This window comes from Syngnathus scovelli, chromosome 15 (genome assembly GCF_024217435.2).
Source record: "Syngnathus scovelli strain Florida chromosome 15, RoL_Ssco_1.2, whole genome shotgun sequence".
Lineage (NCBI taxonomy): Eukaryota > Metazoa > Chordata > Actinopteri > Syngnathiformes > Syngnathidae > Syngnathus > Syngnathus scovelli.
This window is the reverse complement of record NC_090861.1, coordinates 8036856-8105991: the sequence shown is the minus strand read 5'-3', so window position 1 is coordinate 8105991 and position 69136 is coordinate 8036856. Positions and strand designations below refer to the sequence as shown.

Sequence of the window (69136 nt, the reverse complement as noted above, 5' to 3'; positions counted from 1 at the left end):
AATAGAGGAGGAGGAGAGGTGCCTCGTAGGCATCAGCACACAGAGTGGCGATGACAGCCTTTAGGACATAAATGGCAGCAATTGAGGGTAGAATGAGGGTCGGTGGAAGGAAAAGAAATTCCGGTGCAACATCCATTGACTGGCACATGAACCCTGGGTGGGCTTTTGTGCAAAAGGTTCTCTCATCAGTTGAAGAGTTAATAACTTATTGGGCGAATGACTCGGGTCTGTTGAAAGAGGTAAACTTGAAAATGTATAAATCTTTAGCATGGATGTGCCAAAGCTTTTGCTTTCCCAAAGAAATGAAAAGCCGCTTGTTTCTATATCTATTTTTTTTATTGATGTATCAATTTATTTATTCATAATATTAGTTAACTTGCACAGTCACTTCTGACACCTGGTACCAGCGCAAAGCCCACTACGCTGCATTTTATCCAAACTGCCAGTAGGGGGAGACATTTTCACACAACATTACGTATGTAAAATGATTGCAGTCTATTACTGTCATGACAAGTGTGCAATACTGAGGACATGAAAATAAACTTCCCCATCAGAATCATCATCCTCTATCTCCTCCTCCTCATCTATTATTATTATTATTATTATTATTATTATTATTATTATTATTATTATTATTATTCCTTAGTGTTTCAATCTGTAAATACAAACATATTTGTTCAGAGCCGGTCTAATCTTCACCTTGGGGGATGTGTTGCGTTGTGTATATTCTTGACGACCAGAGCTGCTGGATTAATTTTATTGCTCTGTAACAGTAGTTATTTAGTACCTTCTATTCTAATTTGCAACATTTATTTTACACGTGGACACAATAATAAGCAGGGTACTTGGGATTGTTGATTTTCTGACGGAAAAGGGCGCCATTTTAAGTGGGCTGAGATAATGATAGGTTTCTGTGGAGTGGAAAGGAGATACTGAAGTAATCACAGGCCACAAACAACCGATCACGTTAGAAAACAAATATGTTTTAAGGAAGCCAGAGAAAACCAACACAAGCATGGGGAGACCATGTGAAAAACACATAAGAAGGCACTTTAATTTTAGAGTACATTTATACTGCTTACTGTGCTTATACTAAACTTGTACTTACACTACCGTAATTTCCGGACTATAAGCCGCACCGGACTATAAGCCGCACCAGCTAAAATTCAGGGATATTTTAGTTTTTTTCTTACATAAGCCGCACCGGACTATAAGCCGCACGTGCACATGAGTTTTTTTACAAAGAAAGACAGTACACAGAAAGCCGTAAAAATCCATAAATACGCCGCGCCGCCATTTAAGCCTCAGGGTTCAAAGTAACCTTCTGAATAAAATGCATTAAAAGTTCACATTCATTACAACTTGTTTTTGGTGAGCAAAATGTCAGAAGAATTGAATTTAAATGCTGATTGATTGGGTTTTAATACAATGCAGTTGGTCCAAACAGCGCCACTGCTTTGTGTAATCTCTGAGTCACATGGCAGAGTATGAAAAAGGGTTTAGAGCCCTTTGACGCAGGTCACCTAGCGTGCATTCCTACTAAAGCTCATAATAGTCACAAGCAACACAGACAGAATAAGCAGCAGCCATAGTAGTGTTTCAAAATAGTATTTTTGTTGTTGTTTTGTTCTTCAAGATACCGCACAACAGTGGTCCACAGCCTTTTTGCGAGTGTATAAAAGTGATCAAATCATCACAAAAATCACGAAAAAATCGTATATAAGCCGCACCTGACTATAAGCCGCAGGGTTCAAAATTTTGGAAAAAAGTCGCGGCTTATAGTCCGGAAATTACGGTAAGTATACTTATACTAAATATACTTATACTTAATTATACTTATACCTAGTATACTTATTTTATACTTGTACTTATACTAAGTACACTTATACTAAGTATACTTATATTTATACTAAGTATAAGTATACTTATGATTAATTCTACGTATACTTACTTATCCATACTTATACTTAGTATACTTATACTAAGTATACTTATATTTATACTAAGTATACTTATACTTAATTATATGTATACTTACTTAAACTTAGTATACTTATACTTAGTATACATATAGTTACTTATATTTATACTTTCACTTACTGATACTTTATACTTATATATATTTAACATCACAACACGCCAACAAATCTAGACACATTTATCATGAACCACAAAAAAAGGAAATACCTGTGTGCTCTTCATCATATCATACCAAGACATTAGACCCTGATAAGGATGTAAAGCAGTGGCTTGTCTTGACAAAGATCGCCTTAAAGCGCTTTTCTGACTAATACATTTGGCTGGTGTGTTGTATCGCGGAGACATCTGCTTGTCGGCGCGTTAATTGTTTAGCCCCTGCATATCTGCCGGTGACCTCAATTGTGCTGTAATCTCCAGTCAAAGAGCGATTCTGCTTTCCTCATGTGTAAATGTGTTTGCATTATCTGCTTTAAAGTGCTCCGCCTTAGACTACTAACTACAATATAAATTCAGGAAAAAAAGCTACATGACTTAAGAAGCAAGTAAACCATGAATAATTTGTTGAAATACTTGGTGAAAATCCAAGAATAAAGGCACATATTTTGTTAGTCTTTTCATGCAGACAATGAACACAAGGAGAGCAAAGGAGCTTTATTATAGGTAAGAACACGGGGATCGCGGCAGATGAGTGCAAGGACATGCAAGAGAGACTCGCAGTAATAATAAGGCAAGTCACGCAGAGAATGGGGAAACCTAACCAGGAAATTAAATTAAACATATTGAGGTATAAAACTCCAGTCCAAAGTCAAGTTTTACTTTTGCATCCTAGGTATGAAATCATGTATTATGTGGTTTCTATTCTATACTTAATAGACTAGGTACTTTTTAAACCTCCATGAATGACAACACAACATGCATAGGATGACAGTAAAAACAGGGTCGGCAGCGATGTGGCAGCGAACAAAGCAAGATATTCCTCATCCATCACCTTCTTGAATAGAATTGTTGTTGTCAGCAAGACTGATAGACTCATACAACCGAGCAAACTGAGACTCCACTCAAAATCATATGATACAACAGGCTTGATAAGTATCATCAGTATAAGTATTATAAATCCACTTAGAGTAAGAATGTGCTTTATTTCAAGTGGCAACATCATCAGGTTACATGCAAATTGATTCGTAATAAAACAAAGCATGATATTCCAGCCATCTATTTCCCTCCATGGTGTTTGTCTGCCAGCAGTGACAAATTACAATGTCATGTTTCACTGACATTGCCTTAGGTGTGCGTGGATTTGCAAATGACAAAAAAAAGTTTAAAAAAAAATATCTCTCTCTCTCTCTCTCTATATATATATATATATATATATATACACACACACACACACACACACACACACACACACACACACACACACACACACACACACACTTCTCGTTCTTGACCAGGAAATGAAAAGGAAATGAAGATGTAAGGTAAACTGAATACAAACCTGATATTTTGTAACTCATCCATGTATGCAGTAGCCAATATGTAGGCAGATATACAGAACTCCTAATCTGTGTTTTAAAACTGAAATTAGATTTTCTTTATATTGTGTCAGCACTAAAATCATAGCATTGCAACAAATACTCAAGAGGGAGTGCTCAGCGATGGCAATTGTTATTAAGACCATAACCAGAGCAGTCAATCATTTGAGAAGGACCGTTTTGCTTATGGCATGTTCAGAGAAGGTAGTGCAGAAAATCTGGAGTGTGATGTTAAACCATCAATTCAGAATAATTAGTTGGACTCAAAACACACGGCATGCTTTTAAGACCATTTTAGCAGTACACGCATCAAATTATATTTTATGCGAAAACCGATTAAGAGTAAGAAGCTGCAGCAGCATGGAGCCCAACCTTTTTAAATCCCAACGTTTTAAAACTGAAAATCAGTTCAAGACAAAAGGATTGCGTTTCTACTTTTGCCCTTGAGTGAGTGAAAGAGGGATATTGTCCGTGTGTGTGTGTTGGAGAGCGAGAAGGAGTGACTGACAGGGAGATAATCTCTTTTGTATTTTTGATCCCTAAATGTGGTGGTTGTGTCCCCTTATCTGAGCTACTTAGTTGTGCAGTGGGTAAGTGATGCCATGCACTTAGGCCGTGAAAAGCAGGTCAATATGACCACTGAGAGGAAACCACATGTGCATTACATGGATAGCCTTGGGATTATTTCTCACAAAATGTCTTAATTCCTCTGTTCACTAATGATCCCGGGAAAATGCCCTCTAATCTCCATTCCATTAATTAAAAAGAGCATGAGCCCGTGGAAAACCTTGCCATCTGCTGCCGTTTCACTGCTGCAGACAGATTGTGTTTTCAGCGTTCAGCCAGGGTAACAGTTTTTTTTTGGGGGGGGGAGCAAATGGGTCGAGTGTGTGTTGGGTATACGATAAACAGATAAAACTGCTCTGTTGAAGAGATAGTAGTCTCCTATGTGTTGGAATGTTCTAAAATACTCACAGTTCACAACATACCTGCACAATCTAATGAATTCCAATGGATGCTGTATTGCATATGATTATTTTAATTGTGATTTATATAGCAATATTGCATATACGAAATCCTCAAATGCTATACTATTTATAACCTCTACAAATGATTACCACATTGGTCCATTAATTCCTCTTTGAGCATTATTATCTTTTTGAAGGCATAATAGTCGAAAAGATCCGGATGGTGCAGTAGGTTTGATGAATGCCCTCACATTGTTTTCACTTAAAGCCTTCTCAGCAGTTTTTTTTTACATTGTATTCAGACTTCCCAGAATCAGAATTATAATTATACATATAGTTACAATGAATGTAATTGCTTTTATAACTTGAATGGTGGAATTTTCAAACCTTGGGACTGTGACATGAGTTGGACCGGGCTATAATAGGCAGTAGAGATCCAAGCAGATGTCATTTTGCCCCCAAAAGAAACAGTGAGGGCCAATGATACGAGGGTGCGCGCACACACGCACGCACACACTAATCTGCGCAAGCCCTCCTGTGAGTCCGCCCCCCCTTTCTTTTCTCTTTTCTCCTTGCTCTCAGGCAGACAGGAGCCGCATCAGTCCCACCAATGTCAAGTTTTTCATTGTTTGCCCTCCAAACTGCATTGTGCGCAATTTGGCCTCAGCGTCAAGTTTTGATGGGAGTTGAGAGCCAGCCTCCAAATGGACACACAAGAGGTGAATAGGAGAAAGGTGTGCGTCAAATGGTCCATACTTTGTGGTTTTGCCTTGATTGTCTTGTTGGACTCGGCATGTGGACAGATCCGCTACTCCATCCCAGAGGAGCTGGAACATGGCGCCTTTGTGGGAAACATAGCCGAGGACTTGGGTTTGGATTTGGATAAACTCTCTGCGCGAAGATTTCGCATCGTTTCCGGTACCAGGAGGCAGTACGTGGAGGTAAATTTGGAAAACGGAGTTTTATTTGTAAACGAGAGACTAGATCGCGAAGAACTGTGCGAGCAGAGTTTGGCGTGCTCTTTTCATTTGCAAGTGGTCATCGAAAGCCCTCTGGAGCTGTACAGAGTTGAGGTAGAAATTCTGGACGTGAATGACAACTCCCCGAGCTTTCCGTGGACCGAATTTAATCTAGACATTTCGGAATCTGCATTACCGGGATCCCGCTTCCCACTCGAGAGCGCGCAAGATTTGGACGTGGGTTCCAACTCGTTGCGCACTTATTTGCTGAGCGTCAATGAGCATTTCACTTTGGACATCCAGACAAGAAGTGACGGCAGTAAATTCGCCGAACTCGTTCTCCAAAACCCGTTGGACCGGGAGCATCAGAGCGCGCACCAGATGGTTCTGACAGCGGTGGACGGAGGTTCTCCAGAGAAGTCCGGAACTGCGCAAATTGACATCACTGTTTTAGACGCCAATGATAACGCGCCAGTGTTCGATCAATCTTTCTATCGAGTAAGGCTGGCGGAAAACGCAGCAAAGGGTGCAGTTGTCATCAAACTCAACGCCTCCGACTTGGATGAAGGAACCAACGCAGACATCACCTATTCTTTCAGCGGGCACGCACCCATCAAAGTGCGCCAGCTTTTCGTAGTAGACGCGCGCACGGGGGAAATCAAAGTCAAAGGGTTGATCGATTATGAAAAAGCAAGGATGCATGAAATTTACATCCAGGCAAAGGACAAAGGTCCGTCCGCTGTCGCAGTCCACTGCAAGGTGCTGGTGAACGTCTTGGATCGGAACGACAACCTCCCAGAGGTCATTCTGACGTCCGTGTCCACGCCTGTTCACGAGGACGCGCCCCCTGGCACTGTTATTGCTGTCATCAGCGTCACGGACAAGGACTCAGGGGAAAACGGCAACGTGGACTGTGAGATCCCAAATCTGATCCCCTTCCAGCTGCACTCTTCTTTTAAAAACTACTACACGTTGGTGACAAGTGATTTTCTAGACAGGGAAACAGTAGCAGAATATAACATTACTCTGACTGCAAGAGATATGGGCTCTCCGCCTTTATTTACAAGGAAAACCATTGTGGTCCAAGTGTCTGATGTGAATGATAACGCGCCTCTATTCAAACAACCCGCTTATACTGTCTACTTGACGGAGAATAATGCACCGGGGGCCTCCATCTGCTCTGTGACGGCACAGGACCCAGACTACGGCCAGAATGCATACCTGTCCTATTCGATAATAGAAGTTGACGTTCAAGGGATGCCCGCCTCCACATACGTCTCTATCAATTCAGATAATGGCAATATTTACGCCCTCCGGTCGTTTGACCACGAGCAGTTAAAAAACTTTCAAATCACAGTGCGAGCTCAAGATGCTGGGTTCCCACCTTTAATCAGCAACGTGTCAGTGACAATATTTATTTTGGATCAAAATGACAACGCACCTGTCATTGTGTCACCTCTTCCTCAAAATGGGACACCCCCGGTTGAAGCGGTGCCAAGATCTGTGGATGCTGGCTTCCTGATCACCAAAATACGGGCGGTGGACGCCGACGGGGGTCAGAACTCACGCCTTTTTTACCAAATGCTTCAAGCAACTGATCCGAGTTTGTTCAGCGTGGCTTTATACACAGGAGAAATTAGGACAATACGACAGTTAGTAGAGAAAGACCCCACAAGGCACAGATTGGTCATTCTGGTGAAGGACAATGGCCAAGTCCCCCTCTCGGCCACGGTTTCCATCATTCTGTCAGTGGTTGACAGCCTGCCAGGATCTCAGCCCGATTCGGGTGACCTGTCACCGAGCACCCGTCACAGCTCCAACTTTAGCCTCTACTTAATCGTGGCTCTCGGCACCATCTCCTTCACATTTCTAGTGGCTATCATCGTCATTGTTACAGTGAGGAAGCTGAAGGACAGCGTGTCCGACAAAGAGTCCAACTTTCCCCCCACAAACATCTGCTGCTGCTGCTGTCGCTCTGTGTCACCCGGCAACACCACCGACACCTTCAAAAAGTCCAATTTGAACATCAGAATGCCAACAGACTCATTCGGGTGCACAGAGGCGAACAGCAACGGCGCGCTCCCGCAAACCTACTGCTACAAGATGTGTCTGACGCCAGAATCCTCCAAAAGCGACTTCATGTTCCTTAAACCATGCAGTCCGGTGTTGTCTATTCGACAGAACAATGCCAAGAACACGGACTACCTGACATCTGGTTGGAGCGGACTGGACCGTAATGATCTGGCCAACAACAGAACTTCAACTCAGAAAGAGGTAAAGCACACAAAATACATTTATAATGATGTGATTAAACAAAGTGGGGCATGAAAAAAATATGTAGCTTCTATAATTCACACATTATATACAGTACACAGTAGATGTTGAACTTTGATTTGTGTAAATCATGAGTAGGATGCATCACAATGTGGAGGTGCCCCTGATGAGCTGCTAAGTTTGCAATCACGTTCATGATTTATTCCATTAGTCATTTCATGCACCCCAAGTGGTGTGATAGTTCACACCAAATCAATTTGTCTCTCATTACTTCATAATGATCTCATTAGGGTTTGCTTTCTCTGACTCCTCAAGCGTATTCGGCAAATTACAAACCTGTGAAAATTGTTTTTTTTTTTCAACTCTGTTCCAGAGCCGATTACTACCGAATCCTTATTTACATATTTGTAGGAGGGGGTGCAGCCACAAAATTAGCATCATTTGAACATTTTTGTTTTACTCAGTCAATGGTATGACGGCTATGTCAATTAGCTGGATGATAATTGCATGTCGAAGAAGTTTTTTTTTTTTTTTTTTTCAGCAAGCTACAGAGCCATTGAATGTCAAGATAAACAAAGAAGAAAAGGGCACACCAGTCAAGCAGAAAACACATTTGTTCTACTTGAGCGACTTATTGATTTGCATTTGCTGTGTTTCATCCATGCAGCTAAAGTATTCCAGCAAGGACTGGACCTGGACCAAGAATCAACGCAATTCAGCATACAAGAGGTGAATAGGTCAAAAGACGACAGACAGTGTGTGCAAGTGCCAATGTGCACTGCATGCAGACGATACCAAAGTTGTATTTTTATTTCTACAGGTATAGTTCTGGAAATATGGAAGGCACACTAGCTCGTCCACAGCAGTACAGTGCTGATGAGTATTTCTGCTCTGTGACACCACAGTACTGGACTTGGGGAAACCGTATAAGTGGTGAGTGTCCCTTCTTAGTCATGTAAGTGCAGTCATACAATTGTCATTCTCAATGCTCATTTTCACAGACTGCAAGATGTCTCTTCAAGATGAAACCGATCCTAACTTCAACTGGACTTCAAAGTACACACAGCCTCAGTCCGAGGCACTGGACTACCAGCACAACGTGTATGTTCCCTCAGAGGCGTCAGACTACCAGCACAATGTGTACATTCCCGGCACCACATCTGGCTACAGCACACTCAAGCTTGCACCTCGAGGTGACCTAGATGTCTACAACACGTTTTCTACTTTTGGGAAGAAAAAGAAATTAATCTCTAAATATGAACAGACGTATGGAAAAGATGGTGGCCTCATAAGCAGTAGCGGTTTTGAATAAGACACCGACCTTTCTGGTCACGCTGTGTAAGATATATTTGTACCTAATGAGTCTCTTCTCTAAAAAACGATTGTACAGGATTTTAAAAAGGAATTTGCTGTAGTTACAAGAAAAGAGGCTTATATTAGGGCTTACTTGAAAAAAATGTTGTTTTCCCAGTTAGTGTCCAAAACCTACAGCCCCAAATTGATTGATACTAATATCAACAGAAACTGCTGACTCCTCAAGAAGTGTTGTTTTTGGTGGAAAAGTGGTGTCTTAATTTCTCTGAGTAGTTATGACTGTTATTTTTCATATCACACACAAATAATTATACAATTAAAATGGTGATGATCCTTCTGTGGCTTTTAGGCTTGCTAGATTAAAATTGTTGGTTAAAAAATACAATACAAAATCACTTATAAATGTGTTCTAAAATCCAGATTGTCATATCGTCTGTATTTAGTCTCCATGATTCATCATTCTCATCATACGTGTTCATATACAGTAGAAATGTTCACTTTGTACAAAGTGTGTTGTATAGCATATATATTCTATTAATAAAATTCACATTCAACCTTGCGTGTGATGTTTTTACATGCAATACTTTTACAGCTAAGCCTGACACTGTAAGTAGTGTGATCGATCATTTTGCCACTGCCAATAACAAAAGCTCAGTGCAGTGCATCACTCACTCTGCAGAGGAGCTAATTGGCTGCAACCTCATCATGGCCATGTGCTCCTCCAGATGCAAAAAGGTTGTGGCCGAGCCCTCCCGATGTGGCCAGAATGTTTCTGTAATACCTAAATATGTCACTAGATGGAAGTACAATATAGGCAAATAGAGGCACATGCCCCAGAATCTCTCATCAAAATCATCCCCGTTGTTGAGCTTTAGCGCTCATGCAGGCACACGCAATGACAAAGAACTAATGGTTGCCATGGTTACCTCAAAAGAAAACTCAATATACTGTGTGCTTTATCTTGATTAGTGGTTTTAAGTGAGAGGTTATATGGTTCTTAGTGAGAGCAGCGCTCATTAGTACTTGCAGTTGGACATACTATGTGTTTCATTGTTGCTCTAAAAATAAAATAAAATTCTGCACTGAAGACAGTCAAATAACTTTATTAAATGAATATTGTGCGTGTGTTGACGTCACCCAATTACACACACACATACACAATATATTTTTTGATGGGAGTGAATATTGATGCATTTTTGGGTGGTATTTTGTGCCTCCCTCGCCCCCACCCACTTCCTTTTTGTGAGCTGGGCCACCCGAGGCCAGCCTACACAAACGCTGCACACGCCCCTGCTGCTGCATGGACCGCTTGCTGCATCCCCCACGCATGGAGGCAAGAATGACGCCGGCTCTTCCTCGCATCACGACAGCCTGAACATCGGGACAAATTTGCTCAATTGCTATTCATAAAAGGCAAAGTAATGGCTTCTCCCATGGCGCATTCATGGACACAGCTGCTGATGGCCGCTTTTGCATTCAGTGCGTTATGGAGCTCTGTGCTTTCCATCACCCGCTACTCTATTCCGGAGGAGATGGAAGCAGGCTCCTTTGTTGCCAACCTTGCCACAGATTTGGGTCTAGATGTCCGAAGCATGGTGGAACGGAAAGCAAAGCTGGACGTTATTCACAGCAGAAATTACCTTGACATCAACAAAGACACCGGAGAGCTCATCATCCGTGAAAAGATCGACCGGGAGAGCATCTGCATGACTAAAACAGCCTCATGCTTTCTGAAAATGGATGTCATACTAGAAAACCCGATTCGTATTTTTAACATTGAACTGGAGATCATGGACATTAATGACAACGCGCCCGTGTTCCGGAGGAAGACCATTTATTTGGATGTTTCCGAGGCAACCCCTCCTGGTGAGAGATTCTCGTTAACAAATGCTGTAGATGCAGATGTTGGTGCTAATTCAATCAAGACTTACTACCTAAGTGAGAGCAAATACTTTAACATTGACATTCAAACTGGCAGCGATGGCTCCAAATATGTCGATTTGGTTCTTAATGGCAATTTGGACCGAGAGACGGACACGGTGCATAATCTGATTTTAACCGCTATGGATGGCGGGGTTCCTCCTCGATCCGGCACAGCCAGCATTATTATCAATGTCCTCGATATCAATGACAACGCCCCCCTGTTCATTCAGCCGGTATTTGAAGTCAACGTTCCAGAGAATTCCGGCGCAGGAACTGTGGTTATGACCTTAAATGCAACAGATTTGGATGAAGGCACAAACGCACGGTTGTTATATTCTTATACGCTCTACACATCCGAGAAGACGCAGGAGCTCTTCTCGCTGGACCGACATACAGGCGAGATCAAGGTGAAGGGGGCTGTTGATTTTGAGGAGAATCAGAATTTTGAGATGCACATTCAAGCTCAAGATGAAGGGTCAACCCCGCTGTTAGGACACTGCAAAGTGATGGTGTCCATCACTGATTTGAATGACAACTACCCCGAGCTGACCATCAAGTCTCTAAAAAGTGCTGTGGCTGAAAATACCGCCGTGGGGACGCTGATTGCCGTGGTCAGCGTCAGCGACAGGGACTCCGGAGTCAACGGGGAAGTGGAGCTGACTTTAAGTCAGCAGGAAATCTTACCCTTCATCCTCAATCAATCCTCAGAGGGTTACTTTGAGCTCTTGGTTTCAAAGCCCCTTGACAGAGAGCTACAGAGCAAATATGAAATCACGCTGAAGGTGACGGACAAAGGCACGCCGCCGCTAACTGAAAGGGAGACCTTCACTTTAGAGATTCATGATATCAATGACAATGCGCCCAGATTTCCTCAGTCATTTTACACGATTCACGTTATGGAAAATAATCTGCCGGGAGCATTGCTGACATCTCTGAGTGCGCTTGACCCAGATCTGAACGAGAACCAGTACTTGGTCTATTTCATTATGGAGAAGGAGATAGTGAACACATCCATGTCAATGCTGTTCTCCATCAATCCAGAAAACGGTGACCTTTATGCCCTGAAGACCTTTGATTTTGAGCGAGAGAGGGAGTATCTTTTCCACATTGAGGCAAGAGACTCGGGGGTCCCCCCGCTGAGCAGCAATGTTACCGTCCATATCATCATTCTGGACCAAAACGACAACACCCCCGTCATAGTGTCACCGTGGCGGGCGCAGGGCTCCGTGGTAGAGCAGGTGATACCGAGATCTACTGATAAGGGACACTTAGTGGCCAAAGTGATCGCCATTGACGCCGACTCTGAACAAAACGGCAGGGTCACATATCAGCTCTTGCAAATCAGTGACACAAGCCTCTTCAGTCTGGATCAATACAACGGCGAAATCCGGACAACCAGAATGTTCAGCTACAGAGACCCCCGGCAACAACGTCTAGTCATTGTCGCAAAAGACAACGGCGACCCCGCTCTCTCCACCACAGTCACTATCAAAATATCCACCGTGGAACACTCCATGGCTTTTTCAGAGACAACAGAGTTGCCGCTGGAGTATGACGTCTTCACTGACCTCAACTTATATTTAGTCATCGGCTTAGGGGCTGTCTCCTTCATGCTGCTCATTACCATCTTGGTTATTATCGTACTCAAGTGTCAAAAACCAAAGCCAAAGCCCATCAAGATACCCCCGGCTAATCGGAACAGTGTGATCAGCAGGAATAGTGTAATCAGCCAGCGGAGCTCCACCATTGCCGACTCCACCTTGATCTCCAGTGACGCCTACTGGTACAGCCTGTTCCTCGCCGAGACCAGGAAAGGCAAAGTGGTTGTGAGACAGCCCATAATTCCCAAAGGAGCTGGCTACTTTGTGTCCAGCATACCCAGGAGCATAGGGCCAAGTGAGACCACAGAGTCCAGAGCATCCACACTGGAGGTACGTATAATGTGCAACATTTTGCCCTCAAATAACTTGTCAAGTTATTGACGTCAACTCAACTGAAAGAGGCAACAAGCAATCACATTGAATAATTAGGTCAAACAAATACACCGCCCCCACGCCTGCACGCACAATGTTCCACTGCTCAATGTCTAATGTAGTATGTAGGTCATTTATCCCAGATGCATATCACAGTAGTGGGTGGTGGAAGCACGGGGATACTTGAAAGAGCACAGACACGGAGCGCTTCTCGTCAAGGAAAAGATGTGCTAAATGAGCTGTTTGATGCAGGGTGTCTGGCCGTTCACAATTTATGCACACTACTTTTAAGGTCACCACACCTGACTTGAAAGAATCTGTTTCAGAGTCATATTGTCGCTACGGCAACACCTTTATCAGCCTTGTGGGGTTTTTCGAATTAATATTTTTGTATTCGTAAAAACTAGTGACATGATTCATGTTTTGCATTCTGTTTGACCCTCATACTCATTGTACAACTTGTCTCTTTCTTTTGTTCTTAAGTACTCAAAATGAAAAGAAGTCCATTCTACAACTGGAGGTATGCTGGTTGCTACGTATATATGCCGTAGAAGCACTATTTGTAAAATACACCTGCATCATTTGACTGACACATTCATTTCAATTCCTTCATCTTTCAAATCCTATGATTGACATTTTGCCAGATGAACTGCGGCTCGTGTCTGTCTACACGGGCCGGACACTGTCGATTTAAATGCTCCATTCAAATTGGCCAGGTTTTCCAGTAAGGAAAGCCATCAGCTTACTGCGAGCACAGATTAGAAAGAAATTGGCTGCCGGTCAGGGTCGTGTTGTGCACATCTGGCCGTCCTTAAATCTGGCCAAGCTTGTGTAATGGCCAAAAATCAAATTATGATGCCTGCTCATGCATGCTTTGTCCACACTTCTTGATGATTTTATACATCAATAGCTATATTCTCAATGAAAATTGTATAAGTTGCCAATGATTTTACTTTTGCCACAATGACTTTTCAATGATGGTGGCAGCTAGTAACCAGTCACAATCCACTGTTGCATGAGTGAGGACTTTTCTGTAATCTTCAGCATGTTCATGTCAGGACTAATTCTGTGTTCTGTCTCTCAGCAGGCAACCAGAAGAGAACTGCCGTGATCTAATCATCTCTTCCTGGCAGTCATTGACTCATACACAGATGTAAAACAGTTTCCTTGAGTCCCTCCAAGCCAACGCTTCTATCCTTAAATCCTCCAAACGTTGTCATGAGCTAGCTAGTCAGATAGATACGGTCTACTTTATTAATCTTGTGAGAGAAGTAATCATCCTCAATGCATTCAACCTCATTATCCCAGAACTTCTATTTTGAGCATGAATCTGCATGATTCTAAAATATGTCTCATTTGGATGAAAAATTGATGACAATATTCCAAACATGGCTGAGTTAGCCTCATGCCATTTCCTTTTCGATGCAACTTAACGGGTTCTGTTGCTGTTGTCTCTTTCGGGACGGAAACAGAAGTGCCGTGTGCAAAACACGCCTAATCAATAAGAGTCAGGGTGAACATGATTCTTCCGATTTGCATAGTGAAATGTATCGGGTAATCTTATTCAGTCATTTAAATGCTGCGTGGTTTCCGTTATTTTTTAATGACATTTTGACTGTTTTATATGAGGAGGTGTTATTAAATGACACTCCCGCCGTCACCTGGTAATTTGACTTTCTGTCATATTGTAGTAAAAAATGTAAAAATGAAAGATGGGGAAAAGATTCGGTTGGGGGTTTGTGTCTGTAGTCTAACATTTTAAAAGCTTTGAGTATCAAGTGGAGAATTTTTTTAAATAGTCTGACTGGCCATGTATTAGTACTATTTATTCGTATCTTTATTCATTTTAGAAATACTTGGGATGTGGTTTGAGGGAGCACAAGATCAGTTAAGATTGCCCTCAAATTTAAGTTAAGTTACATTTGAGGAATGACATAACGAACAAAGATGCGAATGTGGATTTTACATTTAATCATACTGACCCATACTTAAAAAAAAATGGCCGTTCATCATTTTTCTATCAATATTATAAGGTGACAAAAAACTGGCAATAAAAATATAAGCTACAAAAAAAAAACAAGCAGAAAATTTATATTAATATTTCAATTTTAATAATAAAGCTCTCAATTTATGTAAAGAAGAATATTGAAATCATGGTTGAACCGAAGTCCATGTGAGTTTTATTATTTTTCATTTTATTGATTGTTTGCGTCTTAACTTTTAATGCTGCTTCAGTGGGCTTTTTTCTAAGGGCCTTTTGTGTTGCATATGTGTATCTTAGTGGATTTGATGTTTTGCTATTCTGTAGTTTTTAAATGAGATTAGACAATGCTGTCCTTCATTTGACCTTCATTTGACCTCCATCTAGGCACGTGACTTTCATTTCTCAGAAACAAGTGATTGGTCTTAGTATTTGGGTGCTATTAGCGTTAGAGGAAGCGAATCTGGTTCAAATTTCAGATCTCAAGTAGCCTACTCAATTAAATATATGCACTTATTGCTGAACAAAAGAGCCGTGAGTTGAGTATTGCAAGATTTTAAAATATGCACAAAACATATTTGAAAAAAATTATAATGTGTCTAGAGTCATATTGTTATTTTTGCTAATATTACCTACAGGTATTTTATGTGCAATTAATTTTGAAACCACTCACTTCCTAAAGTGTGTAAATGCACATCTGATAAGCTTATCGTGTGCCTTCTGCATTGTGGAAAAAATCATGGGCGTGCGACGAATGAAAAAATTACGAGCAGTATTGTAAATCACCGGGATCTTACCAAACTTTTGACAATGCTAGTTTGAACTGGTGCCGCTGTACATCATAAGCACATTGAAAATATGCTGTGAACCTCAAACAACAAATATAAATCAAATGTTATCATTAGCCAAAGACATATTGTTATCAAATCCATTGATCTGACTAAAATGATTGCGGGAATTTGCTTAGCAAAATTAGAGTTCATACCACAATGTATTGCTCATAGAGGGTCGACATTGATAGATAGTCAGTCTTTTGTTTTCCAGCTAGATGCATTAATTGTAAATGGAAACACTTTATACCTGTGTTTTTTATAAAGTTGACTTTTTTGATATCTTCTGTAAGTTCACTGTGATCTAATGGCACAGGGGTGCTTGTTCTCTCTTGGTGTTGTCGTCAGTTCTCATTTGTGAATTTTGGCGCCGCTTTTGCTTCACCAGTCAGATTGTATAGTACACTTGAGACTTATATCAAATTGATTCAACTTCCATTCCACTTAGTGGATCAAAGAGCAACTGGGAGAGAATGGCCTTGCTTTCTTTTCACGTCCAGTTAATTGTCTGGTTTTGATGTTGCTTATTTGGCTTTAATGTTCTGCTTGATCATGACAATTGGAATAAACTTTTTTTTTAAAATCAGCCTCTTTGTTGCGCCTCTGATGGATGAGAAGGAAGAAAAATGTGAAGTTATCAAAAGTGATTTGTCGGGTGTCAAAGACATTTGTGCTCTCACAGAACACACACGCACACACACACACGCACACACACGCACGCACACACACACACACACGCACACACACGCACACACACGTACACACACACGCACACACTGACCCAGTTTCTCCGTCAAACCCCGCGCTCATTCTTCGAAACCAAAAAAGGGAGTTGTGCTTCCACTTCATCATACAGCAGCACAAATAAATGCTTTGTCAGGATGTATTAAAGCCTAAAGAGCTGTATAGTTACATTGTTTAATCCTTCATTACCATACATGAATTTACGTCTGCAAACTAGAATACGATGCACATGTGGTGAATAAAATGTTACAGCCCTCAGCACTACTTTGCATGCAATATACGCTCTTTTTATGATCCAGAGCTGGACTGACTTAGCAACCCAGCTGTGAGGAGCCAGGAGAGCGACTTTGTCTTGCATGCCAGCTTGGTAGCAAGTCCTCAAATAACCCTGCAAGTGGACCACATACTGATCAAACAGAAACAAGTATCATGTTCAGTTTTATGTTGAAGGGATTTACTGTCATTATGTTAGATGGGGAGGATTTGGGAAATCAAGAAAACTGTGTTGTACTCTTATTTTGAAGAATTTGCATGACAACATGCCTTCTCAAATCTAAATCAGCAGTTTATCAATGCAATATTAAATCAATAAGGTGAAACAAAACTGATGTACTGTAACGGATCAGTTACGCACAGAGACTTACCGAAGCCGCTTGGCTTCAGTATCGGTTTCACTATGTTTTTCCCCCCTGTGGATTAGGTTATTAAAAGATGTAGCTTCTCAGATTTGAACACAAGCGGTTTAACGGATTTCAAACAGATTATATTATTTGCCAATTTTATTTTTTTCTCTTTCTAACCCTTAAAAGTGAGCATGGAGTTGTTTCTTCAGTGGACACGGTAACAACAATTGTCTGCAGAGTTGAATCCGCTACCCTTAACACATTGCATATTAAATAGCTATAAAATTTGTTACGGTCCAGAGTATCTCGAGACAAACTCCCTGCTTAAGGCTGTAGAAGGCAACAGTCCATTCAAGACTTTGCACGGGCTGGCATTTGGGCAGAAACATGCTCTCCGGCGCCATCTGTCTGTGTTTTTAAACGCTGAGAGTGTAAAGGATCAGGATGTGCGTGATTCATCCTCTTGTGTCAGCAGAGTCTGGCACTTTCATATTTAATGCAAACACTTGCTATTATTAAACACGTCAAATATTTAACAATGATAGATAAAGGTTATATATAATTATGAAGGCAGCTGTTTGAAAATAGTGACTGGAATTTAAACAAACTTGTTTTTTTTTTTTTTACCCTTATCTAGCATAAGAAAGAAACACAATGTTTCTAGTATTTTCAATAATGTGCAAATCAGGATTTGGCTATTTAACCCAATTGTGCGAGATATTCCATTCAGCAAGGATAGCTAAAATCCACACAAAATGAGGTCATGAGTCTTATTACCTCGCTTTCCACCATCAATGGAAAGGGACAGTGAAGAGCAATTGAGTTCAGTTCAGCCCGGCTTGGCGTGTTTGAAGAGATAAGTCGGTGACAGCAAAGCTGCAGAAATATATGAACACATTGTCAGTCCCATTTAAAAACACACAGAGAGCGAGATGGGAAAACAAAGTAAATGTCATGTGAAATGCAACTTTTGTCATGTTGCTTTTATGATACATTATTAAGGCTTGTTTGATGTGGAAAACAGTGCTGAGAATTTCTATTGTGTAATTATTTGATTATTTAGAAGTCTAGGAAGATGCCTCATATACCCAGAGGAACAATGCACTGAAGTGTTTTGATCTCGTGGACACTCTGATGGAGTACTAGGATAGCGCTAAGTGCAGTGCTGCCTGGTCTCCATCTTGAGTGATGCCTGTGGCAGATTATTTATGTGTGTCCGCCCTTGCCAAGGGGTCAGCACTGCATTATGATGTTAGCCATTATGTCTTTTGGTTCTCTCAAATAGACACATCAGAACTAAAATTCAGGCAACATGTCGTACACACTATACTTGTACTTTTCATATAGTTATACTTTTGGGGAAGCAAAAAGGAATAGCCAAATGACTTGAGTAAACCAGCTATAAATGTACTGGCCAAGCTACAGTGATCCATTGCTTCTAATGCAGCATTTTTTTTAAATAACATGTTGAGAGTTCAGTGTGGTATATCAAATTTAGGACAGTGATCACAACTGGCACTGCAGCATGCAGCAAACTGCAGTTGTCATGGAAACAAAATGTCCTGATTTTATGCAACAGATCCCAAAACGATTTCTATAAGCAGGAAGGAAGGCTTAGCAACACACCTTTGAACAGGGGAGTCTTGTGAATAGAGAGCTATTTTAGCAATTTTCCATTTTTGGAGGAACGCTATGTCCTACTTTGAGTGACATGTACTTGCTGATGCTCTAAGTGTAGATTTTGCTGTAATTTACTGTTTTACAATCTCCTTGTGATCAATTTAAACATTGCACAAATACTATAACTTCCAAATAACTTGAGGGTAAGATAATGGTAAAATAATATCAAATATGCAGTAGTCCGCTTGTATGATGGTTATTCATGGTCTGCTGTCAAAAATAGAAACATTCAACAGTCACAGATAGAGGACATCATGAAATGAAGGTGATAACTTCATTTATTACCCACTGTGACTGTGTAATTCATTTTAATTAATCTAATTAGGTGTACAGGAAGGAACACTGTGTTTTTTGCTTGCTCATAGCGCTAAGGAACTGTCCATGGTGCTGGATGAGATTTTCACTGCTACTTCCTTTAAACGGGGGTTACAACTGATTCTATTAAACACTTGCTGGCCATAGGTAAACATTGTTTATTATTGCAATTTGCAACGTGAGAGTGCACAATGGATAACAACATTTAAGCAAAATCGTCCATATATCCGACTAAATTAGTGCTGTTGCGCTTGTACTGAAATGAAATGAAGACTTTCAGTTTTCCTAATTGGTCTAATTGTGTGCCAGTGGACCCGGTCTTGTGGTTAGTTAGTGTATATTAATCTGAGCGTACATCACTTTGACTTCAAATAGCTGCCCATCTAACCTTACGTAATCATTTTGCAGCAGAGCACCGGACAAAAACTCTGTCAAGTTATGATGTAACACAGATCGACAACCCGCTTCACACCTGTAGGCAAGATGGACAACCACGTTCTGGCAAGATAAGCACTCTAGTGCACTATATATTGGAACCTTGTTTTTTTTTGTTTTTGATTTTTCTTACATCTTCCCTAATATGCAAATATAAGACGCTACATCAATTGATAGGACATTGAACAGCTGGGTTATCTATTTGTGATGCAGTATCCCTTCAACATGTATGTTGGCTAATGTTGCCTAATTCACAAAATGAACAGCCAGTCTCTATATATGTAAAACCCCATATCATGTTTCTCACTGGCAAATGGACCGGAGGGAACACGATACTTCTGCTTTCTGGGGTCCACCACGGGCGTTTCCAATGTGATGATGTGACCTGACAGTCTGGGGTCTACCACTGACAGTGATCCATGCGGAGGGAAGGTTGTGATTGTCAGTGCAATGTTTTCTCCCTGCTGCGCCTTGCCCAAATGATCGTCATGCGGTAGGCTGCACCACAGAATCGCTACCGGCAAATTAAGCATCCTTGCGACTCCAATGCAGACAATGGAAGCCGGTCTCTGAACATGTGTTTGCGCTTTACACGATTCATCCGTCATGTTAATTAAGCTTCCACGGACGGACAACACCCCATCGTGGCTGTTGATCAAATGTATTTATTGCATTTATACATTTTCCTCACCTTGCACGATCACTCCTCGTGTGAGACATACGGTGGATTTTATTTGAGCTATTAGCCTATTTTAATTGTCAATAATATCACTGCAAAATAACGACGTGCATGTATTTTATAGCAGCTTTAATAATTGGCCGTGTACGAGGAAAGCACTCCCAGAACCGACATCGCATTGGCTCTTTGGGTGGAGAGAGATCGATGGGGGGTGGTGTGGGTGGGGGTGGGGGGGTGGGTGGGTGAAGTCATCTATATTCACTGCACTATTTGCCGGTTTTGGTTTCCAAAACAAAACCAAAGGAGGGTATCTCGCATTGCAAATGATCTTAGAAATACAGGTCGATGGTACAGAAACCAACGTAACTCCCCAATGTAACACCAAATTATTAGGTTTCCTTGAACAATACCCGAGTCTCCCACAAATACACTCCCCAGCTGTGGCAGTTTTATTTTGAAAGGGTACGAGGGGACATCATGGCTCTTTTGACAGATCTCACAGCTCCAGTGGCGAGGAAACACACCCGTCAGCAGCGCGCATTGGAGACGGGGAAAAAAAAGCGCATCACGGACAAAGGAAATATGGGTGAGCTGGGGAGGATTTGCCACCGCCGGGTCCAACAATGGATGAGCGACTTCTGTTTTATTCAGCCGGAGTCCATTTAGCCCACCTTAATGAGGTGCTGGGACGCATGGTACTGCAAGTTAAAAAGGCGGAAGGCTGCGTTTAATCCGTCTGCGGATCCTATGAGTTTGCAATGGCTGTTGCGGGGATACGCAACCGGCTAGGGAGCAATGTGCCTTTTTATTATTTTGTGATATTCTCCTTATTTTGTGGCCTTTCGTTTGGACAGTTGCGCTATTCTGTAACGGAAGAACTCGAAAACGGGGCACTGGTCGGTGATCTGGCGCATGACTTGGGGCTGGATATTCGAAAGCTGGCCAGCCGAAAAATCAAGGTAACCTCCAGCAGCAGCAGCAGCAAACGCTACGTGATTGTCAACCCTAAAAACGGCAAATTGCTTGTTAATGAAAGGATCGACAGGGAGGCGCTGTGTGATTTATCCAGCAGCTGCCTCATCAATCTGGAGGTCCTGGTGGAAAATCCGACTGAGGTGCACCATATTGTGGTGGAGATAGTGGATGTCAATGATAATGCACCACAGTTCCCCCGGGATGAGTATCAAGTTGAGATCACAGAATCTGCATTACCGGGCTCTCGTTACCCAATTGAAAATGCCCAGGATCCGGACATTGGGTCCAATTCAGTTCGTATATATCAGCTGAGCACAAACGACCATTTTGCGCTGGTATCTAACAAACCCTCCTTAAATACAAAGCACGTCGAGCTCGTGCTGAAAAAGCCCCTTGATCGGGAGCAAACGCCTTACCACCAGTTAATTTTAAGTGCTGTTGATGGTGGGACACCTGAGAAAACAGGCACGGCGATCATTAACGTGCGAGTCCTGGACTCAAATGACAACGTTCCCATGTTTGACAACTCTGTGTACAAGGTGAAACTGTTGGAGAATTCGCCCAAAAACACCCTGGTTATCAAATTGAATGCGACTGATTTGGACGAGGGCACTAACGGAGAAGTGTATTACTCTTTCAGCAGCTACACCCCTGAGAGAGTGAGGCAGATGTTTAGCATGGATACTAATACAGGAGAAATAAGAGTAACCAGCAATGTTGACTATGAAGAGACCAACTCCTATGAGATGTACATCCAAGCTATGGACAAAGGCCCTGGAGCAGTGGCGGCACACTGTAAGGTGGTGGTTGAAGTGGTGGACGTGAATGACAATGTCCCTCAGATTGTGCTGTCGTCCCTGTCCAGCCCGGTGAGGGAGGATGCCCGCGCCGACACAGTCGTGGCCCTCATTAGCGTCACCGATCGGGACTCCGGCGCCAACAAGCAGGTGTCTTTAGAGATCCCAGCAGGCCTTCCGTTCAAGATCAAATCCTTCCGAAACTACTACACCCTGGTTACCTCAGCCTTCTTGGACCGCGAGACCACCGATGCCTACAATGTCACTCTGAGTGCCACCGACGGAGGAAACCCCCCCCTTTCCTCTCAGAAGACCATCCAGGTTGACGTGGCTGACGTCAACGACAACCCACCGCGATTTGAGCAGACGTCATATACTGTCTATGTGACTGAGAACAACGCCCCCGGGGCCTCGTTGTGCACTGTGAAAGCTCAAGACGCTGACATCAAGGAAAACGCACGCATCACCTACACGGTGCTCAATGACAATAACCATGGCATCCCTGTTACGTCTTATGTCTCCGTCAAGGCCGATACCGGGGAGGCTTATGCCCTGCGAGCCTTCGATTATGAGTCGCTCAGAGAGTTTCACTTCCAGGTCAAAGCCCTAGATGGGGGCATTCCTCCGCTTAGTCGTGTAGCCACCGTCTACATCTACATCATGGATCAGAATGACCACGCACCACTCATCGTCAACCCTCCGGGTAATGGCACGCGCTCCTTGGAGACGGTTCAAAAGAACGCAGATCCCGGCGCCTTAGTGACCAAAGTGGTGGCATACGACGCAGACGCCGGTCCAAACGCCTGGCTGGTGTACATGCTGGATACAGCAACGGACCTGGACTTGTTCAAGGTGCACGAACACACGGGGGAGATCAGGACCACTCGCAGGATCCTGGAAGACAACTCCACCTCATTTGCTCTGACAGTTTTGGTGAAAGACCATGGGCAGCCTGCCCTCTCCTCCACCGCCACCATCAATGTGGCGGTTATGGAAGTGCCCCCCAAGATTGTCCCAGACCCCAAGAGGATCATCAGACCCCACAGCCCACTGCTTCTCTCAAACGTAACCCTCTACTTGATTGTCGCTCTGAGTGCCACCACCTTTGTTTTCCTGGTCACCGTGGTGGTACTAGCGATTGTCCGCTGCCATGCCTATTGCACCCAACCTGGCTCCTGCTCTCCTTGCTGTGGGTCACAGAAACCCCCTCCTGACGGCGGCAACGGTAGCGTGAGTGCCGGCGGAGGTGGGGCTGCCGGGGGAGCCGCAGGGCAACCGAATAACAATGTGGTACTCCGGAGAGACCTTAAAGTTGAGCCTCACTACATTGAAGTGCGCGGGAATGGCTCGCTAACAAAGACTTACTGCTACAAGACCTGCTTGACTGCCACCTCTGGCAGTGACACCTTCATGTTCTACAACACAGGAAGGCCCATCAGTGGCACCTGGGGCAGCGGTGCCGATCGCTTCTTCACAAGCGGAAGCGGATTTGTACGCAGGCTGAGCATGCCGGATGCCTCACTTCAAATTTGCCCAGAGGTATGTCATATCTATATTATAAACTCAAATATATTCTCAACTTTAGTCCTAATGCAGATGGAACCGTTTATTACCGGTTAAGCTGCCGTTGTCTCATTTTCAATGGGTACTATTACTTTGCCCATTTGCTCCCCTCCGGCGTGGAAGCCAACAACTGAATGAGTGCTGGGCTTCGTTCGCTTTGGTTCAGTTCGCCTGTGATACCGTGCATACACTCAGCCTAGCCCAGCTCAGCACTCACACTACATTAACATCAGTCCTGATGATTTGCCACATCCCTGTGTGATTTCTGATGATTCAGAGATTTGTGTCTCCATTTGAGGTTGTCATCACATTCGCTCTCAGAGCGGGTCATGTCATTACCTCTTTGCTCTCGATATCTGACCAAGTGGGCTTGAGCTAAGCGTGCATGTCTGTGTCTGAATGAAACTAAGATTTTACAGTTGGATTGGTGCACTTTGATGGACTCAGTAAAAGTTACTACAAGACTAGTTGTCAAGCAAAATTAAGATCGAGACTTGTGGTTGGGCTAATATGCACTAAGGATGTAAAAAGGACGATTCTGTTCTCATTGAAAATATACAATAGCATTTTCAGTTTTATTATGAACATTTACAACTCATATAGTCTTTGAGACAGTTCACCGGGTGGGTCGACATTAACTAACCATGTTTTACAATTAGAAGCTATTAAATTTTGGTTCAAATTTTGGATGAAGAGTTGACCAAAGACAAATTTAGTTGAGGCACTCAGTCACGAATGTGTAAACTAGTCGAGTTGAAAATTATTCTGAAAGGCCAAACAAAATTAATAGACCATGAATAAAGACGCTCATTAAAGTAAAGCGCATTAAACTATTCTTCACGGAACTTAAGGACCTAGTTGTCTAAAAATGTATGTAGCTTTTATATTGACATGATTAATTTGCAAAATTGAGTAAAAACTATGAAGTTGTATTTGAACATGTTCTTTACAAAAAATAGAATTGTAGACAACTTTTACAGTGCTGACATACTTGTATCCCATAATACCCTGCAAAAGTAGACCAGAAGCAATGGGTGTGGTTACCGGGGCAATGATGGCTCTTGCTTATTAGTTTTCCGGCCGATAATTTACCACAAGTCTGCTGGGGAACATTACAGACTCACAAAGCTGAAAGAGCAGGACTCTTTCATTTACAGCAGTTTGGAGGGAATAACAAAAATGCCAAAAATCGATCACTAACCTTAATTAGTACAAGCACGTGCGTTAGCGTCTGTCCTGTTGTGAATATCAATATGGATGTCTGTGTGTGTGCTCCGATCACATCCAGAACAAGAATGTGTGTCATTATAAATTGATGAGGCTCTAGCCTGGCCTGGCTCTGCACTGTATGAGATTGAACTAAACTCTCTTTATCTCCCTCTCATCCGCTTTTCCACTCACCTCTTGCACGCTCAGCCAAAAGCCCCGAATGCTGACTGGCGATATTCTGCATCTTTGAGGGCCGGGGTGCAGAGGTAAGTAACTGTTTTGTAGTCACCTTATATAAGAAGCAGTCCTCCAAAGCCTGAAAACACTGCAAACCGGAATCTGCCACTGTCAGGATGAAAGAGTTGACCCTCAGCATCTTTTTTAACCCCCAAATTCCTTCAAGGCATCTCTCATCAGTGAATGCAGTGAATCTTCTCTGCAGTGTAACACTATATAGGCAGGCCATTTACATTCTGAGCATCACATCCCCCAGTTGCAGTCTTTAAGCAGGAAGCATGAAGGACAAATGAGTTATGACCTTTCGCAGATTAGCTGATGTACACACACATCAGTGTCTGCACATATAACTAACCCTGCACGCACTGTGTTTATTTATACACTTTTTTTTTCCTGGAGGTGTGAACATGTTAACATAGACAACATAGGACATTTTGGACTGCAGTTAGACTTTTTGCTTTAGTACTGCAACAAATCCCAACATTAGTTTAATTAAATACAATAGATGAAAACATTGAATATAGGGTGGACAATCATCAAAACATCTGAATTTAATTATTTGGAAATATTTTCAACATGTATCTGAGACTGTTGTTTTGAGTTTATTTAAGGTTTGAATTTAGAACAGAATATTTTCCATCTTTGTCTGAGTAATGAAGGGATTTTCATGAAAGCATGAATCTCATTAACAACGAACCAAATCATTTTGAATACAATTCAAGCAATCTCCATCCACGTCTGGTCTTTGAATTTTGTTATAATCAGGTTACAAATAGATCCAAAAAAATATATGCAATCAAATGCTGCTCTAATGCGATACGAGGACATCTGGAACCTCACACTAATGAGTTTTTTCCTCCACATGCATCTCCTTTGTGTTGAATTGTCATAATTTCATGGCAACGATGCTGACTGCTCTTTTGCTCACTCTTCTGCTCCATCCAAGTTTGCTTTAATTAGAAATTAGTGTTAATTTCTATGGTGATGAAGTATCCTAATGTGCATCATGTCACCAGTGACTATAACATGATGTGGATTAACAGAAACCATCACTGCAATTTGCCGCCGCCGTCTTGAGAATGTCATAGCCTGTAATGTTCATGGACAGAGGAGATGCTCTCATTAACACTTAACCCTGACACAGGCATACTGTAATCTTCTACTCTTTGCACATTTCGTATGTAGCACCAAATTCACTAACCCACATTTCTGGAATAATCACTCAGGGGAGGAAAGAAAATACACCTTTTTTTTTTTTTTTTGTGCTATACCCCAATAAAGTAATCAGCATTTTAGCAAGTAAAATCACAACATTCCTTTGTGAACATTTTGTATTCATGCCACCTCCATCCATCGCCCTAACATTAGTGTTGCACTTAAGAGTTTCTGGATATACTGCATTGCAGAGGGCCCTTTTTCCGATAAAGCCTCTCACTTCAAGTGTTGTGTTTTTCAGTTCAGTTCACATGGAAGAGGCCTCTGTGATGCAGGGAGCCCAGGGCATGCTGGTCCAGAACTGGCCCACTGTGTCCAGTGCTGCAGGTGAGGAGAGCGTTTAGATGGAAAAGCATTAAAAAGTAAAGTTTTGCAAAGTAACCACAGGAAATAAATTGTTATATTTGCATGGAAACCAATTTACCTTCACATGACTGCAGCTGACTTGAAATTGAAAACATATTTTGTCTTCAGCTGATCTGCATATTTTATGTGTTGCCGCATTAATTGCTCAAATGAATTCCTCCCAGTTAATTGTTGACTTAACAGAATCAATATCATTATTTAGACTCAGTCTTTATCTTAAAACGCTGCTTTTGCTAACCACACAAATTACTGGGCATTCAAAAAAGATGTTGTTCTTTTTTTTCCCAAATAGACAATGCTTTGCACTGTGTGGGTGGTAAAGTTGAACATCTGTGGCATCACAAGCAATGTAAATAGTGCTGACCTCAAACATGACCTGTGCTTCATTATTTACACACATTGGCTCAGTGTTAATGGTTGAGAAACAGCTTTTGCTGGCTTAAAAGAGAGGGGGGGGGGGGGGGGGGGGGTTCGGTACACTGTGATCTGTTTCACTCCTTCCTCCGGCCTATTACACATTGATTTTCTGTCTAATATTGGGAAGTAGAGCATGGGTACACACTCCAAAGTGAGACATTTCATCGCAGTCACTCACTTGGCCAGTCAGTGGTAAAATATGCCTCGCTGTAGCTCATCAAGGGCGTATTTATGTGTAAAAGAGGCAATTTTTGCCATATTCTGTATTGGCTTACGGATGAGAAATGTTTATTTGTGCAATCTGCTTCTGTTGGTCATATAATTTTCTGAAATACCAGCTTGCACAGTTTGCATATCAGGAGTGCATTGTTGCATGAGGAGACAATTCTGTTCATGGTGGTTCAGTGCAGAGGCATATTCATGCACCGGCTTGCAGGTTGATCATTCTTAATATGCATTAAAAGCCAACGTTTTTTTTTTTTTTTTTCTTTTGAATTTGTCCAACATAATTTGATGAATATTAATTGCAGCCACCTCAAAACGGTGTTTATGTAACTGGCCCAGTGGCCCAAAAGAGGAGATATTTGTCTAATGCCATGAAGGCGATTACAAAAGCTATTATCAGTAATATGAGACTGCAGTGGGGGAAAAAAAAAAACAGACCCCTTAGTATTGAAACTAATTTAGGAGCGGAAGAGCTAAGGAGAGGTACAAAGGAGGGGTGCGGGGGGGAGGGGTGGTAGTGGGGTGCTGGTGGGATGGAGAACGAGAAAGGTTAAGAGGATTGGCAAGTTTCTGCAGTACTGTTGTTGCTAGGGAACACCATGTGACTTGTTGCCTGGCAACACTGTCTAACCAAGAGATTGCTGCAGCAGCCGCACCCTCCATCAGCAGGGAGTGGGTGAAGGCTGTTCCCATGGCAACCAGCCGTACCTCTGAATGGAAGAATTAGAGACCAAAAGGAGGAGACTGGAGCGGTGAGGTAGAAGGAAAGAAAATACAGAGGAAGAAATACACAATATACATCTTCAAAACAGAATGACAAAAATGCAAAGATAGATTGGGGAGGAAACTAAGAGTCTATTTCAAATATAGGTTATAATGCAAAGCTTCAATAAACATCAGGTGTCATGGCAACCACCTCAAGGATTGCAGCTTCTCCTTAATTCATTTCTGATCCATATTTTGTGTGATGTATAGGCAAGCATGTACAGCGGCAGAATTCCAAACACGTGGTTTTCGCAGGCTAAGCACACACACAGCAGAATCTCTTATTTATACCTGTGCCTGGATTCGGACAAGATTTGCTACAGCCACCACAGGGACGTCTCAAGACAACATTCACTTGATTAAACTCAGCCACTTGACATTTTGCCTCAGTTGGTCAAGCGTAAGAATATAAATTGCTGCAGCAGAGGAAAATTGCTGATAGAGCTGAAGGAACAGAGGAATGACAGTGTTGTGTGGTCGCTATTGTCCCTTATGTCTCACAAAGTAAAATAGACATGGATATTTCTTGCATTTTACTTTTTGTGGAAGGGAGAGCAAATTTTTATATTTTGGCTATTAAATAGCGTCTGAAAAAGACCTCCAATGTTTTCAATGCTAGTGCCTCTTCTGTAGATTAACTGGCGGGTTGAATGCATTCCGTCAAATGTCATAATCCTCAAAAACAGCATCACAGTATTACGGGATTTACATGGTGAGATAAAATCGTCTAATCTGACACTGCTGTATCATTAAGAAGCTCATTTACACGGAGTAATTAACTTGCTCTTCTTGTTGGCACATTGTGGAAAATAAATCAAAATTCAGACTGGATTTGTTTTTCTCTTTAATATTCATCATTTAGATTTCAGAGTTGATTTGTTATCCTCATATTGTACTCAAACTGAAGTTGCCACTTTCTATTCCATCAAAAATATCAGCAAAATATTTTTTATGTGAATAGTGAGTTATGCTGGTACAAATTGGTGTCCACTATTGTCAAGATTGCTTTTTGTAACAATGTTTTGACGGGTCAACAATGCCAAGTTGCCGACTGTTGCCCTCTGCTACAAGTGCATGCATGGAATTGACTTGATGAACTCGTTAAAAATATGGACGGACGGCTGTGTAACAGTCGTCCTTCCCAGAAGGGAGAGTAGTTGAAACCATCTCAGCATTCCAGTAATATCATAAATAGCCTACAAAGAAAAATCAAAAAGAATCTTTTGGCAAAGGCTTGTTTGATCTAAATAAAATGCTGCTGGAAAGTAGGTCAGAGCAGAGAGAGAGAGAGAGAGAACTGGTGTGGGCCTGAGAGCACCGTGTCTGCTGCAATGCTGCCCCCCGCCCCCATCTTCCTTACTGCTTTGCTCCTCGCTGTCTACATCTCAGTGGATCTCATCTAGCATTCCCTTTTCTTTTTCGTTTGTGCTTTTGTGACCTTTTCACCTCACCATTGAAATCACAGACACTCTGGATACCCGCAAACCGTTCAAAGGATTTTAAAGTGAATCTTTTTTTGTAAACTCAATGCTTATAATATTAGAAGTCAAGCTAATTTCACGTGTTGTATTTTTTTTAGATGGTGAAGGTGGTGGAGAGCTCTCCCCTCCAGTAGGAGCCGGTGTCAACAGCAACAGCTGGCACTTCCGATACGGAGCCGGACAAAGCTACTGCCCGCCACAGGGCCTGAAACCTGGCGAGATTCCTCCCGAAGCCTTCATCATCCCCGGATCCCCAGCCATCATTTCTATCCGCCATGACCCCGGCCCTGTTGACGATAAAGGGGACTTCATAAGCTTTGGAAAGAAGGAGGAAGCCAAGAAGAAGAAGAAAAAGAAGAAGGATAAGAAAGAAAAGAAGGAGAAAGGGAAGGATGATGGAGGGGATGATTAAAGAGGGCTGAATTGAAGCGATTAAGATGCCATCCTGATTACAGGGCCAAAAAGCCAAATTGATATGAATGAAGGAGTCTCTGCAGCATATGCATCACAGTACATACTCTACTTACATTGTACAGTTGCCAATCACTTATTCAGTGGAGCTCAGCTCTCTGCACAAAGCAAACCTGCTCGACAAATGCATCTCCTCTCTTCTATGACTCATTTGGCCTTCAACTTTGACCAATAGTAGTTCATTCTATTCAACTGTATATTCAGATGGCCTTTTGGGGATTGGTATAGTAGCTTGAAAATTGCATTCACTCCCAAGTTTGTATAATGAATATCAAAATGCCATAAAAAAAGCGATTTGTATCCAACTATTGTCAGGAAAGGATGCTTGAACAAATGAACCCTGCATACTGTCGCATCTAGATAAGTGAAAGCCAAACTGAAAAATAGGACTTTTTTCGTCAGTATTAAGTAGATATCGTAGATATTCAGCAAATGTGGTCTTTTCTATTTCAAATAAAAGAATGAAAACATGAAAAAGAAATAACTGCTATGCAGACAGTAAGGTGGCACAAAAATATCAACTCAAAATACAACAATCTGTCAGTATACGATAGCACATTGCCAACGTTCAGAACCTACACTGGCTTGTACCAACTGTATGAAGTTTGTTCCCAGGTCAATGTCACAACTTGTTTAACGTTTACAACACTTGGGCCTAACTAGACATTTTAGCCTGTTTTAGCATGACAATGTGATCTAAAAATAAGAAAACCATATTGATTGGGCCATATTATCGATTTTTGTATTATTATTATTTTCCTAAGCCAGCCTCTATAAATTCACATGACCATTTTGTAAAATAGGCCAACATCAATATATAATGGTAATTAGATATTCTTAATTCATTCCATTAAATTAACATTCAGCCAATCAGCCAAAAGGACTGATTATTTGGGGCAAACTAAACATAGGTTGATGCAATAATAAATGTGAACCAGGATGTTCATCCTATCTCGAATAACAATGAATGAGAACTTTATATAATACTGAAAAAAAGTACAAGAAATGGTTTGGGAACATTCTAAATGACCTCAAATCTTTTAAGAACACAATTTAATGTAAATTAAAATCAAGTCCTTTAATTTTGGTGAGTGCAATTATGAGACTTGGTATGATTTGCACCATCTTTATTGCTAGCTTGACTATTTTGTTGTTGCCTCTTGTACTCTTGTGACGCAGTGTAACTTATGTGCAGCTGATCCAAACAGCACAACTCTAAAGGGACATAATCCAGTTGTGCACCATCATATTCAATCTGAAACACACATTATTGTAAACACAGACTCCCCAACATCAACTGTACTTTCTTCTCAGTGCTGCATATCCAAAGTGCAAACATATAGAACATGCACGCTATTCTTGAGGTTTGATGGTATTCTTAATGACGAGAGTGTGTTCCGAGGCTGTGAGGCAGGACGGTTGCTTGTTCAAGCCTGATCCCTCTTCTTCTGTCTTTGAATGTTAAGTAGATGTTCTTCAAGCTCATCACCACCGCTTCGACTGCTTCAGTGCTTGTAGGATGTGCTTGCCCGCTGCTTTTTTCCTCCCTCCTCGTCCTCCACCCGAATGAACGTAGTCGGGAATACCACCCGTAAAAATGGACTGTTGGACTGGTTGTGTCATGATCCATATTCATAAACAGAGGACACTGCGCTCCTTAATGTCAAACATTGGCATTGTTCCCTTATTATGTCATCAGAGGAAGTTGTGTTGAATACTTGTATCTGAGCCATCCATCAATGTTACGAGAACATCAGAAAGGTTTGAAATTGGAAGGCAGTTTACCATTCGCACCAACAAGAATTTGAACATGGTGACCGTCTTTTTTTACATTTGCTCAATTACTGCAAATAAGTCGTTGTTTTTTTTATGAGCTGTTTTGCTAGTGTATAAACAAATGTATAAAAAAAAGATTAACTTTATTTTGCCCTTACTTGAGGAATCTAGCATGGGAGGAGATGTGTAGTTTGAGCTGAAGGCAGTGCAAGTGGACGTGTCTCATGTCTGTCAGTGTTAAGTTTCTGGAACCATCCTATTTCCAGTCACAGCTGTGGGCACTGTTATCATGCTCAAAACCAACCATGCTCACCTTTCCTTGCCCCCGTTCGTCCATCCGTCAGGTGTACTTCTGTGCTGTCAGATCACCGAGTGTTTGCATGTTAAAAGCAAAAACAAATATACAAAAAAGAAAACGATATATATTATACCTTTTTTTCACTGGGAAATGTGTATTGGATAACATAAACCTGAATACACATCCATGCACACACAACACAACACAAACAGTACCGAATTTTCCGGACTATAAGGCGCACCTAAAAACCTAAAATTTTCGCAAAAGCCGACAGTGCGTCTTATAGTCCGGTCCGCCTTATATGTGGACCAAATTCCTAAATTTAAACTGGCCCGAAGCATTGTGTCATGAAATCAATCATAAGTGGCCCGCTGAAGACTATGAATCATGAATCAAAAAGACTTTGGATCATTATTTTTTGATTATAAAGTAATTTGTTGCGACTGAATTTGAAATAAAAAAGATAAAATGGAGAATGATTTGATTGGGATTAAAAATCGGACATGATGCATTAAAGGTGCGCCTTATAGTCCGATGCGCCTTATATAAGGACAAAGTTTTAAAATGGGACATTCATTGAAGGTGCGCCTTATAGTCCGGAAAATACGGTACTCGAATTTGTGGCAAAACCCAAAAGTATGACATTTTTTTTATCCTGTAAAAATAGCACTGGATCGTCTGTATATTCATGATGCTACTGTGTTATGCTATGAATTTGTTTTTTTTGGCATATGGTTTACATTGGTAAGAAAATTGACCCTTGAACTTTTGAAATGATCAAACAAACACTGTTGTGAACTCATGTGCACACCCTCCATAACTATTCCTTACTTAATGAAAACAAAAAAAGGTTGAAAAAGAGGACCAAAAAAATCCAAAATAGATAAAATGTAAAAAAAAAAAAAAAAAGTTGATGTATTCTCTGCTCGTGTATAGTGAATATTTGTCAGTCACTGGGTGTGACAGTGGGTGGCACATGCTAGTGACAGTGCAGATCTGTTCATAAACTTCTTTTGTACACCTGCTTATTGTTAAGGTGATAATAGTGGTTCTAATGACTTCATCAACCTGGTAATGTGTTTTGTTAAAAAGTCACAAATAAAGGTTTTCTTAAATATCTCAAACTTGACTTTTGATTCTGTTTTCTGTCCAGTTTGTGACATTCAGGATGAATAATCCCATATAAATTTAATTTGTTATACAGTTCCATTCTGTTTATAGCTGTAGCCCAGTAGATCCAGCAATTAGCTCTACCATGTTTTGAATTGACAATAGGTGACACAAGGCAAAGCATTCCAAGCTCAAACTAGCATATTGTAGGATTATGATAACATACACTATACCTATGTAAATCTTCTCTCCTCATCTCAACGTAGTTCCTTTACACCAAGATGCTGCAAGTTTGCAGCAAATATGCTCGTTTTTAAACTCTGAATCAAAATAATCCATTTTAAAAGCATGATCAGCACATGCACATCAGTGCAAACCGGTGGGTATTCAAGGACGCCCGCCCGTGCTCACATGGGAGTCTAATCCACTCTTCCATTTCAACAATGGGCTTTCATGTTAATTACTGTCTGTGAGGGGGCGTCTGCTATTTGTGTGTGTGTGTGTGTGTGTGTGTGTGTGTGTGTGTGTGTGTGTGTGTGTGTGTGTGTGTGTGTGTGTGTGTGTGTGTGTGTGTGTGTGTGTGTGTTATGTGCGCCATCTGTATGTAGACTGAAGAACATTCCCAACTTTCATCTTATTGAATTTTTTCCCCTTTTTACTCCTCACAGAGTCCATCTCTCTTACAATGCTGACATCTACTGGTGTTCATAAGCACATTACATATTGGTGCAGTATTTGACTAATTTCCTTAGACACGAGGAAGGCTGTTATTTATCCTGCCAATTGTACAAAAAAATGCACATTATTCTCTGTTAGCAACGGCTGAAATAAAATCCCACAATGGATTGAAGAAAAACAAATGCATGTGTGTTTGTGATGGCTAAAATCTTTATGCCAATCATCATATTGTTGCGGTTTGCATAAATCTTCATTGAATGGTTTGGTTGTATACATTGGAAAGAAAGCAAAACTAGCTATTAAGAGCCACATAAACAAATACAGGCAGTAATGATTTACAATACACAGTTGTACCCAGGAAATTATGCCAGGCTAAACATTTTCAGTCTTACATTATTACTGTAAGTGTTCACCTAGGAGCTAAGGAACAATCTTCCATGCACCAATGAAGTTTCATTGTTTGCCGCATCGGTAGTAATAGACTATGAGCAAGCTCTAATGAAGGCAACACACAAAGGCGTCATATAAAATCTTATTCAGTATGGTCTGTTTTAATCAGGTCAGTGACAGGAGAAATAACTGCTCACAAAGGCCAGCTAATTGGGAGGGTGCAGAGATGATACTGTCAGTCGGTGGACGAAAAGGAGGTGGGAAAAAGAAGGGGCAAAGGTATGTTAACTGAAAAAACAGAAGCTGAAAAAGTCAAGTGACAGAGCAATGAGAAGTTGGAAATAAAGTGACAGGAAATTAAATTTGCTTACTTTTACTGTTTTATTAAGAGTCAGGAAAGGTATGGACAGGACACTTACTTTTGCATTTTTGAGCAGAGGAACCATTCCTCGAGCAGCAACATATTTTCTTGCTCGGCGTATGACAGCATTTCATCACTGTTTTTAGTTGTTGCGTAGTCCTGCTAAATAAATGTAGCAGGTTTACCGATTTTATATGATGTTTTTTTTTTTCTTGTTATTATTTGTTTCTTTTGAATGCATTTCCCATTTTTTAATAATGGTAATTTAGACACGGTCCCTATTCCACTTCCCTCCCCTCCCCTTTCTCTCTCTCTCTCTCTCTCTCTCTCTCTCTCTCTCTCTCTCTCTCTCTCTCTCTCTCTCTCCTTCTCTCCTTCTCTCTCTCTCCCCTTTCTCTCTCCCCTTTCTCTCTCTCTCTCTCTCTCTCTCTCTCTCTCTCTCTCTCTCTCTCCTTCTCTCTCTCCTTCTCTCTCTCTCTCTCTCTCTCTCTCTCTCTCTCTCTCTCTCTCTCTCTCTCTCTCTCTCTCTCTCTCTCTCTCTCTTGCCCCCAATCTCGACCTAGCTGTAGATCAGGATGCTTGCTGCTGGGAGGTGAGAGGACTGTGATGGAGATAATAGAGAGGGAGTGAATAAGAGAGAAGACGCAAACCACTCGAGACCGAGAGTGTTTTGGAGGACAGCATACAGTAGTATCGAGACTAGGACATGAGCAAAAAGCAGTGCCAATATAAACTCCGAGTAGATTAAATCAGAAATGAATTGTTTGCAAAACAGGGTTCACATTGCAGGAGTGGATAACTGTTCCATAATTATTTTAAGATCTAAGCTGCTCCGCACCTAAGGGGCTCTGGAGGAGTTCTTCAGAAATGGACATCAATCAGGTATGATATTAAAGTTGAATTTTCTATCTTGATCGAAGGATACTATTATTGCATGAAGTTAGTTGTTGACTCTGATTACAACCTTTAGTTATTCAAAGACAACACAGAGTTCAAGTCATGGCCACCCAAATTAACAGTCCCTAAAGGGATAACTCACTACGTGTTCTTTCTGCAGTTATGGCATGTCTGGATGGCAGTCAGTGAAGCGGAGGAAGAGGAGGGTGAGAGGAGTCTTGTCACAATGTATTCATGTTAAAGTTATGACACGTATATCAACTCTTGCAAGCACATATTCGTTTTTTTGAGTTGGTTTTGATTTAGGCTTTAGTTTGTTTTCCTGGTGTCCCTGTAGTCGATTTTTGTTTTGTCAAGTTATTGTGTCCAATAATCTTGTGTGTCCCGAGTGCCGCCCAATCAGCTTCTTCCTATCCTTTGTGTCTCATCCAGGTGTTTCTCGTTGTTTCGTTGGTTTGTTTGTATTTAGCTCCCATTTTAATTCAGTTATTTTTGGTTGATTGTCTGTGTCACATCATGTTAAGTCCAAGTATTTGTTTTTATACATTGTTCCCAGTGGTTTTGAACTCCTATTTATTTTGGTTTTCTGCCCTCAGTGTTACTTTGTTTACCTTTTTTTTTCTTTACATGAAATCATTTTTTGGGTTGAACTCCAGCCCCAAATTCTTGCTTGGATCCTCTTCCCCTCATAATGTGACAAAGTTAGTTTCAGTTAGTGTTTCATTAGATTATTTTGTTCCATTGTTTATGGTATCTGAAATTGGGCAAGAAGATGAGTTATATTTAGATATAAAACAATCTAATGAGAAAGACAAAGGTTTCCAATAACTGTGGGTGTTTCTTCTGTCATTTGAAAACAAATTCAGACTAGTTAATTCATATTTGTAGGTTTGAATTGTTACACAATGGAGAATCTGGTCTTTTGCATTTGTATGTTTTTCCACAAAAATCCCATTTGTTTCCAAAGGGCAAAATCGATGTCAAATGTTCAGTTCATTCGTACAACTATTAGCTAAATTTTTGCTGTCTTGGATAATGTTGCTGAAAGTAGTTTTATAGTGTAGTGCAATCCTTCCCAGGCAGCTCCTCCAAACTGTAAGCATTTTCCTCTTGTTCTTCCAGATATATTAAATGCTACACAAACGATCCCTTAAATTGTAAAACGTTGGAAACAGTCAGCCACAGGATGGGGAGACGAGCAGCTGACCTGACCACTCCCGTACCAGTTTTAGGCGTCCCAGCCTTGGTGGGGGCACGTAGCTGGAGGACAACTGGAGGCGACGCAACCGGAGGAGCGCAGCTGCAAACGTGGGGTCTTCAGAGCAGCAGCGTTGGCGTGCAAACATCCCCAGGGATAAGCAGAGCACCTTCCGAGCGGTGCGCACAGCTCATGTATAAACTCCACACGCAATCAGATCACAGTGCCCGCACGACAAAAAGCTACATTACCAAGGAGTACAAAGAGATATTACTACTAACTAACAGTGGTAGAGAAAATGGGACAAGGAATGGAGACTTGAGAAGTAAAAAGGAAGTGACTTTTCAAGAACTTGTAGGAGAGACCTTAGGGGATGTTATGTGCAGTCAGGACAGTTACTGCACTCCTAGAACAATCAAGTCCACTCCACATTCTACACGAACTGCAACCAAAGTGTCTCCAAGAACAAAACCTACTGTTCGCTACGCTAACGGTAGTGTGGTTGATTCAGAGGCCATGGGTGGCATTAGCCTTGATAACGATGAATCCACCCCAACTCACAGAGGACACCAAAAAAGACTGCACACCCATTACACCGAGTCGAGGAACATGTTGATGTTTTCTGCTCCCAAACATACCCGTGGATCACCACATATATGCAACCAGTGTAGAGGCAGACGAACAGCGGGAGTTGAGATTTTAGGGAAGAAAATTCTCACCTCTCCTGCTTGGCAAAAAGAAACACTATTTAATTCGGCTCACAACTCCACCAAGTCGCCCCGTAATGAGACCGATATCCAACCAAGCAACCATCAACTCCTTGAGAATTCTCTTCACGAAGAAAAAGAGACGAGCCCTCAGCGAGGGTCACATCTTCACGAAGCACCAAGACATAAAATAACACGACACCCTGCATGTCCAGTCCATTCAGTTAAAGGACAGTTTTCTACGCATGGACATGACGTCGCCTCAACCGATTCTCAGGCCATCCACGCTAATGCAATCACTATCACTAAAGCCAAAATTGAAACAAGAAAGGATTATCGTTTAGACACTTTAACAAATATGCCTCTTGACAATGAAATTCCCCAAAAAATGGGAAGTCTCCCATCGACTCCTCTTATGGCCACAGCTACTAAATCAAACTCCCCCCACACACAGACTCTTTTTAAATACCAACATAAGGCCCAGCAAAAAGTTTGTGTATCTGTACATGCTGCACAAGAAAACACTCCATCTCATTTGTACACAACATGCAAAGGAAACGCATCAGCTAGCATCCCTGAAACCGTCCAAATATTGAATAATGCACTCATGTCCGCAAAAACTACAGAGAGCAACACAGTGTTTCTGCACCACGGAACACAGAACTCGACGCATACAGCACAACAAATAAAAACAAAAAATGACTCACTATCACATAAATATCCCAGCAGATTATCAGAGCCCTTGAAATCCAATTCACTTGATGTAGCTGAGACACTGCGAGAAAAATCAAGCTCATGTAGCAATGTGGTTGTCAAACATAGTGTTAATTTCAAAGAAAATACAAATTCAAGTGACAAGCATGATCCTAAACCTTTAGATGCCCCGAAACATCCAGTGTCCTCACATTCTGAATTAACACATTGCGGAAACACAACATCTCTAAATGCATCTTGCGCAACCCTTGATTCTAAATTGGGGATGTCAGCTCCCATCTCCACAGCTACTAATTATGCTTTGTACAGAAACACAGCCCTGAGGACCTCTTCAAATATTCACCCTTCATCCACTTTAAAACTAACCCAAAAGAACTCGAGCGTGTCCTTTAATTCCTTACTTAAAACAAGCAATGTGTCACACGAACACAACAAATCAATTAATCCTCATACATTTCCCTCTGCTAACAAATTCGAGCCTTGCCAAACACAAAGCGACATCACATCTGAACCCACTTACGAACCTGTTGTTCCAAATCAGAGACACATAACTCCGACTGCACTGCTGTCAAAAGTGTCCAAAAACGGTTTCGTGTCAAATGTGACACAAACCATTCCAAACAGAACCAGCAATTCAAGCAAGACTAGTAAATTGTGTAGTAATCAAAAGCTATTGCGTGGCAATCTAATTAACGATATACTGTGTAATGTGTCAAAAGAACATTCAGTTCCATCACAAGACACAACTCTTCAAAATAGCTTTTGTCCAATTAAGTCAAACGGTTCTTGTCTGCAGGGTCGCATGAACACAAAACAACAAGCGGGTGAACAATATCAAGGAAGCACGGTAGTAGATCACGAGGGACAGTGTGCTACATGCCCGGCAGCCCAGCAGCAACAGCAGATGGATTCAAATACAGAAAAGTTTGCCTTGAGCATGTCACCCATGCATGCAAACAGTACGGCTGACTCAAATGCAGATAAACAGACGCGTCCAAATGATCCAACAACCTCTGTCACAGCAAAAGGAAAGCCCATTATCTCAACACTGGCAAACAGAAATGTACATTATGATCTCGAGCGCATGCAGCGGCTCGAGTCCAATAAAGCTGCACCGTTTCAACAATCTCTCCAAGGCCCAAATTTGTCTCTAATTGCACCAGCCCAATGCTGCAGTGAGGGAGAATTTTGTACGACTTGCAATTGGGCATCCCTCCGACGCCTCGGGTCCAGTGAGGCTGAGGCAATAGTCAGCCGAGACGCAAAATTTGGCTCCAAGCAGGACACAGCGGACCTGATTCTGGCCCATTGCCACCCTCGTGAAGCAGCAACCCTGTTTCTGCATTCTTCCCCTCAGTGCTGTAAATCAGCAAGCATACAGCATAAGCTCGAAAGTGTGGAGGCCAGTCTGGCAGCCAACAAGAACAGAATCACTACTCTGCTGAACATCATCCATGACCTGGAGGCCGGACACAATCCTTCCACTGGGTAATACAATAGCACACATCATAAGGCATTTTCAGTAACATTTGCATACAGTAGATTTTCAAATTATTTTTTTATTATGTAACTAGGACATAACAAAGCTTAAATGGGCTTCCAGCAATGTGTCTCTGTCAGTCACTCTCATCCAGAATGGAGTATTAATATGCTGCGACTGTCTGAGGTCATGTTTTAGACTAGAGTTGATTATACATCTGGCAGAATGTGTGTTTTGGCATTCCTTAATTGCTGACATCAGCACTTCTTACCACACAGTGTTTAAAAAGTTGGCCTAAATAAATCTGTGTTTTATGTTTCTTTTACAGTCGACAATGCTACAAAACGGGACAGGACCTCAAAAACTGTTCCACCTGCCAAAACACGGCTTGTATTGTTTACAGGTTGGTGATGTTTTTGATTTATTTTCATTTTTTTCCTGACTAGGGTTGCTCTTTAATGTAACAAATGAGATTCATCCAAATGGGATACTTTTGAAAATATCATCGATGCCCAATACAAATAGATTCTGTTCATAATTACACCGTCAGGATGAAACATTGCATCAGGTGGAGGCAATAGAATAAAAAATTGTCATCCCCTGAGCCAGCTATTCTGTTTGTGGAAAGGAAGTTCAGAAAGGCTCAGAAATCTGAAATTCTTCTGATCTCTTTAAAGAGAAAAAAAAAAAGACTGGTGCTTTGCAAAGCAAAGCCTGAGACACCTTTATTCTGCTGATGATGAAGATGAAGAGGTTGTCTTCTTCTCTTGATCTACTCAATCTTAAAATGATGTGTTGAAGTGTTTTAATGGCCTCCTTAAAGGGGGTGGGGCGGTCATTTGAGTAGTACATGATAAGCAGTGGTTTCTTATACATATTTAAGTAGCGGCAAAAGATGGGGACAGGGGTAGCTATTTTTTTCACGGATCATATTTATTACATAATGTCAAGTTGTTGAATTGTGTCTAATGTTTGCGTTTAATATTTGTCTATTCAGTGTGGAGTATGACTTCAGACAGCAGGAAAGGTGTTTCTTGGAGGTTCTTAATCTACACTCAACAAGGAGAAATAAAGCTGCCCATGTTTCCCAATCTTGTGCACTGAACTTCAATCTGCTCAGAAAAGCTGTGAAGAATTTGAAGAAGTCAAAGAAGAAAAGCAAAAAGCTCTACAAAATTCTCTTGAAGTGGCTGCCCAGGAAATAGCAGCAAGTTTAGGAATCCAAATCCAAACTGTTTGGTAATGGACAAAACATTTACAGAACTTTCATCTTTTTCACTGAAGAGTGAAAGAATCATCCACCCATTATTCCTCTGCTATGTCTAAGCCGGTTTGATTGGCCAACGCGACTAATGAGTCATGTTGACGTAGAGACTCAGTGGCAGTGTTCCCTGAGGATGACAAAGAATGGAGGGAGGCAAAGAAGGGCACTTGGGGTTTACTGTCACTCCTCCGAGGGTCAAGTGTCCTCTGGGTGGGGAGGGGGGTCTTTGGAGGCTCAGTAATCCACTGGAGATGTGAGAGATCAGCTTCTGTGGGATGAAAATGTGATTTGACAAGCCACAAAAAAGAGACCCGATCGTGGAATTTTCAGACTGAGAAAGTGCTTGCCGTGGGCCTGTTTAGTAGATTTGAAACTTGTCTAACGTTGTTGGAATGGATTGTATGAATAATACAATCACAGATATATTTTATTCTTTCCTTTTAATTTTTGGGGTTGAGTTTCTGTTGTTGCATCCTGCAGTTGTTATCATAACAAAACAAAAAAAATATTGTATGGTGTATGTACATATCATAGGAAAGTTAATTTATTTCCACGGCTCAATTTAAAAAAGTAAAACTCATGATTATAAATTGAATGATTATGCACATGTATGTTGCAAAAACAATTCCTTCCCAATTTCTATATAAAAAATCCTTAGATTTTTTTTTCTTCTGTAATATTCAAACTTCTTGAGATAATGACTTCAAAGTTTTTGCATATCCATGAGTTATCACCACAAATATTTTTTGAAATAAAATAAAAATATTTTGCTTTATGTAGTGCATCAATATAATGCATGTGTTTCATTTTTAAAATAAAAAAACTGAAATAAAAAAAACTGTTCCCTTCATATTATATCACATTTTATTTAGCTGCGATAATAAAGGCACAATTGCTGACACAAGACCACTTAGATGCTGAAGTGTAGCCAAAACATCAAGCAACTCAGGCCAGCATCCTTGAAAGGCTGAGAATTAGCTTGTTAGTCTCAAACATCACCTCAGGCTCAGTCACGTCTCTCTCAACAACACGTCAGGGGATGACTGACAGCCAACACAGCTCGGAGGCTCCTTTAATTGCTGTTGTTGGCTTATAATCAGCTATAGTTTGCAGCCACAACAAAATTAATAATCATCATGATAAGTAACTTTAATAATGAAGCATCAATAACAGCAGCATGCATACACAAGAGAGTTTAATTTCAACTAATCCCAATATTTGGCAAGCTGGTATTAGAATAAATTGGACTGAGTATTGATTATGAGGTTTGCATAGCTGCGTTGTGTTGTGTTGTGTTGTGTTGTGTTGTGTTGTGTTGTGTTGTGTTGTGTTGTGTTGTGTTGTGTTGTTAGTCATCCATCCAAACTTCCATTCAATGCACCACGAGTCCTTATTAGGGTCACATGTGCAATGGGGACCTTTTAGCTGAATGAGGGAGATGGGAAAAAATCCTGCAGATTCCTCACTGATGTGACATCCATTCAGTACTGGCTCATGTCCAGCAGATGGTGTCGTCACTTGAGATGCAACGGAAGAGATTGGCGGAGAACCTGGAACCAAAAAGTACTTTTCACGTACCTTGAACAATAAGTAAAATTATGGTAATGCAACAAATAAAATTATATTTCCACATATGAGTTCCTTTTTCCTGGGTTCCTTTTGTGGCGCTTCATTTTGGACAAAAGGTCAACATCACATGCATGTTTGTGTTTCTTTCAAAACACATTTCAATCATTCATTATCCATTACCACAATCGAGTTTAGTCAAGATGTAACTTGGAATGAATGTGAGTGTTGTGCCACATGTCCAAAACTGGGCTGGGAGGAAGACTTCAAACTACAAACTTTAAGTTAGTATTGTTTAAATATTATCCATTTCATATTATCCCTGATTATTAAAACGTGTTTTTAAAACCACAAGCACTTGGAGTTGAGAGACACACTCCTTTTTTCAAAATGCTTAAAACCAAAACACTGAACTCAAGTTCAACAAAAATTACAATGAATAAAACAAATCATGTACTATTTTTACGAAAGTAATCATAACATTATTTTTTTCTTTCAAGCTTGATACAATAGTGACTGATTAATCCCAAACTATGACTAAGTACACCAGAGATGGGCGGAAGGTGCCTTTTTGGTTGACTGCTGTCTGAGAAAAATAAAAACATTGCGGGTGAGAGTGAGGATCAGAAGTAGACCAAAAGCGAGGGGGAAAGCGAGAGAGGGATCATCCACTGTATTTGGCTGGCATCAGATATTATTTACGATCTGGGAAGAAATTTTCAGAGCAAAATGAGGTGAGGCAGCCCTTTTTGTGGATTTGGATGAGGAGAATGAGGCTAAATCAAGTATGTTATTGATTGTTACAGTAAACACAAATATGGTAAGAAATTGCGGATTCCCAACCGTGATCTAATTAAAATAAATTAATTAACTAATTTACAATTTAATTTATTGTCAGTCTAGCTATTGTGTTTTTGGCTCTGACAAGATCAGGATGACATTCAAGTTTCCAAAAGGAGTTACCGTACTTTTCGGACTATAAGTCGCATTTTTTTTCATAGTTTGGGTGGGGGGGCTACTTATAATAAGGAGCGACTTATATGTGTTTTTTTTCAAAAAATTTCCCCAAAAAAAAGTGAAACCGCGATAAACGAACCGCGATGTAGCAAGGGATTACTGTAATTTGAATTTCAAGTGACGTCAGCTGCGCGACGCGGCGTGGCGGTTGTTTACAAAAAGGACAAAGATTGATCATGGGATAACGAAGATGACGAAGGGCCCCATGTACTACCGGCATTATCAGCGGCTTTGTTTCTAAGTGACACGGAGGACGAAGAGTTTGAAGGATTTAAGGATTTGGAGTGACACAGAAGGTTTGAAAAACTATTATGGCTTCTACACACGCCCGGTCCTACTCTACGGAGCTTTCTTCACCTCCGTGGATTGAAGTCGGGGGCCAGCGCTCGGCCGGGTGGCTGTCCAGGGACGGTGGATGGGGCTCGGACATGGCTTTTACACATGCCCGGTCCTACTCTACAGAGCTTTCTTTCAACTCCGTGGATAGAAGTCGGGGGCCGGCGCTCGGCCGGGTGGCTGTCCGGGAACGGTGGATGGGGCTTGCTCATGGCTTTTACATACACCCGGTCCTATTCTATGGATCTCTCTTCCACCTCCGTGGCTGGAAGTCCACGCCGCCACACGCCTAGAAGTTTGTTTTGTTAAATAAAGAGCCGTTTACCAAACCCACGTCTTTCCTTGTACTTTGTTAACGCTACAATATAGTTATATACTAGATCTGTGGAATAACGACGAGGCTGACGTCAGGGCGCACGTGCGGCGTTGTTGACAAAGGACGAGGAATTTGATCGATGGATTTAATGATTTAGAGGGCACAGATGGTTTGATAATATTATTGCATACATAATAGTTATTTGATATCTAATTTATGCATCGTTATATGGGCAGGTGGAATATTTTGAAGTGCAAGCGCCGTCAGCGGCGCACACCCATTGTTGACAAAGGACGATCAATGGATTTATTGAATTGGAGTGACACAGATGGTTTTATTAACGTGTTATTTATGTAATAGTTTTTTTAATAACTCTGAATGTTACGTCACGCCCGTTCTCAGCTCTTCGTTTGTGTTTATGTCACGTTAGCATACCGATCGTTTAGCCAGTTGTTGCTCGTTCATGTCTGTTCTTGCTGTTGGATTTTGTCGAATAAATTTCCTCCCAAAATGCGACTTATGCTCCGGAGCGACTTATATATGTTTTTTTTTTCACGTTATTGTGCATTTTATGGCTAGTGCAACCTATATTCCGGAGCGACTTTTAGTCTGAAAATTACGGTATTTTAAAAGCATGGCATTGCACTGACAATTTTTTTTTTTTTTAGTAGGATGGGGAGGGGGTGAATCATGATCTCCTTAAACAGCTCGAGTATGTTTATTTTACTCCTTGGCTTTGACTGGATGTTTTATGGTTACTGGTTTTTATGCATAGAACAGCCCATGCTTAAGCAAATGTGTTGGAGCTCTTACAAAAAAAATCCATCACTAGGAACCTGATTTGCATCCTCAATGAATATACAAACAAAAAGTTTGCTGTTTCTGATTGCCATCATATCATGCCTGTACAGTGGCTTGAAAAAGTATAGTTGGGCCTGGGGCTGCTTTGCTTGTCAGGACCTGGACGACTTGCCGTAATTGATAGCACCAATAATTCTGCTCTGGCATATTATGCACAATCAGTTACTGGCACATTTTGTTGCCAGCATGATGATAATGTTTTCTCTCTTCATCAGGGACTTGTTGACCTCAGAGAGTCCCAGCAGGGAAAAGAAAAAGACACCAGTACATGGGAAGATATTTTTTCCCATTCTGTGACCTTCACACACAAGGGCAAGCCTTCAGCATTGTATCAGTGACTCAGCACAGGAGAACATCATGATTTCTACTGCTCTCCATTGGCTTATTCTGGTGTCATTCATCATCTTAACCATTAGTGGGAACGTACTGGTATGTTTGGCCGTGGGCCTCAGCCGCCGACTGTGGCGCATCGCTAACTGCTTTGTGGTGTCACTGGCGGTGACAGATCTCCTGTTGGGCCTGCTGGTTCTGCCCTTTTCCGCCACTCTGGAGTTACGCAGTGGCAAGTGGCCCCTCGGAGGCACCATGTGTAACATCTATGTCTCGTTGGATGTCATGCTGTGCGCTGCCTCCATCCTGAGCTTGTTGGCTATCAGCGTGGACCGATATCTCGCCATCTCAGCACCCCTCAGTTACTCATCGAGAATCACACCTCCAAGGGTGACCTTGGCTATCATGGCCATCTGGGCCTTGTCGCTGGCTGTGTCTTTTGTGCCCATTCACTTAGGATGGAACACAGCGGACTACAGAGTGCAGCACTTGGACTGGCCCATGGGGCAAGACCACAAGGAGGGACGCTATTGCCAGTTTGAATGGAATAACAACTACATTATTTTGTATGTCATTTGCTCATTTTACCTTCCTCTGATGGTTATGTGTGCAATGTACCTCTGCATATTCAGAGTGGCACGCCAACAGGTGAGTATCTAAACAGGTTGGTTGGACTTTTTATTTCGCGGTGGCCTGAAATCCAAAAGTTGAATTCATGATGTCATTCATGTCTTGTTAATTTATAGCATTGATAATATCAATCTGACAATATAAGATAAATGATGGCTCAAATCTGCTACATAAGCCAAATCTAAACGTTTGCAGTGATTTTCCCCATGTACAGGTCTGATAGGCAGCTGTATGCACTTCTGAAAAAAAAGGAAGAGAGCACAATTTCAACAACACATAGTTGAAATTAAAGTCTAATTGATTGATTGATTCCTCAGGTGCAACGAATCCGTGCAGCCACGCCCTCTTTCGCCCGCATGCCATCAACGGCTGCCATTGCAAAAGACCACAAAGCTACCATAACCCTTGCTGCTGTGCTCGGGGCCTTTGTCATCTGCTGGTTCCCCTACTTCACCTTCTTCACCCGAACAGGAATCAAGGAACAGATGAACCCTCCGACTACACTTCACTCGGTACTGCTGTGGCTGGGCTACTTCAACTCCGTCCTGAATCCCATCCTGTATCCCGCTTTGAATAGGGACTTCAGAAAAGCCTATGCAGAGCTACTATTCTGCAGGGGATCATCACGCAGAAAACTGAAAGTGCACAAAAGATCAACCCACTCGAATGGACTAAGACATTCCCAAGTGTCTCATAACACGGTTTAACAAACCGAGATGAATAACTTGAATACACAGAAGTGCAACACATTCATTGAAAATAACAGCAAAGACAACAGGAATTAATTGCTAACTGTATTTGTTTCCAAAGCAGTCTACTTGGAGACATGAGCAGTTCAAAGTTTGATCTCTTCTGGACCCTGTCGGTGAAAGTGAATGAGTGGCCAACAAGTTGTTTTCATGTGTGGTATTCAAGTGCTTGACTTCACAGAGATCCAATGAGTAAAGGGGTGAACTGCAGATCACAAGTAGATAGGCAATTAATGATTTATTCACCATCACGGTTAGTAACTAAATCATCCATATTTGTTCGTATTTGTCCACTAGATGGCAGTAAAAGAGTATAACCTTGAGAAAAAGATGTTATTTGTCTCTTCCACTTTTGAATGATGCTTCAGCAAAAAAAAAATAAAAAATAAAAATAAATAAATAAAATTACCATGGTTTTTTTTACATAATTTTTGTTCAAGTAACATTGCTGTATGGCAAACAGTCCAATGGACAAAGACCAATAAGTATACCCACACCTGCTCGACGCCTCTCACCGTGGGCAACTCCAGAGTGGAAGAGAGTCCAGCCCCTCTCGAGAGGGCTTGTACCGGAACCCAAACTGTGCGTGGAGGCTAGTCCGACTATATCTAGTCGGAATTTTTCTGCCTCGCACACCAGCTCGGGCTCCTTTCCAGCCAGAGAGGTGACATTCCATGTCCCAAGAGCCAGCTTCTGCAGCCGGGGATCAGACCACCAAGGTCCCTGCCTTTGGCTGCCGCCCAGCACACATTGCACCCGACCCCTTTGGCCCCTCCCACAGGTGGTGAGCCCATGGGAAGGGGGACCCACGTTTCCTTTTCGGGCTATGCCCGGCCGGGCCCCATGGGCGAAGGCCCGGCCACCAGACGCTCGCCTTCGAGCGCCGCCTCCAGGCCTGGCTCCAGAGGGAGGCCCCGGTGACCCGCGTCCGGGCGAGGGAAAACGAAATCCATTTATTTCAATCGTCATAAGGGGCTTCTGTGAGCCGTGCTTTGTCTGGCCCCTCACCTAGGACCCGTTTGCCATGGGTGACCCTACCAGGGGCATGAAGCCCCCGACAACATGGCTCCTAGGATCATAAGGGCACGCAAACCCCTCCACCACGATAAGGTGACGACTCAACATTATATCTAAACAAAAATTGAAATTGCATAGCACCTCTGTTAGTTTGTACTTATGCAGTTCAAATGGACAATGGACAAAGACCAAAAGGAATATAAATTCTGTCAACAAAATTATTTTTAAGTAACCGAAATTGTCAATATTATATCTAAAAAAAATTGAAATTGCATAGCACCTCTGTTAGTTTGTACTTATGCAGTTCAAATGGACAATGGACAAAGACCAAAAGGAATATAAATTCTGTCAACAAACTTATCTTTAAGTAAAATAAATCGTCAATATTATATCTAAAAAAAATTGAAATTGCATAGCACCTCTGTTAGTTTGTACTTATGCAGTTCGAATGGACAAAGACCAAAAGGAATATAAATTCTGTCAACAAAATTATTTTTAAGTAAAAGAAATTGTCAATATTATATCTAAAAAAAATTCTAAATTGCATAGCACCTCTGATAGTTTGTACTTATGCAGTTCAAATGGTGTTATTATGGCGAAATGCATTCACACATTATGCAACCATTTACAGTGTAGGTGTATTTACGTAGGTGGTGAGAAAGAGAAAAAAAAAATCTCTTCAGCTATTTTGCTTGCAAAAGGAGAATGCAAATACAGCTTCACTACGTTTGAATAAAGACAACCTTTGCGCTTTGGCACTCCAAGCAAAGCACAATTCCTCATAAAATGAAGACAGAATGTGGCCAACAAGGTGGCAGTATTTAAATGTGCATGTTTGATACAAGAAAATATGAAATGCATGAGAGAAAATTACCTCGCACAAATGACTTGATATCATAAAATCAAACCTTAGAGATCAGACATGACCAAATAGAGAGAGGAGGGAGCTCAGATATAAAAGAAGAGGAGGGTGCGTTGTTGTTAAGTGCTGTTAGCACTCTCAAGTCCGAATCTGTTACGTGCACCAGAGGAGAGATAAACCACAGACCTTCATCCAGCCTCCTTCGAGCCCCACACTACAGTTCAAGTAGCCTCGAGAGAAACAAGCATTTCCAGAGAGAGAAAACAGCTGCTGATACGACTACAACAATGTGAGTAGATTTTTTTCCTTCAGAGAGCAGAACTGTATATGTATATATATCTTATCTCTCTCTAATCAGATACCGGGAGTTTAAACTTGCAAGACATTTTTCATAATTTCTTCTTGTGGGGGGCACAGTAGACTTTATAGATGGAACTTCAAGAGGAAAAAGCTGCATGAATGTAAGTGTCGTTGAATTTGCAAAGAAAGAGCATTTGGTTAATTTTTTCCCTCAAACTTCAAATGACGATGATGGCTCTCCACAACCACTTTGCAGTGTACTGTAACTACTGAGGTGGATTCCTCTCAAGCCCGCCCCCTGAACTATTATCTCCTAAAAGGACTGCTCCAGCCCAAATCCTTTTTGAGGTCCAGAGGAAGAATCGGATCGGATCTTTACCAGACAATTCTCAAGTCTGTCTGTTTGTGCTGCTATACGAGGATGACTGGCTGTACAGCCCGCTGTCGACAGGGGGTGCTCAAGTTAATCCAATCTGTTCAGAGATTGCTTTCAGGAAGCCTCGCTAAAGGTACTTCACTCTTTACATCTGGACACAGTGTCACCCTTAAAAAGTATCTCTAAACTTGATGACGTACTTATTACAGATCACTTTCAATAGCTGTGTGTGTATTAGTTTTCTGTGCTCCTGTTCTATGTTAAGCATCTTAGAACAATTCAAACACGCTCATCTTTTTCTGCAAGCCTCTGAGTTTCTATTAGAATACGCATGAAGGAAAATTCGAATACACTGCCTACACATATTTAACTTCACGCACGCAACCATGTCAGGAGAGCTGTAGAATGTAAAGACTCATCTCCCGCACATGGAGTTGATTTCATTTTTTTTTTTTATTTCCGCCCCTTGGGCCCTTCTACATACTGAACACGTAGTGACGTGAACCATGAAACTCAGCCCAGTCACCTTTCAAATGCTCCACTTGAAAATGCAGCAGCATCCATATTCATCTTCATCATTTAAACATTCACGGCTAAAAAGAGCTGAGCTGTGGAAGAATGTCCCACTGATATAGTACTTCATGACCCTGAAAGCCTCATTTCCATTGTACACCCCTTTCTCAAGGTTGCTTTGTTTGGAAGTAGGCTGCATTGAAGGTTTCTAAGTATTGCATTCACTACATTATATTTATATGTAAACATGATATTTATATAGCAAAAATATAATTTTGTACGCTGGCTTGTGTTTTTACACATAGTATCTACTATGCCTAAGGTTATTTGAGTCTGAATGGTAGCCTTTATCATCATTCCTTTTTTTTCTGGCTCTGGTTGTGAAGACAGTGAAGTGGAGCCGTAGTGCCTCGCAGCTTTTAATTTTTTACATCACCTCTCTGCGTACTTTTATGTAACCGCCATCATTGAGATTTATTTTTATCTTGCCCTTTTCACTCTCAGGCATTCTTTGTAACACTCAGTGAAATGTTCATATGGGTTTGTTGCATGTGATCTTACTGTTGCTCACCCTCTTAAGGTCCATCTTCACACTGGAATGAGGCATACTGCTTTCTAATGGTCATTTTTATTTTGTAGTTGTGCAGTGGAGTAAAAAGGGGGGAAACATTTGCAATGGAGCTTTAGCTGCACATTCTAGGGTAATTTGGTGCTCTGCTGCCACCCCACGGTAGAGTAACGTCACATCTTGTACAGTACATAGAAAACATTTCATTGGTTGGCCATGTTATTTGTAGTCAGCAGTGAGACTGGCATTTACGTCATATTTCCAGTATTTATGGTATCTTACAAAAAAGTTAAAAAAAAAATAACATAAAAAAAGCTGCAATACGAGCATCATTGTCTTTATAAAGTGCTCTTATTAGGTTGTGTATAGGATGACTCTACTGCCTTGACGGGTGAGTGTGCATATCCATGACAACAACATACTTGATCAGAAACTTTAAATATTTATTTTGGTGTTAATTAGTTTCTGTCATTTTTACTCCTGTCATCGATTTACAATTACTATGAATCATTTACGAAAGTCATATCCTGTGAGGGAAAAAATCCTTTTAAAATTCACATTTCATAGGCAAGTTGACTCGTACGGATTTCCACGAGTAGGTAGAGTTAAAGTAAAATCAAGACTTTTCAAAATGTAAAGGTACAGTTTTGATACTCCCTGGAAAACACAGTGTACAGAATTGATGATTCATGAAAGACATCTACACCTTGACTTAACTGTACTGTATGTTGACCGTCTCGTGGTACATGAAGCCTGTGGGTGACGCACTAAGGTGATGAAACAGAGGCCGAGATTAAATATTTAATGGGTGCTCTAATCGCGTGCACGTTTCAGTGAGAAATATAAAAAAAATAACAAGAGGGGTAAGCTTGTTATTCTTTTGCGGCAGTTGCGGTGCATTTAAACCCCGTTTGAGGTGCATCAAGGGAGACGTTGCACTTTGGCTAACGTGATTAAACCATCAATATAGTGACCATTTTTAGATGGCTTTTTTCCTGGCCATAATCGAGTTGTAAATGTCAAATTTAGCATTTTTCTAGTTGTGGCCCTTAAGAGCTTGTGGTGCAGCCATGAAACACTTCTCATATGTCACTAAAAATGATTTTTTTATTACATCAGTTGATACTGTATGCAGTCTTTATCTGCTTGTCCTTATCCTTGCGTACAATCCTGCCTAATCTATTTACTGCTTCTGAAGAAGGCTTGGGATGACGAGGTTGTCTGTGTGTTGGTGCTATGTTGCAGCTCATGAGGTGTTGAGAAGCTAATGAAAAGATAATGATGTTATAGACTGCAGTGCAGCAAACTTGGCACATCCCTGTGCAGGCAGGGTTGGAGATGGCAAAAAAAAATCTGTCAAGGGAATTGCACAGGTCTGTGATAGTCTTCTGAATATAGAAATTGATTTCCCTCCGGAGCAAAAAAACAATGTCATGCAATCATGATGGATATGGTTCTTGGGTCTGCTTTCTATTGCCGGGGGCCTTCAGCATAACCACTAGCACCAACAGAACCCCACAGTGGCTTCACTTTGTGTTTTGTATTCCTCAAATAATCATGTCTCAACGCTGAAAAACTTTTCAAGAAATTGAACCGCATTGAAGAAGAAAAATGGAACAAAAATGTAGGATTTTCAAAGATGTCATTCTCTGACACATAGTAAAAGGAATAGTGAGTTTACATACAGTATCAAAGAAATTATTTGATACAAAATTAACAAGCTGACGGTGTCTGCACTCATTCTTTTGCACACATAGCAAGAGAGTCTATGATTACCTATCCACGCAAATATGTGTCAGCTTCAGCTGTCCTTCACCTGCTGCCATTGGTGTTAGTAGTGAGCACTGCATCAGTATAGCAATACGCCACAACAACATGAGGAGGCAGGGAAATGGAAAGAGGGGGGACAGATGAATGGAGGGAGACACAGAAAAGAGGGAGTGGCAGCGAAGAGGCAGCTCATGCGTGTGTTTGAAGATGAGCTCAGAAATCCAAGAGAATCGTCACTTGGAGGAGAGTCGACTTTCAGTGAAAGCTGCGAGAGGAAATCCCATCCGAGATCTGCAGCTGTGAAAGGAGACAACGAGGGACCCCCGGACTGCCATCGTGGAGGGGGGAAAAAAATAACAACAAAAAAGAAATAAAAACACTACTACAATCTGGGCTGTTTGGTCAGGCTGGTTACCGCGGCGACAACATGGGTGCAGTGGTGGGAACTTTGACCATGCAAACCAAGCAGAGAAGACCGACAAGAGGTATGTCAAGATTAGAGAAAAAAGAATGAACGGGGACATTTATGGAAGTATTGCTCGTGTTTTTTGCCGCACAAGTGCAACATGTGCTTAGTGAACAGAGTAATGACAATTTACACATGTGGAGGACTGAAAAAAAATAGCAAGTGTGTTTTGTAGATTTATAGTGTGCTTTGTAGATTTATATGATAACAATGAAACAAATGCATTTAAATAGTAGACATTCTGATAAATGAAAAGAATAGAATCAATAGACGATGGGACGTTTCAATTTGAGCCGCCCTTGCTGGCACTATATCCAGAGTCATATCTCATACGACGTGTTTATGATGGAGAGATTACAGTGTACCATCAAGTAGGCTGTCCTTGAAGATAAGCAGCGAGCAAAATCACGGTCCCTGACTCTTTAATGATACGTGTGCCCCCCGCACGCGTACGTGCGGAAGAGAGAAACAAGCGTTGCATGTGAATTAACACCCAGCTCACATATCATACCTCTCTCCACAACCTCATGCACGAGAAGCTTGTTGTCATGGAGACCCGGTTGAAGAGTGAACAATATTGTGTCAGGATGAATGATACAATTGTTGTAGTCGACCAGATTGACATTGTAAAGATGCACACCGACAACCTGTGTGATTAGAGTCTGACATATGTCTGCAATTTGTTTACACTGGAAAGATGGAATGCTCCTCATGCAGTTATCTGTAACAAAGTGGTCACTTGACATGAGACACGTGTTGACTACTTGATCAACTTGATCATCAATATTAAAGAAGTGCAGTTCTAACAACGAATATGTGACGCCATCCGTGCAAGGACAGAATTGCATATATTGGACATGTCTTACATAGGATTGTTATTGAATTGGCAACGCTGCACTGTGGCCTACATCAGGAATGATTTCTCAATGAATGGATGGTTCACCATCTGCTTACTGGATCCAACCATGTAAACAATGGGAGAAAGCAGCACCCGGGCAAACACTCGCTGATATTATTTGTGTAAACAGTGCAAGATGGTGTCATTCACAAATGATGCCGTTTCCTCTGGGCCTTTATTACCATTTGACACATCTCTCATTATCTCCATCACTTTCCTCCAAGCACAATCTTATGGTCGGACTATTTCCACAAATGCTGGTTATCATCGCTTATTTTATTCTTTTATTTGTGTTGGGCAAAGAAAATTATTTCAAGATGAGTTATCCTCCAGGCAGTTTGACAGAAAATAACTCATCATGCTTGTGACATCAGTACCACGTTTGTCACATAACCTTCAAGCTGCTATGTTTTCCTCACACTCCTCACCCTCATCTAATCGACACCTGCCAATTCCAATTCTCAGTTTTTTTAATATCACATGGTTGCGTGATCACGAGGGAAGTACGTTGGTAATATTAACATAATATTAAATAAATAATAATATTAAATAATAATAGTATTAATTTAATTAATTAATTAATTAATTAAATTATTCTTAATAATATTAAATATTAATATTATTATTAAAATTAATAATTTCTCAACAGTTAAATATGTTCAACAGTACCAGGCACCTTATTACTGTGAATAAATTTTCTAGGTAGGGTATTAAATTCCTCAATAAGCATTTTACTCTGCAGACAAAACAGATTGAATATGTGTTCGCTGAGTCATATCTGCACAATGTATCACAATTTTTATGGTTCTACAAACTCTTTCAAGCACAACACGGCAACAGTTAATCTTGGATTGCATTAAATGTATTTTTTATTCTCTGTAGATAAAACAGATGATGACCTCGAGATGACAACAGTGTGTCATCGGCCGGAGGCTCTCGAACAACTGGAATCCCAAACTAACTTCTGCAAGCAGGAGCTCCAGATTCTCTATCGTGGTTTCAAGAATGTAAATCACAGCTCACGTTCATATAATCAAAGGCTTCCAAATGTCTTTTAAGCAGTTGTCTTTCTCCTTTTCTGCAGGAATGTCCAAGTGGAGTCGTAAATGAGGAGACGTTTAAACACATTTATGCACAATTTTTTCCCCATGGAGGTAAATTATTGAGTCATATGTTTCAAAGCAGATCTCACATATTTTGTTGTTTCTTGTATTGCAGATGCAAGTATGTACGCACATTACCTTTTTAATGCATTTGACACGACTAACAATGGCTCCATTAAATTTAAGGTAACAACTGCAAAAGAAGTCCAATTAATTGCATGAGGTACATAATGATTTGGCTGCCACATGTGCAGTGACACTTTGACCTTTTGCCGTCAGGACTTTGTAATGGGCTTGTCTATCCTGCTGAGAGGAACCTTGAGGGAAAAACTTGAATGGACATTTCATCTTTATGACATTAACAGAGATGGATACATAAATAGGGAGGTGAGCATTGTACAACTTTGTGGTCGAGAATCTTCATGAACGATTTTTGTTCTGTCATTGAGTCCATTTGTGCATCATCTTTTCTTGTAGGAGATGACAGAGATTGTGAAGGCCATCTATGACATGATGGGCAGGTACACTCACCCTGCACTGAAGGGAGATGTGGCACAGCAGCATGTGGATGCTTTCTTTCAGGTAAGTTCAGCAATGTGTTTGCTATGAGAAGAGTCCATATAGGCTAGTCTAGCTTACTTACATTTGCTGACTCATGTTGTGATTTTTTGCTGCCACAGAAAATGGACAAAAACAGAGATGGAGTGGTAACTTTGGAGGAGTTTGTAATAGCCTGCCAGGAGGTATGTCTTTTCTCAGTTGGAATTTTCTTTTCTTTTATAGCCACAATGAAATTTGGTGTCTTGAATGTCCCAAATCATACCTTTACACACAAGTTCAGTTGAATTGACGTTCATAGATGTAGTATTATGTAAAAATGCAGTACAGTCCTACATTGTGCTTTCTACAACCCAAATAATAAATATCTCATGTCAAGGCCCAGTTATGGCATTTTGTGTTAGGCTGGTACATATATATATATATATATATATATATATATATATATATATATATATATATATATATATATATATATATGTATATATATGTATATATATGTATATATGTATATATGTACCAGCCTAACACAACATAACATAACATATATATGTATATATACATATATATGGATTACATCACTCAACAGTGGTCATTTGTAATGTTTCTCCTCACAGGATGAAATCATGATGAGATCCATGCAACTCTTTGAGAATGTGATCTAGGCCAGGAGGAGGAGAAAATGAGAAAATGTCCAAATAAGAGGGCTAGTTTGTGTACGTGTGTGGATGAATACGTGCAGTGCATTCAGTCTCTCTTCTTGCCCTTGTATCCAACAGTGGATTGAATACAGACGGGCTCCCTGCAAAGACTTGCATAACAGAAATTGATTGGAATTATTGTTGCAAAGTTTTGAGTGTTTCAAAGTGACCCCTGAGAAAGGCAAGGAAGTAAAACTGTCCTGTGTTTTAGTGGAGGGTCAGTTAAAGATAATTGCGTGTAATTGCTTGTGTGTATTCATTAGTTGCCCAAAGATGCTCCTAAAATGTTTGCTTCTCCAAAAGTTCTATCTGCAAATATTTGTTAGATTTGCACAAGGATTTGTCGTGGTGTATATGTCTGGCTGTAATGTTCTTAATCTGTTGTTCATCTTGGAATAGTATGTGGGTCTTTGAGTCATGTTACTCGTTTATGTACTGGTCTTCATGTCTATTTAAAAATAATATACTTTAAATGTTGTATTTTTCTGACTTTGATTTTTGGTTATTCCTTTTTGTTTTGAAAGTGTAAAAAGTATTGTGGAACATGCTTTTTGCTCTTTGATGTACAATATAAGTGGGATGTCACAAACTCAGGTCTTAGTTTGCAATTGATTTGTCTCACCCTCACAAATAGAATTCTAAGCCATACAAATAAAAATGTAAAGCATTGAGTGCGTTTTATTTCAGACGTTTGTTTCAATGCTGAATTGGCTGAGGAGTTAGCACAAAAAGACAAAACAACCAACACCATCTCGTGTATTGCAAAGTAACATAAAAGATTAAAAATGGTTGCTAAATCAATAATAGTAGTTATAGTTTCATGCATCCACTGGTGGTGTTAATCGATTTTTAAACTCGCATATCCGAAATCTAAACTAGATTGTAAAGTAAAGCAGTACTAAAAATTGATCTATAGATGGCGGTAATATCCAGTATGCAAACAGCAGTTAAACACCAAAGAAGAAAAGACCAAAGAAGAAGATCGAGGGGGTGGAGTGAAACACGCCAGTTTTCGCACTAGTGTGAGGTGTATCGCCTGACCTGCCGCATTTCGTCTTTTTTCTAAGTTGCTTGCACAGATAACCGTCCTTTAATTTTACAGAATGAACGGTATGGACGAAGAACAAATGGCCCCACAGACGTTTATTTATGGTAAGTCACTTTTACTGACGTAAATGCGAAGAGCAGCGGATATTCTCTTCGTTTTTCGTGGTAGATAAGTTATTATTTTTTTAAATGAAAATGGATGAAATAGTGTGTGTCTTTCATACGTAGGGCAGTTTATTGCGACTCGATGACGTTTTGGAGTGACACGTTTAGTCATATTCGGTCAATGTGTGTCGTACTGGCTCAATGCTGCTCCACACGTGTTTAGCCCAAACATGGCGTCCCCCGTCGTTGCACGAGCAATGCTGATTTTAAAACGTGTATTCTCTATTTTTATTTAACTTATTCTTGGTTTCGCCTTGCGATCATTTAGAGTGGACTTTTACTTAACTAGCGAGGGGTTTAGTCGCTGACCCCCGATCGTACGTACGTACAGTCGGCTCAACGTTGTTTCTCACATGTGGGCCAAGGTGTTTTTTTTCCCCCCTTTCACATATTCCTTTTCCCCCCTTTCACATATTCCTTTTCATGGATGCTTCGCGATTTCGTAGTACAACGCTCTCTGTTACAAACATGTAACAACTCTGTGACGATTTATTGTACATTTCGTAGTGGTTTGCATGTACCCATCACAAAGGCAGTGATCGAAGTGTCGTGCTGTACTTGTATTGTTCCTCACAGCTTAGTTTGTGTAGTGTTTTAAGCGAGATTATTGGTTTGATGGTCTATATTTTCCCAAATACCTTTTCGCGTTGAATAGACTCTTTGCTACGAGCTAAAAGTAAAGGTTGGGCCAGGCCACGTGGAAAAGGCCATTGTGATATAATGGCGCCCCCGTGTGGGCATGCTAGTATTTCACTACGTCACAATGGCGTTATAGCGTACAAACGATCAAAGGGCGTTAAGAATATTGCACTGTTCAAAAATAGCCTTTTGCAGATATATATTTAAGATAAATATATATGTCCAGGTTTTCTCACAGAAAAGCCACTGAACAGCCATTTGAATTGTGTTTGTGTCTCAACTCATCATATTGACTTTGTCTTCATCAGGTTGTGTGCTTGAATCTGGAAAGGAAGTCACATTCAATCCTGAGGATGATGACTTTGAGCATCAGCTGGATCTACGAATGGTAAACACCCATGCATTTGCTCACAACTCAATCGCAGAAGAAAATTGAAGGCTTATTTAAAGTTTACAATGAACTGAATTATGCTCCGTGCAGGCGTGTACAGACCCGGCCACCAAAGATGAGCTTCAAGTCGTGGAGGTGGAAGGAAAAGACTCTGAGGGTCAGAAGGTGACTGCAGTAGTGGTTTCTCTGAAACCTTCCACTCTGCCATGTGTGAGTATCCACCACAGGGCGGGTGTAGTTTTTGGTCACATCTTTTGGTCCCGACACATCAGTTGAGGAATACTGGTTTGTGTTATTTCTGAACACTAGTGAACCTCCAAAATTGGGTCATGGGTGATAATAGTTTTAAGAACTTCTAACTGGCTAAAACAGGGGTGGGCAAACGTTTTGACTTGCGGGCCAAATTGGGTTCTAAATTTTGACCGGGGGGCTGAACCAGGAGCAAATGGATGTAGTGTTTGTGTGAAGTAATATAAACGACCTGTAAAGGTCATTGCATAAAAGGTTTTGGCCTTTAGTAGGTAGTAAAGCATGGATATTCAAAAAAAGTTTTTTGAAAACAAATGCATTTATTAACAGCATTAAAAAAAATCCCTAAAAAACTGCTATCAGTGATTCTCATAAAATACGACACTGTTATTATGAATAACAGTCTCCATCACTTCAGTGCCTGCAGGTCAGATTAATAAAAGATGATTATCTTATGAGATCACATCAAACGGCAAACATTCTGACCAAATATATCATCTTGAAGAATCGGTGAAAGCATACATCCAAATAAAGTAATCAAAACCGCAACACGGTGAGGGGTATCTGAAAATCAGAGCAGAGTTTTAACTCACAAACACCTGGTAACAGAGGTGAGGAAACGGGAAACACTTCCTTAAAGTAAGCCTTAAGAACTTTACAGGTTAAGATTAGTCACAAACAGGTGGTGCATCAATGTCCTTGAGCATCCTGCATTGTTTGAAAATGAGAATGGTCGCTAGTTTCAATCCCTGCTATTTGTACAGCTCATATTCAAAATGCATTTTTTTACAACAAACCTGAAAGCCTCCCCTTCATTTTCAGTGGGAACAGTGTTGTTGGTCTCCCTTTTTTTGATAGTGTGTCATAGTCTGGAGTAAAATTTGTTGTGGCAATTCTTAGGAGAGATCCGAGGTGTTGGTCCGTTTACCTAGATCAGTGACGGGTTGATGTTCATGTGGCTGAACGTCACGTCGCGTACGTCGAGCCAAATTGGCCACTCTTTTTAAACACTCGGCACTCAGTGTCCACCTTGCTTTTCCATGGGCGACTCATTTTAATGGAAGGATTCCAGGGGAAGGTTTGTGGGTGGCTTTAGCGTAAAACTGTATCCGAAAGCTCGGCGCGCAAATTACAAGAATGCTGTCGTCACAGCCCACGCTCTAAATTCGGCACTGATACAAATAGAGCGCGAGTGCGCCATTTCCGTACTACTGACTACGTACACGCACTTGAGTGTGCACCGAGCTTTCTGACACTGCTTCTAGTAGTAAATGCGCAGGCGAGTGGTTCCCCATCTACTGGGGAAACACAGTCATTGCAGGCAAAATGACTGAAAAAAAAATGTTTAATAATGCAATTTATTTAGGGTTGGCGGGCCGGATGTTGCCCGCGGGCCGTAGTTTGCCCATACCTGGGCTAAAAGGTTCAAATGAAGTCCTGGAAGAACATCATTTTAGTGTAAACACTTAATGTGTTTATTTCCCCCAGGTGTGTCTTGGAGGTTTCACCATCTCACCGCCTGCAGTGTTCCGTCTGAAATCAGGTTCTGGTCCGATCCATATCAGCGGGCAACATCTCGTCAGTAAGTTTTGGTGTGGGATAGTTAAATGTTAAAATTCGTGTTTTGTCCAAATCCGCATCGATGTTTCTTTTAACTCTTCTGAATTCCCGCTGCAGTGATGGAATCTGACCGGTCCTTTGAGGAAGATTTTGATGATGATGACGAGGAGGAGGAAGAAGAGGAAGATGTAAAACTGTCCAAGAAACGACCCGCCTCCTCTCCTGCGCACAAGTCTCAGGTTCGTGGCATTAGCCGGCCAATGAGCATTGAGTAAAAGCCAGCTAGACTGAGCAGGATCCGTTTGCCTTAACAGTTTTTTCTTGATTGAAATGTGCTTTGGTTCACATTTAATGCTCTGCAGAAAAAAATGAAGGTGGCACTTGATGCAGATGATGATGATGACGACGACGACGATGAAGACGATGAGTGCGTATTCAGCAAATATACATTGCGTTACTACTAGCTTGAACTCTTTGAGTGGAGTTACATCTCATTTGGTCATTGAAAAATAAGGATTATGGAGGTTTTCCAGACAACTGATATATATATATTTTTTTTTTTTACGTAGGGATGAGGAGGAGGAGGAGCAGGAAACCCCTGTTAAGGTAAATAAACATTTATAATATCCAGTTCAGCTACATCTGGTTTTATGCTTAACACCTTTGTATTCAACAGGCAAAGCCCACACCAAAATCTGCTCAGAATGGCAAAAATTCAAAACCCACTACTCCAAAGCAGGTAACTAATATTTAGTCGTATTTTAAATTTTCCTTTTGGATGTTTTTGCGCTTGTTGTTGCCAAGCGATGTTGCATATGCCTTTCAGAAATCAAAGCCCTATCGATACAATTTGTATGCATTTGTCCACATGAATCCAACAAAATCAAACTAAACTCATCACCTTATCTACTGCTCTGTAAAGGTGAAGACCCCCAGACAAAGAGGAAAATCTCCCAAGACTCCACCAACCCCCAAGGAAACCTTGACGCTTCCTGAGATCCAAGCAAAGATGACCGAGGTGATGAAGAAGGTTAGTGATAATGTTTTTTTTTTTTTTTTTTTTTTTTTTGATCAGTCAATGTCTTGGTGCTGTCAGTCATTTTTGAGTCTGTTTCAGGGCACAGTGCTCCCCAAAGTCCAGGCTAAATTCGCGAACTATCTGAAGAATTCTTATAGAGTCTCTGATGCCCAGGTAGTGTATGCATATTTGGTACCTTTATATTCATTGTTAATACAGTTTGTCAGCTTGATAGATATTTTTTCTTTTTGTCTGTGTGTCCGTCCTCAGGCTGTTGCTGAGCTGTGGAAGTGGCGACAAAGTGTCGCGGACATGAAATAAACTACACTTTTATTAGGTCTTTTTTTTTTTTTTTTTTGTCCAACCCTAAACCCTTCTGTGCCTCACACTCTCATTCAGTCTCATTCAATGTAATGGAATTATTGAAGGAGCCACCAAGGACTGGCTTGCAATTTTTCATAAATATAACATCTTGTTGCGTGACACCAAAAGCTGTGATATAGGTTGATTTTGTGGTGGAACAATGTGGTGTACCAAATGTGTAAAATCAAGTCTGACCTTGATGTTGGCTGACAGAATAATTAAGGTCGTTTGGAATACCGAAGGTAGCAGAAGATTATGTGTTTTGTTTTTGGATTGTTGTTTCTTAAATTGCCTTTTGTGTTTCTCTCCGGCCCTTCATTTAATGGTTTCATTCACATAACATAAAACATAAGCAGTTGATTTTGTCTTATACATGTCATAATCCCTGAATGCATCATTTATTAGTCATTGGACAGCTATTGCACCATTTGTATTGGTACCCAGAGTTTTGAAAGCCCGCATAGCCGCTGAATACATAAGGCAATGGTCAGGCCTGTTTTAGTGATTACCATTCCGAGTTTTCAATAAAGTTGGTTCGCTAGCTAATGCTTGGATTTCTGTCAACTTTTCCCCCAATAATGTGTATTTTTGTAAAATATACTTTTAACTCCAGATTTGATTAACACTGTCAATATGCTGTTTTGGTAAATGGCAAAATGTCAGGTTCTAATTGTAATGTGTCCTTCACATGACAAGGGTTATGAACATTTTCAAGATATTTTTACAACTCTGGTGAGGGTTTCCACGTCCTGCCGTTAAGCAGTGCATTACTTAATCTGGTGAGTCTTTTTCTTTTCTGCAATGTTCTGACATGATCAATTCATAAGTCACTCTGGTGCATTCTGTGATGTGGCTCACATTTAATGGATTGATAAGGCAATGTACTCAGCCAATATATACATTCTAGGAAGAATAGTGAACAGTAAATTTAGTCAAATTGATTATATACATTTCATGCGCTGTGGTTGTAAATTAGAAGACAAACTAAAAAGCAGAAACATTAGGGTCAGATGGGGGTGGTTCCGTTGAAATCCTGTCATTGATTACTTTTGGTCAGAGGGGAAGAAGTCGGAATAAATGGAAAGTCAGACGAAATTAGGGCAGTGTATTAAAGAATGTGAAGCGTTGGATCTATTAAACGCGTACTTGTACTAAAAGTGCAGTTACCGTATTTACCCACGAGGGGTCAGCAAAATCAAAGTTACGGACTTTGTCGCTGAATTTAATGATTGAATACAGGAGTCAGTTAAATTTGTATTTCCAGTTTATGTACAACATGGTCGTTATCACAAATTAAAAAAAAGACATTAAAAATGGAATGCAACATCCATAACTAAAATCAGGAGTACAAGTATAATCCATTAACATACACAGCAATTATTGAACACCTTCACTGACGTAGATAAAACTGAAAACATTGGCAATCTTGCTGGGGAAAAAAAAAATCTCGTAAATTAAGCGTTTCACTCTGGCACTTGATTGAAGCAGTCAACTGTGGTACTGAATAATTTGTCTTGTTCATATAAATAAAAGGCACAAAAAAAGGGAAATTTGTAATCTCACTTCTCAGGTGCCAGACGCTAAGACTTGTGAGCATTCAGCTTGAATATTGTCAAAGATTTTAAATGTTTCCTCCGATATCTGTTCTCAATCCAGTGCATACATATTACTCTCACTAACACCAAGCAACAGTGAAAGTGCACAGCATAACATGGTCTCTATTTTTAGGCATGGCCAATAAGATAATGCACTTTAGATTTCATGAAAACTTGAACGCTCAAGTGTTAAAATACAAGTAAGATTTGACCGCATCTTTTCAGAAAGTACAAAGGTGGTGTACTTTCTTGAGTAGCTAGCAACTTGAACGTGTTGGTTAAAAAGTTACAGTAACATTTCAAAATTGCCCTGAATAAACCAATACACAGGTACAACTTGTCTTGACTATTTCCGAGATGAATTATGCTGCTTTTTGAAGGCATCCTTATCCTGCTCAAACATACTCCTTGGTGCTGCTAGGAGGTCTGGAGATGGGGTACTTTGGTGTAGGTTTGCCTCTCGGGCAAGAAGCTGCCAGCATGCCACCTCCGATTGCAACCAAGAAGGCTCCAGCCCAGGCAATGAAGATGGCCGACCCAAACTCATACCTTCAAAAAGATTACACAGGAATCAGAAAAGGTAAGCACATCATTTGATTCATACATGAGCTAAGAAAAAATAGAATTATCCTGCATTAGCGCGTACACTCACTTTGTATTGACTGGCGTGAACGGGTTGTAGAAAGCTTGGATGATGTCATGAGCGTACCAAGAGCAGGCAATAATGGAGCACAAAGCTGTTGGTAGCCAAAGAATGCCGTTAAAAAAATCTTGATCATGTGTAATGTATTGTGTGTGTATATAAAAAAAAAAAAAAAAAAACTTACCTCCAATCAGCAAGATAATGCCACCAGTCATTGCAATGCGAGACTTGCGCGTTTTGTCATCTCCACCACAGTTGGTGCATTTCATCCCCATGCAGGCCGCACCCAAGCCGGCCACCGTTACGATAATGCTCACAATCATGAGGGCGCGTGTTGCCTGGAGTGCACCTAAGGGAAAAGGGCTCAATTTGTCAAGCAGTGAAAAGGTAAACATGCATAACCTCATTGAAACCCTTTTTTAAAGATACTAAAAGATAGAAAGTGTAAAATAAACTTCAGCTGGTTACACCTGAAAATGTATTATAGTGGGGGAGGGGGGGAGGGGGGGGGCACTCAAGTGTGCAAGAAACTCAAACAGGTCTGACCAGGTTTCAGGTTACATCATGGGAGGACACTCCTAATTTCACATGCTGGCTACAGGTTAACATTTTAGGCTTGTGACCTCTAGCCACAAACAAAGACTCTCTGTCCAGTCAAGGCATGCAATGTTCCTGAATTTAGCTTCTTTGTATTGCTGTTTTTTAACATCAAACCATTGTTCACAAGTGATTCCTGAGCAGAACTTTACTTTAGTATTGTTTATCAAAGGCGAGTTGCGCATGTTTGATTGAGATTGGAAAAATGTCTAAAACTAATTTGAACACTGTACAAGGAAGTGCAATAATGACTGACTCATTTAGCCTAACCCCGTTTTTCAAACGCCTTCAGACAGATAAGAATCATAAAATGTAGTTTATGGAGTTAACGTAAATTGACCTTGTTTCATATTGTAGGCCTACATGGCTACTTCCTCCTAGTGACTTCTATAGCCAAGTGAGGCTGACAGTCAGTTTTCTACCACATGATTTTGCAACCGTTTAAAAAATTCACTATAGCGCATGTGTGTGTGGTGGGAGAGTGAGGGTTAAGAGATAAGGTGAAAGAAAACAGAAGTTGTAAACATTCACATTCAAATCTCCTCATAAATGCTATACAGTATCGAGAAGGTTTTTTTTTTTTTTTTAAATATACAACATGCTTAATTTTTACTGGGGAGAAGCGTCAATAAGTAACTAAACCGGTTAGGTCGAGCAACAGGAATTTTTACAGTTGTAAATAAACAGGGCAAGTATAGCAGTGGCTTAAAGAGGCAGTTGGTAACTTCCCCATTACAGGTGTGGTGCATTTCCCAATTTTGTTCTTACAAGTATGGTCACATTAAAGTCAAATTAGCAGTCTTCAATTAAGAGAGTCTCAAAGACAAATGTGTGGTTCAAAGGGAGGTTATTTATAAAAATAAGTTTGATTATGGTCAGTTTAAGTTGTATTACTTACCGTTGAGCTGGAGGATGGAGTCATAGACTTTGCATTGGATCTGGCCAGTGCTTTGGAAAGCACAGGACATCCAAAGGCCTTCATACATGGCTATTGCTGTGATGATGTTGTCCCCGGCATAGGACGACATCTTCCACTGGGGCAGAATTGTGCCCACTATCAAGCCTATCAAGCCCAGAAGTGACAGGACAAAGCCCAACATCTGCAATCCGGAGTTGGCCATTTTCTCTTCTTCCTCTTCGACGACTACAAAACTAGGTAGGAAACCTCCACCTGCTCAATAGTATTCCTCACTGGTCTAAATAGAAGGGTTGGGAAAAGAAAAAAATCCCAAAAGCTTTTACGTTAAAATTTGTTAGAAAAATTCCAGTTGTTCTTTACAAATGCAAGTTATAAAAATGTAATGGCGGTTCTTGTATGGCCGACGATGTCACCTTGCGCACCTGTTGCTTTGCCGCACCTTGAATAGGAAGTGGACAGCGGGAGCGAGCTTTTTAGTCAGTTTCTGCTGCGGGTGGGCGGGGGCGCGCACACAGTTTCGACGCGTGCGCCGCTTGAAGGAGCGCTTCAAGTTTCATGACGTAACCATTTCCGGAAAAATCCTGCCGTAGCATACCTGCGACAAAACAAACGCGCAGATACTGTTGTTGTTAATTTGAGTGGAATTTCTTTAACTTTTTTTTTCACATAATTGCATGAAAGACTATTAATAGTACTTTTTCGAGACCTGCAAATCATTGTTACTGTGCCCAGCTTTATGAATGTTCACACTGAATTGAATTCTGAAATCACACGAAACAGTATTTTTTAACAGCTATCTTTACTTCATAAAACATTTGAATATATTCAATTATAATTGGGCAATTATTATCTTGAAAGTGAGGCTCTGGAAATGCTCATCCTCATAATGAAATACCATGTTTCCAAGAAATACACAATATAAATATTCTGTTCTCCTGAATACCACGTTATACACATGTTTTTCCTCATTTACTCATTGAAAGAAATATATTTCAGACAGAGTTTCATAATGATTATGATCATTATTATGATATCACGATCTTCATGTTAAAACAACATTGCTGTCATTTATTTTTTATGTCACCCAGGAAACGTATTTACTTGCCATTTAATCTGTGTTTATTTCAAAGTTAAACACAAGAGACAAAACGGTATTGCCATTGGACATATTCAGTCTCTATTGATACTGACAAGACTTTGCTCACTGATTCTACTCTATGAGTCACACTGCAGAGGCGGGCTGTAATTTAGTTTTTTTTTATCTGTCACAACTATGATGACTAAAACAGTTACTTGAAAAGCAACAACTGAAACTGAGTCGATGACGTCACCCAAATGCATTTGTGCAGCAGAGGTTATTCCGTATGTCAAACTGGCACACATGCTCAGTAATCTTCCGAAACGGATGCTGCTCAGATTGATCATGACTATGAGTTGTAAGTTAATTACCCTAATCCGTGCTACATGAGCTATCCATTTAGCATGGTAATCATTCTGACATTGTACTGTCTAATTGACTGTGAGGCTGTGAACTAGTTGTAATTGCATCTATTCACCCATCTGATATATTCTGGAGTAATCCTCCCTTTTCACAAAGACGGCTGACTTCACAATTCAATATTTTGGAAGCAGAGCTTTGATTTAGTCTTTTCCCCTTTCCAACATACCAATACATTCATTTCATGCCGTTCTATATATGCCGCATATATTAAGGGAATATGGATAATCATGGATAATTTGTCAATATCCGCTACATACCGTAATGGTCGTAGTGTTTTTTTCTTCCGATAAGGTTGTCCAGAAAGTTTCTGTTAACATTGAGTCAAGTGTGTGAAGTCTGTAATATGTCTAGTCACATTCAAGGAGTGTGTCTGGATATTTGCAAGAAAATGTTACAGAAATTCATCTTTCGGGTGATATTTGGAATGGCAAAAAATCTCAACAGGTGTGAGTGCAGGTCGAATTAAATTAATATGTGATGGTTATAGTGCATTTCATTAGGCCAGAAATGTTGGCTACCTACCCACTCTTTGTGAGCTGTGTATCTGAGCTATCATTTGATTTCTGTAAGGAAATCTCCTTTTGATTGCATCTTTTTCCTCCCATATTGGAATTCTTCCAGATTCCTGGAATGCTTTGGATCATCCTGGAATTCTTTGCATTGTAATTCTTCAGCCTTTCTCAGGCTATCCTCATTTCAAGCATATGCTTTTGTGCAAATTTTTGGAATGCACTGCAGGATATGTAATATAATGTGATCATTATTTATCCCAGTTATGCTGTACATGGTGGCAAAGGATCACCCTGGATCACCCTGGACAAATCAGCAGTCGATCACTAGACTGTCACATAGAGACAGTTTAGTCACTCCTTGGGTGTCACCTTCTTGGGGTAAAGTGACACTTTGAACTCATGGATTAATATGCCAACCACGCTGTGTTCTATTTTTTACTGCCACCTAGTGGGAGTTGACCTACATTGCAGTCATTGCGTAAACAAAATTTTAGGTGTTAGGTGGTAAATATACAAGACCAAAGGGAGATCAATGTTGCATTTGTTTGAATGTTATTCTGTTCATATGGTGACAAAACACTAACAGCACTGCTTACAGCAATACAAATATATGTTGTTTTATTGAATAATATTCCAGAATCGCGCACCTCCTTTTAATTCAGGTATAGGAGTTGTAGAAATAGACACAGGTATGATGGAAGGTTACTCGAGAGGGTAAATCGAGGCCTTGTATGTGTTAGATACTGAGAGGGATGCATCCCCAAAGAGTCAAACCACAGAGACATATATTTCAGGAAAAAGAAAGCATTTGTCATTCGAGATATTTAGTATTATTGCAGATCAAAGATTGCCATAGGAAATCCATTGCAGTTCTGTTGAATTTCCACGTCCTTGATTTCAAACTGGTAAAAAGTTCCATTGCATATTGCTGGTTTTCATTCCTATGGAATTGTAAAAAAAATAATAATAATAAAGAAGTAGAAGGGGGAAAAAAGCCAGTTTTTGTTGTTTTATTGGCTGTCTTGAAGTGTGTCTAATGCCTGCAGATCCAGACCATCTTTCTTTGGCCCGTCAAGGCCAATGTCCATGTTCCTTTATGGCTTGAAATTGTCTCTATTCTTTCTCTGAAAACATCAGATTTTTTTTTTTTGGAAGACAAGAAGATTGACTTGAGATTGAGACACCCAGAGTCCGAGGGGGAAGTGGTGGTGTGTGTGTGTGTGTGTGTGTGTGTGGGGGGGGGGGGGGGGGGGGGGGGGGGGGGAGGGTCAGAGAGAAACAGTTACAGTTACAGTTGAAGGAAACTTTTGGAAGACGTGCGTGACCAGAACTATGAGCCCACGTAGGTCATTGTTGGTTCTGACAGGGCACATATGAGCTTTGGTGGTGTTTTCACTTGAATACATCTTTCACAAACATATAGTCTCACAGCAGCTGGGAAGAAGGTCACGCAAGGGAGTAGGGGGGGGGGGGGGGGGCATTTGTAACGATGCATCATTGCAAACAAAAGACAACAGACCAAAAAGAGAGACCACACTTATCACTTATTTGAAGACTTTGCATTGGAAATTGAACACAATTCATCAAACAAAAAACAAACAACACATACTGAGCGCTATAAAGAGAATAAAAAGGACTTGACAGTATATTATTCATATGTATCATGGACATAGCATACATTAAATATGATAGAACTCTGACACAGTCACAGGTTTTATAATACAGCACACTGCTGAATAGCTTATAAAGACCACATCGAATCTCTCCATTTGTTGTCAGAAAAACTCCATTTAAAGAAAAAAGACTGCAAGTGTGAGATAAAGGGCTGCTAAGCTGTATTCTTTATAAAGATGGTTAATTTCAAGTTATGAAGCCTGTGAAAATTATGAGTAGTTTTTACTATCATCGGTCATAATCCGTGCTCATATTCTGCTTCCCCACTGGAGTGAATAGAATTAGTGACTCATCTTATAACATGTGCATAAATTAGAAAATGGAAGCAACACTTTGTGGAACCTTGAACTACAAATCAATCAAAAATAAATCAACATCCTTCTCAGACAGAATTATTGTTTTCTTCATTTCACATCATATTGCATTTGGATTCATTGAACGGAAACTGAAGTGTTGCTTTTTTAAATAAAACAACTGACTCTATTCCATCCATCCATCCATCCATCCATCCATCCATCCATC

At 40.9% G+C, this 69136-nt stretch overlaps 8 protein-coding genes and 1 long non-coding RNA gene across 18 annotated transcripts; 7 read left to right on the top strand and 2 right to left on the bottom strand.

The window, feature by feature from the left end:
- The first annotated feature begins 3578 nt into the window (after positions 1-3578).
- LOC125982110 (protocadherin-10) lies at positions 3579-9586 on the top strand. Of its 2 annotated transcripts, XM_049742342.2 has the most exons (5): positions 3581-5199; positions 5284-7713; positions 8381-8442; positions 8534-8646; positions 8715-9586. In XM_049742342.2, the coding sequence occupies exons 1-5, from the start codon at positions 5185-5187 to the stop codon at positions 9023-9025; spliced, it is 2931 nt and encodes a 976-aa protein (XP_049598299.1). In that variant the 5' UTR covers positions 3581-5184; the 3' UTR covers positions 9026-9586. The 2 variants fall into 2 exon arrangements, with proteins under 2 accessions (XP_049598297.1, XP_049598299.1); XM_049742340.2 differs by having other exon boundaries at positions 3579-7713.
- A 702-nt stretch (positions 9587-10288) lies between these two features.
- LOC125982114 (protocadherin alpha-C2) lies at positions 10289-16317 on the top strand. Of its 4 annotated transcripts, none has more exons than XM_049742350.1 (3): positions 10289-12881; positions 13407-13443; positions 14011-16317. In XM_049742350.1, exons 1-2 carry the CDS (start codon positions 10449-10451, stop codon positions 13416-13418), a joined length of 2445 nt encoding a protein of 814 aa, XP_049598307.1. In that variant the 5' UTR covers positions 10289-10448; the 3' UTR covers positions 13419-13443; positions 14011-16317. The 4 variants fall into 4 exon arrangements, with proteins under 4 accessions (XP_049598307.1, XP_049598306.1, XP_049598305.1 ...); XM_049742349.1 differs by having other exon boundaries at positions 14008-16317; XM_049742348.1 differs by lacking the exon at positions 13407-13443.
- A 4385-nt stretch (positions 16318-20702) lies between these two features.
- Positions 20703-33129, top strand: LOC125982111 (protocadherin alpha-C2). The gene is made up of 4 exons (XM_049742343.2): positions 20703-23521; positions 24962-25020; positions 26448-26533; positions 29559-33129. Exons 1-4 carry the CDS (start codon positions 20969-20971, stop codon positions 29870-29872), a joined length of 3012 nt encoding a protein of 1003 aa, XP_049598300.1. The 5' UTR covers positions 20703-20968; the 3' UTR covers positions 29873-33129.
- Positions 33130-35151: 2022 nt separating this feature from the next.
- Positions 35152-41619, top strand: LOC125982107 (serine-rich adhesin for platelets). Of its 2 annotated transcripts, XM_049742318.2 has the most exons (5): positions 35152-35426; positions 35602-35647; positions 36564-39548; positions 39869-39943; positions 40538-41619. In XM_049742318.2, the coding sequence occupies exons 3-5, from the start codon at positions 36628-36630 to the stop codon at positions 40743-40745; spliced, it is 3204 nt and encodes a 1067-aa protein (XP_049598275.1). In that variant the 5' UTR covers positions 35152-35426; positions 35602-35647; positions 36564-36627; the 3' UTR covers positions 40746-41619. The 2 variants fall into 2 exon arrangements, with proteins under 2 accessions (XP_049598275.1, XP_068509196.1); XM_068653095.1 differs by lacking the exons at positions 35152-35426; positions 35602-35647 and having other exon boundaries at positions 35664-39548.
- Positions 41620-41650: 31 nt separating this feature from the next.
- On the bottom strand, positions 41651-47497 carry LOC137840951 (uncharacterized). The gene is made up of 2 exons (XR_011088167.1): positions 47105-47497; positions 41651-42354 (listed from the first exon to the last, which is right to left on the bottom strand). It is a non-coding gene; the product is annotated as an uncharacterized lncRNA (long non-coding RNA).
- Positions 42948-47031, top strand: hrh2b (histamine receptor H2b). 2 transcript variants are annotated; one of them, XM_049742377.2, is made up of 4 exons: positions 42964-43104; positions 44711-44751; positions 45116-45878; positions 46178-47031. In XM_049742377.2, the coding sequence occupies exons 3-4, from the start codon at positions 45258-45260 to the stop codon at positions 46565-46567; spliced, it is 1011 nt and encodes a 336-aa protein (XP_049598334.1). In that variant the 5' UTR covers positions 42964-43104; positions 44711-44751; positions 45116-45257; the 3' UTR covers positions 46568-47031. The 2 variants fall into 2 exon arrangements, with proteins under 2 accessions (XP_049598333.1, XP_049598334.1); XM_049742376.2 differs by lacking the exon at positions 44711-44751 and having other exon boundaries at positions 42948-43104.
- A 1093-nt stretch (positions 47498-48590) lies between the features above and the next one.
- kcnip1b (Kv channel interacting protein 1 b) lies at positions 48591-56412 on the top strand. 3 transcript variants are annotated; one of them, XM_049742389.2, is made up of 10 exons: positions 48591-48777; positions 48847-48949; positions 49045-49297; positions 54262-54386; positions 54464-54533; positions 54598-54668; positions 54762-54869; positions 54960-55064; positions 55163-55225; positions 55658-56412. In XM_049742389.2, exons 2-10 carry the CDS (start codon positions 48944-48946, stop codon positions 55703-55705), a joined length of 849 nt encoding a protein of 282 aa, XP_049598346.1. In that variant the 5' UTR covers positions 48591-48777; positions 48847-48943; the 3' UTR covers positions 55706-56412. The 3 variants fall into 3 exon arrangements, with proteins under 3 accessions (XP_049598346.1, XP_049598348.1, XP_049598347.1); XM_049742391.2 differs by lacking the exons at positions 48847-48949; positions 49045-49297 and having other exon boundaries at positions 48600-48777; XM_049742390.2 differs by lacking the exons at positions 48591-48777; positions 48847-48949; positions 49045-49297 and adding an exon at positions 51988-52500.
- Positions 56413-56712: 300 nt separating this feature from the next.
- On the top strand, positions 56713-61719 carry npm1a (nucleophosmin 1a). Its single transcript, XM_068653096.1, has 11 exons — positions 56713-56893; positions 57901-57980; positions 58074-58193; positions 59721-59814; positions 59910-60031; positions 60155-60219; positions 60362-60398; positions 60469-60531; positions 60715-60822; positions 60910-60984; positions 61081-61719. Exons 1-11 carry the CDS (start codon positions 56845-56847, stop codon positions 61129-61131), a joined length of 864 nt encoding a protein of 287 aa, XP_068509197.1. The 5' UTR covers positions 56713-56844; the 3' UTR covers positions 61132-61719.
- A 700-nt stretch (positions 61720-62419) lies between these two features.
- Positions 62420-65394, bottom strand: LOC125982136 (claudin-7-B). Of its 2 annotated transcripts, XM_049742393.1 has the most exons (4): positions 64907-65392; positions 63596-63760; positions 63421-63505; positions 62420-63317 (listed from the first exon to the last, which is right to left on the bottom strand). In XM_049742393.1, exons 1-4 carry the CDS (start codon positions 65127-65129, stop codon positions 63164-63166), a joined length of 627 nt encoding a protein of 208 aa, XP_049598350.1. In that variant the 5' UTR covers positions 65130-65392; the 3' UTR covers positions 62420-63163. The 2 variants fall into 2 exon arrangements, with proteins under 2 accessions (XP_049598350.1, XP_049598349.1); XM_049742392.2 differs by having other exon boundaries at positions 63421-63760; positions 64907-65394.
- Positions 65395-69136: the final 3742 nt, after the last annotated feature.

Coding starts and splice junctions, on each gene's coding strand:
- npm1a (XM_068653096.1), top strand. CDS start 56,845: ATGAACGGTATGGACGAAGAACAAATGGCCCCACAGACGTTTATTTAT. Junction 60,220..60,361: donor GACGACGATGAAGACGATGA/GTGCGTATTCAG, acceptor TTTTTTACGTAG/GGATGAGGAGGAGGAGGAGC. Junction 60,823..60,909: donor TGACCGAGGTGATGAAGAAG/GTTAGTGATAAT, acceptor AGTCTGTTTCAG/GGCACAGTGCTCCCCAAAGT.
- LOC125982110 (XM_049742340.2), top strand. CDS start 5,185: ATGGACACACAAGAGGTGAATAGGAGAAAGGTGTGCGTCAAATGGTCC. Junction 7,714..8,380: donor GAACTTCAACTCAGAAAGAG/GTAAAGCACACA, acceptor TCATCCATGCAG/CTAAAGTATTCCAGCAAGGA. Junction 8,647..8,714: donor TTGGGGAAACCGTATAAGTG/GTGAGTGTCCCT, acceptor TCATTTTCACAG/ACTGCAAGATGTCTCTTCAA.
- hrh2b (XM_049742376.2), top strand. CDS start 45,258: ATGATTTCTACTGCTCTCCATTGGCTTATTCTGGTGTCATTCATCATC. Junction 45,879..46,177: donor TCAGAGTGGCACGCCAACAG/GTGAGTATCTAA, acceptor TTGATTCCTCAG/GTGCAACGAATCCGTGCAGC.
- LOC125982111 (XM_049742343.2), top strand. CDS start 20,969: ATGGCTGTTGCGGGGATACGCAACCGGCTAGGGAGCAATGTGCCTTTT. Junction 23,522..24,961: donor CACTTCAAATTTGCCCAGAG/GTATGTCATATC, acceptor TTGCACGCTCAG/CCAAAAGCCCCGAATGCTGA. Junction 25,021..26,447: donor TTGAGGGCCGGGGTGCAGAG/GTAAGTAACTGT, acceptor TGTGTTTTTCAG/TTCAGTTCACATGGAAGAGG.
- LOC125982136 (XM_049742392.2), bottom strand. CDS start 65,129: ATGGCCAACTCCGGATTGCAGATGTTGGGCTTTGTCCTGTCACTTCTG. Junction 63,761..64,906: donor CTCCATCCTCCAGCTCAACG/GTAAGTAATACA, acceptor CTTTTCCCTTAG/GTGCACTCCAGGCAACACGC. Junction 63,318..63,420: donor TTCACGCCAGTCAATACAAA/GTGAGTGTACGC, acceptor ATCTTTTTGAAG/GTATGAGTTTGGGTCGGCCA.
- LOC125982107 (XM_049742318.2), top strand. CDS start 36,628: ATGGGGAGACGAGCAGCTGACCTGACCACTCCCGTACCAGTTTTAGGC. Junction 39,549..39,868: donor GGACACAATCCTTCCACTGG/GTAATACAATAG, acceptor TTTCTTTTACAG/TCGACAATGCTACAAAACGG. Junction 39,944..40,537: donor ACGGCTTGTATTGTTTACAG/GTTGGTGATGTT, acceptor TTGTCTATTCAG/TGTGGAGTATGACTTCAGAC.
- LOC125982114 (XM_049742347.1), top strand. CDS start 10,449: ATGGCTTCTCCCATGGCGCATTCATGGACACAGCTGCTGATGGCCGCT. Junction 12,882..14,007: donor CCAGAGCATCCACACTGGAG/GTACGTATAATG, acceptor TCTGTCTCTCAG/CAGGCAACCAGAAGAGAACT.
- kcnip1b (XM_049742389.2), top strand. Junction 49,298..54,261: donor TTCAGGAAGCCTCGCTAAAG/GTACTTCACTCT, acceptor TATTCTCTGTAG/ATAAAACAGATGATGACCTC. Junction 55,065..55,162: donor ATGTGGATGCTTTCTTTCAG/GTAAGTTCAGCA, acceptor TTGCTGCCACAG/AAAATGGACAAAAACAGAGA.